This window comes from Oncorhynchus mykiss, chromosome 7 (genome assembly GCF_057628025.1).
Source record: "Oncorhynchus mykiss isolate SJ-2025 chromosome 7, ASM5762802v1, whole genome shotgun sequence".
NCBI lineage: Eukaryota > Metazoa > Chordata > Actinopteri > Salmoniformes > Salmonidae > Oncorhynchus > Oncorhynchus mykiss.
The window spans coordinates 6,801,504-6,873,592 of record NC_143028.1 but is presented as its reverse complement, the minus strand read 5'-3'; the positions used below and the strand labels follow the sequence as shown (position 1 = coordinate 6,873,592).

Genomic DNA, 72,089 nt, shown 5'->3' with positions numbered 1-72,089 from the left:
TCGAAAAAAATATATACAGTGGCCCGGAGAAACCACATTTCAGAAGGCTGAAACAGGCGTTTTTGTAACTTGTGCCAATCAATGGCTATTGAAATGTTATAAATGAGCGAGACATCTCAACAAAAAAAAAACGAATGTGCATGTTCAAAATATGATTCAGATTCAGTCGAATTTCTTGGCCATAGCCACCACTAGATGGCTCCCTATCTCAAGAAGCAGGATCAAATCATAGGGGATCAACAATATTTACTTTATGACAGTGACAAAGCAATGGGGCATTTCCAATTTGCTCATTTGTTCATCTTTATTAAGTGCATTCTGAGAACACTCAGCACATCTTTCTGGTATGCTTTATCGCCTGTTCTGGATGTTATCTTTACAATGGAGTGGAAGGACAATACACAGTTTTAAACACTGCAAGAAGTAGCTAGATGTAACTATGCAAGGCACGCAAAATAGTATCGTTTAGCCTACTAAAGACTTTTAACAAATTTGTAATTGTGAGTAATTAAGTAAAGTAAGCATTTTTACAAATAGGCCTACTGTTTGAATGCTAAATGACGAGACAGAGGCATTGATGCGAGTAACCAGTCTTGTTCAGTACATCACAACACATCCGGGTATCTCAAGCACCCCGGTAAAACACAAGAGTTGCAGTAATGAACATTTACCAACAGATGGCATCACTGTGCCATCTTACACCCATAACATCTTCCCTTTAATAAAATAGGACAGGAGGTGTCAATTCACTAACAAAACAAACCTAGTAACAATTTCCAACATGAACAGTTTAGTATTTTTTTTTTTTTTTTTTTTTTCAGAACAACACATTTTGATATTCTCTTCACTTTTATCTCTGTCAACAATCCCTGATGGGAAACCTACAGATTAAGTCTTTTTGGTGGCTGGGACAGACGCCCGCATCGTGAAAAGACAGGGGGCTTGTCTGCGAGGACTGCGGGTTCCCGCACAGGCGTGTCACCTGAATGTCTAAGGGGAGAATTGATGGGTGAGGGAGCGGCCGACCTGTGATCCCCTGGCTCTTCGCCCAGTGCCTCAGGCCCCATGTGACTTGCTGGGGTTCTGTCTTTTGTCATGCGACCCCTTTGACCATCAGGGTTCTGAGTAGGTGCTGGCTCAGCAATCCGAAGGTCAACCCTGTTACGACGGTACAGTGATCCATTCACTTCGACCAAGTAGGAGCGTGGTGCCACTTTCTGTACACAGGATCCGAGTCTCCAGAGGCCTGCCCGGTCCCCTGGTAGTGGCTTCATTCGCACCGTTTCACCCACCCTGAGCTCAGGTAAGTCTTTTGCTGATTTGTCGTAGATTAACTTGGAGACCTGTCTTCTGTGACGTAGCTTCACCAGCACGTCTGTCACCACACATGGCTCCAGGAGAGTGCTGGCTACTGGCAGAGCTGCTTTTAAGCGCCGTGCCATGAGGCGCTGTGCCGGGCTGCTGTCCATGCCTTCTGTCGGGGTATTGCGCCACTGCAGGATTGCTTTCCAGGCATCTTTGCCCTCTTGCAGAGCCTTTTTGCAGAGGTTCTTTGCGATTTTTACTGCGGACTCTGCCTTCCCATTAGCTTTTGGGTGTCGTGGTGATGAAGTGACGTGCTCGAATTCCCATCCTGCAGCAAATTTTCGGAACTCAACTCCTGAGAATTGGGGTCCATTGTCTGAAATTACCCTATCTGGCTGTCCATAGCGGGCAAACTGAGCCTTGCAGCGTTTGATCGTTGTCTCTGCTGAGAGGTCGGGGAGGAGGTCGATCTCCCAAAAGTCTGAGTAATGATCGACTACCAGCAGAAAGTCTTTGCCACTGTGCTGGAAGAGATCTAGACTTACTATCTGCCAGGGGCGCATCGGTAGCTCGTGGGACATCATCGTCTCTCTCTGTTGCTCAATGGCATATTCATTGCAGATTGTGCATTTACTGACATAGTCTTTAATTTCACTCTGCATTCCTGGCCAATACAGTGTGTCATGTGCTTGTCTGTAACAGGCCTCACCTCCTATGTGACTTGAGTGCACGCGTGCCAACATCTCAGGGCGTAGAGACCGGGGAATAACGACTCTCTGACTCTTGAATATCACTCCGTTTTGAACACTGAGCTCCTCTTTGATTGGCCAATATTCTCTGACGGCTAAAGCAGTTTCTTCCCTGCAGTCGGGCCAGCCCATCAGAATCACAGACCTCAATGCCTGGAGTTGCCCGTCCCTGTCTGTGTGCTGTCTGATTTGTATAAAGCGCTGGTCCGTAACATTAAGGTAGTCAGCCTGGTTGATGTGTTCAACATCCACTTGCTCTGTTTGCAAGCTGCACACTGCGTGTTGTTCATGCATGGAGCGTGTGTGAGTGCCTGATGCAGTAGCCCTGCTGAGCGTGTCACTCACATACATCTCTGGCCCTGGCTTATACACCACCTTGAGGTTGTAGTTTTGTAGGGCCAGTAGCATGCTCTGCAGTCGTTTTGGGGCATTCAGGAGAGGCTTGCTGAATATAGCAATAAGGGGCTTGTGATCGGTCTCTGCGGTAATATTGTCGCGCCCGTACAGGTAGTGGTGGAAGCGTTGGCATGCAAACACAATGCTGAGGCACTCCTTCTCTATCTGGGCATAGTTCTGCTCTGTTGGGGTGAGTGCCCTAGAGGCGAATGCCACAGGCTGGCCCTCCTGCATGAGGCAACAGCCAAGTCCATACTGGCTTGAGTCACTCTGAATCGTGACAGGTTTTGACACATTGTAGTATCGCAGTACAGGTGTCTGGGTGACCAGTTGTTTTATTTCCCTCACCGCTGCGTCATGTTTTGGGAGCCAATGCCAGATGGTGTCCTTGTCCATGAGCCTCCTCAGTGGCTCACACACTTCAGAGAGCCGCGGTAGGAATTTGGCCAGGTAGGTGACGAATCCGACGAAGCGCTGCACTCCCTTCACGTCAGATGGGTGGGGCATTTCCAAGACAGCCTTCACTTTTTCAGGATCCGCCTTCAATCCGGTGGAGGACAAGATGTGCCCATGAAAGCGGACCTCTGGCACTTTAAACTGAAGCTTTTTTATGCTTAGCCTTAGCTTGACCTGTCTGCATCTGACCATCAGGGCCAGCAGCTTGGCGTCATGGTCACATTCTGCCTCCTCATCACTGTCCCCACAGCCCACTACGAGAATGTCATCTGCTATGGGTTCCACGCCACTAAGTCCCATCAACAGCTCATGCTGTTTCCGCTGATACACCTCTGGAGCCACGGAGACACCATACGGAAGCTTCAACCACCTCTTCCTGCCCCAGGGTGTCCAAAAGGTGGTCATGTAGCTGCTGGGCTCGTCGAGCTTGCACTGCAGAAAGGCATCTCTGGCATCCACGAGCGTGAAGACTCTGGCCTTTGGGAGCTTGTAAAGAACATCCTCCAACGTGGGCATAATGTAATGTGAACGTCGCAGAGCCCGGTTGAGGTGTTTAGGATCAATGCATATCCGTAGCTTGTCTGGTTTCTTGACGATAACCATATTACTTATCCAGTCCGTAGGCTCGGTGACGGATATGATGTGGCCATCTGCTTCGTATTTGTCAAGCTGAGCCTTCGTAGCTGCTTTCATGGCCACTGGTACATTGCGGGGTGCACACTGGACAGGCTGGATTTCTGCGTCCAACTCAAAGTGGACTTCCCCAGGAACTGACTCGACCGGTGCGTTGAAGACATCATGGTACTTGCTTAGGAGTGTCTCCTTGCTCAGGGGCCCAGCCTGGACTTTGTCTATAATGTTAAGATCAGCTGGGATGGTGAAGTTAATAAGTCCAAGGCGCTCGCATGTAGAACCTGACAGTAATGGCTGTTGACTAGCCTCAACTATTTCAAACTCAAGGGTGTATTTCTGGCCACGTAAAACACACTCTGTCACAAACAGGCCTAAAGAGGTCATGAACTGGCCTGAATACAGTTTCAGCTTGGTGCTACTCTGTGTGAGTTTGTCTCTGGGCGCAAGCCTCCTTTTGTCTTTAAGGCTCATAACGTTGCATGTGGCCCCTGAATCTAGCTGGCATTGCTGTGGTTTCTTATTAAGTAGCAGAGTGACAAACCACTTTTGTCCTTTTGCCCTCACTGCCCCTATGCACTCGCTAGCATATACATCCTCTGTGCTGTCGTTCCCTTCATCTGTGTTTGTTTCCATGGAGTGCACTTTACCCTCCTTTCTCTTGCTTTTCATGCAGACCCTTGCGAAGTGATTAGCTGTACCACAGGATTTGCATATTTTTCCATAGGCTGGGCAGTGTTCTTTTCCTCGTCCATGAGAAATGCCACAATATCGGCATGTATTGGGGTTGTCTACTGCAGAGTTGGCTGTAGTATTAGCATTAGCTGTGGCAAAGGGGAATTTCTTTACTGGCTGCCTGAATGTAGCATTTACATTGTCCGTATGTTGCCTTTCTAGCTCCATGGACCTCATCCGTGTATCAGTAAGCTCTGCTGCACGGCATGTCTCCACTGCCAAGGCCAGCGTCAGGTCACGTTCTCTCAGTAAACGTCTGCGGGTGCCCTCATCCGTTATGCCAAGCACAATCGTATCTCTGATCAGTTCATCTCTTAAAGCACCATAGTCACATGTAGCTGCCTTTTCCCTTAACCTAGTGACAAAGCTGTCAATGGACTCCCCGTCCTCCTGTTTGCAACGACCGAAAACATAACGCTCGTAGATGACGTTCTTTGCTGGCGTAAAGTAATGTTCAAGAGCATCAAGAATAGCTATAGCGTTACCTTGCTGTGCTGCTGTTAGGTTCAGGTTGTGTTTGTATACGTGTCGGCATTCAGTTCCCATTATAGTCCTCAAAGTGGCAGCCACTACCTCATCTTCCTTTTCCAGAAGTCCCGTTGCTAGCGCGTAGTCCTCCCATTCACCTCTAAACGTATCCCAGTTCGTGCTCCAATCCCCGCTGAGCTTCATAACGGCGGGAGGGGGAATGTTCGCTGCCATGTCTAACCGGTGCTAACAACACTGAAGCTAACTAGCAAACTCACTCTAGCTTAAGGCCAATTCCGGGCGAAATTTTACACAAATAAGCATTTGTTTGTAAACCAGAGCAGGTGACTCTAATTTGCGGAAAGCATGGTTAGTTATCCGACTCTGACACCATGTTTGAATGCTAAATGACGAGACAGAGGCATTGATGCGAGTAACCAGTCTTGTTCAGTACATCACAACACATCCGGGTATCTCAAGCACCCCGGTAAAACACAAGAGTTGCAGTAATGAACATTTACCAACAGATGGCATCACTATGCCATCTTACACCCATAACACCTACTACCACTGCCTTTGCGGGGATCCTTTAAGTTTCCACCTTTTATACCAAATGTCCAAAACTAAGTGGTTTCTCTAATTTAAGCCTGTACCGTTCGTCCTGTTGCTAGGTAACGCACACGCACACACAAGACAATATTTTTCCATTCGGGACTGGGGATGTTTCCATGTAAGGATTTATGTACGGTAATTTGGTAAACATTTCCATCCACTGAGATGCTCTGGCAGGAAAGGTTCTCTGCAGTCCAAGCATACACTGAAAGCATGTTGGGACTGTTTCAAATTCTCAGATTTTTGGGTTTGCATTAAAATCAAGCAACATGATTAATGTAATGGAAAACATGGACCAACTAAACATTGTGGATTAGTTGGTTGCATTTTTATGGGTGGAAATGCCTTCTAAAAAAATCTCTAATTGTGTGACCTTGATTTTCCATTTCAGTTTAGACCATTCAGTCTACCATCTTCTGTTTGGGATTCTCAATGTATGATCATATGGTTACAGAAGTAAACACATACACAATGCTTAGGTTATGTTTAGATGTTTAGATGTCTTTGTGTGTATGAAGTGTTGGATTACGTTTATATTGGCCCATAGATCTGAGAATAAAAAGTTTTCCACAATCCTCAACATTTCTCTATTTATCCAATCAGTGACTCAGTCAAATGAATGTCAATTAAGTCTAATCAACACACTAAATAAACCATGCTCCTTCACTGTCCAAACGCTGCTCTCAAAATGGAAGAACAATACCTGACCATCCCCCAGTAAGCACAGGTAACCTAGCCTGGAACCTAGCCTGGAACCTAGCCTGGAACTCCTGGAACCTAGCCTGGAACTCCTGGAACCTAGCCTGGAACTCCTGGAACCTGGCCTAGAACCTAGCCTGGAACTCCCGGAACCTGGCCTAGAACCTAGTGTAACGGCTTCTAGGAGTAGTGGGTGGAGGAGTCAGGCGCAGAGAGCAGGTAGTTCAGAAGGTGGATCTTTATTCCAAAGACAGTGAAAACGGACATGCCAAACACAAGGGTGCATAAAATACCCAGTCCAAACAAACAGGACTAAACTGTCCGGAAAAATAGAATCCACAAATAATCCAACACCATGGACAGAAAACAAGCCCGCACAAAATCTGGCGGGCCTAGTGCCCTTAAATAGCCCACAAACAAAACTAAACTCAAAACAGGTGTAACCAATCAGAACAAACTAACAGAAACAAAAAAGGGAATCGATGGCAGCTAGTAGGCCGGCGACGACGACCGCCGAGCGCTGCCCGAACAGGAAGAGGCACCATCTTCGGCGGGATTCGTGACACCTAGCCTGAAACCTAGCCTGGAACTCCTGGAACCTGGCCTGGAACCGAGCCTAGTCCCACATCTGTTTGGGCTATTTTTTGGTGTGATACTGACCAAAAAGGTTGGCAAAACAGCACAAAAATATCTGGGACCAGGCTACGGAAAACCTCCTCCTCCTTTGTGGCATTTTGCACAGTAGGCTACATGTAAATACAACATGGTTGTAAAACGATTCCTCTACTGGCTCATAATTGGCAGAGAACAGAGGGATGATTCAGGATCGGGACATGTCAAGTCAAGGCTTTTCTTCTTCCAGAACAAGGTCAAAGGACCATATCACTGTCCCTTTTGTCTTCACTGCATTCCAAGGGCTTGTTTTAACTGTTGCAAGTGAACCAGTACTGTTTACTTGTAGCCCTGAACAAATCAGGCCTGTTAGAAGGCTTCGGCAGGTTGGATTAAAGCTTTCTTGGATCTGTTGTAGCAGCTTACTGTACTGTACTGTACTGGACTGGACTGGACTGGACTGGACTGTATGTCAGAGAGAGAGAGAGAGAGAGTGAAACCTCACTAGTAAAATATAACATGTGAGTCAGCAAACTTCTCAGGTCACAATTCATCACAATACAAACACAGGGTGTGCCCAGGCATCAGGCCAGACTACTGTTCTTATACATTATAGTCAGGATACTGTTCTAATACATTATAGCCAGGATAATGTTCTAATAAATTATATTCAGTATAGCCAGGATACTGTTCTAATACATTATAGCCAGGATAATGTTCTAATAAATTAGATTCAGTATAGCCAGGATACTGTTCTAATACATTATAGCCAGGATACTGTTCTAATACATTATAGTCATTATAGCCAGGATACTGTTCTAATACATTATAGTCATTATAGCCAGGATACTGTTCTAATACATTATAATCAGTATAGCCAGGATACTGTTCTAATACATTATAGTCATTATAGCCAGGATACTGTTCTAATACATTATAGCCAGGATAATGTTCTAATAAATTATATTCAGTATAGCCAGGATACTGTTCTAATACATTATAGCCAGGATACTGTTCTAATACATTATAATCCGTATAGCCAGGATACTGTTCTAATACATTATAGCCAGGATAATGTTCTAATAAATTATATTCAGTATAGCCAGGATACTGTTCTAATACATTATAGCCAGGATACTGTTCTAATACATTATAATCAGTATAGCCAGGATACTGTTCTAATACATTATAGCCAGGATACTGTTCTAATACATTATAGTCATTATAGCCAGGATACTGTTCTAATACATTATAGTCATTATAGCCAGGATACTGTTCTAATACATTATAGTCAGTATAGCCAGGATACTGTTCTAATACATTATAGTCAGTATAGCCAGGATACTGTTCTAATACATTATAGTCATTATAGCCAGGATACTGTTCTAATACATTATAGTCATTATAGCCAGGATACTGTTCTAATACATTATAGTCAGTATAGCCAGGATACTGTTCTAATACATTATAGTCAGTATTGTCATGTACTGTCATGTTGTGTCTTGTCTCTGTCCTTTCCCTTCACCCTGTCTCCCTCTGCTGGTCGTTGTTAGGTTACCTTTTCTCCCCCGCTTTCCCCCAGCTGTTCCTTGTCTCCTCTAACTACCCATTCACCCCGTTTCCCACCTGTTCCCTTTTTCCCTCTGATTAGGTCCCTATATCTCTCTCTGTTTCTGTTCCTGTCCTTGTCGGATTCTTGTTTGTTGTGTTTCATGCCTGAGCCAGACTATCGTCATGTTTGCTGTAACCTTGTCCTGTCCTGTCGGAATCTGCCGGTCTATCTGAGCCTACCTATGTTTGGTTATTAAAGAAGCTCTGTTTAAGTTAGTTCGCTTTTGGGTCCTCATTCACTCCCCATAACAGAAGAATCCGACCAAGAATGGACCCAGCGACTTCGGATCCTCTCCACTCAGCCGTCGGGATCCAGGGAGCGATGCTAGGCAGACACGAGCAGGAAGTGTCTGCTGCTCGACATGCCGTTGAGACCCTGGCCACCCAAGTCTCCAACCTCACAGAACAGGTTCACCATCTCCGCCTCGATCCACCGGCCACTTCCAGGGCTTTCGAATCTCCGGAGCCCAGAATCAATAACCCGCCGTGTTACTCTGGGGAGCCCACTGAATGCCGCTCGTTCCTCACCCAGTGTGATATTGTGTTTTCTCTCCAGCCCAACACTTACTCCAGGAGCACTGCTCGTGTCGCCTACGTCATATCTCTCCTTATTGGACGGGCTCGTGAGTGGGGCACGGCAATCTGGGAGGCAAGGGCTGAGTGTACTAACCAGTATCAAGACTTTAAGGAGGAGATGATACGGGTTTTTGATCGATCTGTTTTTGGGGAGGAGGCTTCCAGGGCCCTGTCTTCCCTATGTCAAGGCAATCGATCCATAACAGACTACTCTATTGAGTTTCGCACTCTTGCTGTCTCCAGTGGCTGGAACGAGCCGGCCTTGCTCGCTCGTCTTCTGGAGGGTTTCCGCGCAGAGGTAAAGGATGAGATTCTCTCCCGGGAGGTTCCTTCCAGCGTGGATTCCTTGATTGAACTCGCTATTCGCATTGAGCGACGGGTTGATCTTCGTCACCGAGCTCGTGGAAAGGAGCTCGCGCTCTCCGTCGCCTCCCTCTCCGCATCACTACCATCTTCCTCTGCCGGCTCGGGTGCTGAGCCCATGCAGCTGGGAGGTATCCGCATCTCGACTAAGGAGAGGGAACGGAGAATCACCAACCGCCTCTGTCTCTATTGCGGTTCCGCTGGTCATTTTGTCACTTCATGTCCAGTAAAAGGCCAGAGCTCGTCAGTAAGCGGAGGGCTACTGGTGAGCGCTACTACTCCTGTCTCTCCTTCAAGATCCTGCACTACCTTGTCGGTCCATCTACGCTGGACCGGTTCGTCAGCTTCCTGCAGTGCCTTAATAGACTCTGGGGCGGAGGGCTGTTTTATGGACGAGACCTGGGCTCGGGAACATGACATTCCTCTCAGACAGTTAAAGGAGCCCACGGCCTTGTTCGCCCTGGATGGTAGTCCTCTCCCCAGGATTCAGCGTGAGACGCTACCTTTAACCCTCACTGTTTCTGGTAATCATAGTGAAACCATTTCTTTTTTAATTTTTCGTTCACCTTTTACACCTGTTGTTTTGGGCCATCCCTGGCTAGTTTGTCATAATCCTTCCATTAATTGGTCTAGTAATTCTATCCTCTCCTGGAACGTCTCTTGTCATGTGAAATGTTTAATGTCTGCTATCCCTCCTGTTTCCTCTGTCTCTTCTTCACAGGAGGAGCCTGGTGATTTGACAGGGGTGCCGGAGGAATATCACGATCTGCGCACGGTGTTCAGTCGGTCCAGGGCCACCTCTCTTCCTCCACACCGGTCGTATGATTGTAGTATTGATCTCCTTCCGGGAACCACCCCCCCCCCGGGGTAGACTATACTCTCTGTCGGCTCCCGAACGTAAGGCTCTCGAAGATTATTTGTCTGTAGCTCTTGACGCCGGTACCATAGTCCCCTCCTCCTCTCCCGCCGGAGCGGGGTTTTTTTTTGTCAAGAAGAAGGACGGGTCTCTGCGCCCCTGCATAGATTATCGAGGGCTGAATGACATAACAGTGAAGAATCGTTATCCGCTTCCTCTTATGTCTTCAGCCTTCGAGATCCTGCAGGGAGCCAGGTTTTTCACTAAGTTGGACCTTCGTAACGCTTACCATCTCGTGCGCATCAGGGAGGGGGACGAGTGGAAGACGGCGTTTAACACTCCGTTAGGGCACTTTGAATACCGGGTTCTTCCTTTCGGCCTCGCTAACGCTCCAGCTGTCTTTCAGGCATTAGTCAATGATGTCCTGAGAGACATGCTGAACATCTTTGTTTTCGTTTACCTTGACGATATCCTGATTTTTTTCACCGTCACTCCAGATTCATGTTCAGCACGTTCGACGTGTCAGGATACTGTTCTAATACATTATAGTCATTATAGCCAGGATACTGTTCTAATACATTATAGTCAGTATAGCCAGGATACTGTTCTAATACATTATAGTCATTATAGCCAGGATACTGTTCTAATACATTATAGTCAGTATAGCCAGGATACTGTTCTAATACATTATAGTCATTATAGCCAGGCTACTGTTCTAATACATTATAGTCAGTATAGCCAGGATACTGTTCTAATACATTATAGTCAGTATAGCCAGGATACTGTTCTAATACATTATAGTCAGTATAGCCAGGATACTGTTCTAATACATTATAGTCAGTATAGCCAGGATACTGTTCTAATACATTATAGTCAGTATAGCCAGGATACTGTTCTAATACATTATAATCAGTATAGCCAGGATACTGTTCTAATACATTATAATCAGTATAGCCAGGATACTGTTCTAATACATTATAGTCAGTATAGCCAGGATACTGTTCTAATACATTATAGTCAGTATAGCCAGGATACTGTTCTAATACATTATAATCAGTATAGCCAGGATACTGTTCTAATACATTATAGTCAGTATAGCCAGGATACTGTTCTAATACATTATAGTCAGTATAGCCAGGATACTGTTCTAATACATTATAGTCAGTATAGCCAGGATACTGTTCTAATACATTATAGTCAGTATAGCCAGGATACTGTTCTAATACATTATAATCAGTATAGCCAGGATACTGTTCTAATACATTATAATCAGTATAGCCAGGATACTGTTCTAATACATTATAGTCATTATAGCCAGGATACTGTTCTAATACATTATAGTCAGTATAGCCAGGATACTGTTCTAATACATTATAGTCAGTATAGCCAGGATACTGTTCTAATACATTATAATCAGTATAGCCAGGATACTGTTCTAATACATTATAATCAGTATAGCCAGGATACTGTTCTAATACATTATAATCAGTATAGCCAGGATACTGTTCTAATACATTATAGTCATTATAGCCAGGATACTGTTCTAATACATTATAATCAGTATAGCCAGGATACTGTTCTAATACATTATAATCAGTATAGCCAGGATACTGTTCTAATACATTATAGTCAGTATAGCCAGGATACTGTTCTAATACATTATAGTCATTATAGCCAGGATACTGTTCTAATACATTATAGTCAGTATAGCCAGGATACTGTTCTAATACATTATAGTCAGTATAGCCAGGATACTGTTCTAATACATTATAATCAGTATAGCCAGGATACTGTTCTAATACATTATAATCAGTATAGCCAGGATACTGTTCTAATACATTATAATCAGTATAGCCAGGATACTGTTCTAATACATTATAGTCAGTATAGCCAGGATACTGTTCTAATACATTATAGTCAGTATAGCCAGGATACTGTTCTAATACATTATAGTCAGTATAGCCAGGATACTGTTCTAATACATTATAGTCAGTATAGCCAGGATACTGTTCTAATACATTATAGTCAGTATAGCCAGGATACTGTTCTAATACATTATAGTCAGTATAGCCAGGATACTGTTCTAATACATTATAATCAGTATAGCCAGGATACTGTTCTAATACATTATAGTCAGTATAGCCAGGATACTGTTCTAATACATTATAGTCAGTATAGCCAGGATACTGTTCTAATACATTATAGTCAGTATAGCCAGGATACTGTTCTAATACATTATAGTCAGTATAGCCAGGATACTGTTCTAATACATTATAATCAGTATAGCCAGGATACTGTTCTAATACATTATAATCAGTATAGCCAGGATACTGTTCTAATACATTATAGTCATTATAGCCAGGATACTGTTCTAATACATTATAGTCAGTATAGCCAGGATACTGTTCTAATACATTATAGTCAGTATAGCCAGGATACTGTTCTAATACATTATAATCAGTATAGCCAGGATACTGTTCTAATACATTATAATCAGTATAGCCAGGATACTGTTCTAATACATTATAGTCAGTATAGCCAGGATACTGTTCTAATACATTATAATCAGTATAGCTAGGATACTGTTCTAATACATTATAGTCATTATAGCCAGGATACTGTTCTAATACATTATAGTCAGTATAGCCAGGATACTGTTCTAATACATTATAATCAGTATAGCCAGGATACTGTTCTAATACATTATAGTCATTATAGCCAGGATACTGTTCTAATACATTATAATCAGTATAGCCAGGATACTGTTCTAATACATTATAGTCAGTATAGCCAGGATACTGTTCTAATACATTATAGTCAGTATAGCCAGGATACTGTTCTAATACATTATAGTCAGTATAGCCAGGATACTGTTCTAATACATTATAGTCAGTATAGCCAGGATACTGTTCTAATACATTATAGTCAGTATAGCCAGGATACTGTTCTAATACATTATAGTCAGTATAGCCAGGATACTGTTCTAATACATTATAGTCAGTATAGCCAGGATACTGTTCTAATACATTATAGTCAGTATAGCCAGGATACTGTTCTAATACATTATAGTCAGTATAGCCAGGATACTGTTCTAATACATTATAATCAGTATAGCCAGGATACTGTTCTAATACATTATAGTCAGTATAGCCAGGATACTGTTCTAATACATTATAATCAGTATAGCCAGGATACTGTTCTAATATATACAAATATAAACAGGTCATCCAACTGTGCTAGGCCCATATCGGAAATATGCCATTTTCTAATCAAAGGGATTTCTGCTCAGTGTCGTAATGTTTCACTTCATATCAATCAAATGTTATTCGTCACATGCTTCGTTAACAACAGGTGTGGACTAACAGTGAAATGCCTACGTACACATATTGAAATGAACTATAGCTCTTTACATATGCATAGAAACAGATAATGTATTCATTCACTGCATGAAGAGATCTCACCCAGCGCTCACTATCAATGTGGACCTGTACTTTATCTAGTGTGTATATTGACTTAATAATTCTGGGGGGAATTTTAGGTAGCTGAACTTGATGGGAATGGCATTGCAATAACCGCTGGCCAGATACTGTGGCATGTTACCCCATTACCTGGTGGCCGTCCCCAGACACTGGGCAAACTCTAGCCCCAGGCCTTGTTTATAAACCAGGCCTTCTCTGCTTCTCCTCCCCAATGTTGCTTTTTATAAAATGACATATGAGGTTCTACGCAAACACCCCCAGCATCATCCAGATGCCCCCCAAGATACTGGCCCCTTCAGAAGGGCCCTTTCTCCTCGCGTCCGCCCTCAAGGCCGAGCCGGGATGCCGACCGTAAATAGGTGAAATACCATGAAATCAGAGGGCACCCACAAAACAAAATAATCCACATTTATATCTGTGACTCCCTGCCTGGCTGGAGAGTATGGTTACAGTATATATGCAATGTTTATTTCTGTGCCCTTAAATAAACAGCAATTAGTCTCCCGGGCAACCACAGCACTCACTGGACGGGTTAATGGGAGCTTGTTTGGTATGTAAGCACGACACCTCAGCGCCTGGCCCCAGCTGATCAATAGGCAACATACACAGCGCCCACCAGGTAGGGAATGGCATGCAGACTCTGGGCAGGGCTTTCATTAAGTGTCAATGGACATGGAAGGAATGCTTTTTGTTTATGTTTGTTTATTTATTTATTTTCTGGAAGAGGGTGCATGCTGATAAAAATAAACATGCTACAGTATGGAATATTGCCTCTCTCAGTCTCAGGCCCAGCCAAGGGAATGCTGCCTCGTTTTCCTCCATTGAGCTGCATGATACTACCACATAGAACATTCTCTTCTTGCCTTTCCCTATTGTACAGTGTATTTTTTGCACATTTCCAACAATAGTACTATTACAAATAGGCTGCATAGCCTATAATGCGGATAGTATCTAGAACTTACAATTCTTCGTTTCCATTGATCAGAATCATTTTAAATAGAACGTTTATAGGGCATCACTTCAGTGTATCCTATGTGTGTTTGGGTTTGTCTGACAGTTATTTCTGCTTGTTGTAATAAATCACCAAATCTATCTATATACAGGCCTCATCAACAGTTGGCCAGAGACACCTGGCTGAGTACCCTAATGTAAGTTGATTACAAATTGGACTGGTCTTATGTATAGTTGTGCATGAAAACTTGAGAGGCTATATAATATTTTCGTCATAGCACAAAATTGCCTGTTGGGGTTTGCCTGTTGGGGCTGCTCTTCCATACGCACCACTGGTCTGACGAGCTGTCAATTAATCTGCGGTTGGTAGGACCCTGCAGAACTCAACCCATCCGCTGGCTTCACCTGTTCGCATGCACAGTTATTTTACCTGGAGTTGCGTTCCATCGCCTCACTAAATGACAAGACGTTCCACACCGAGGATGATATCGTATTCAGGCTGCAGCTTGCTGCTGCTGTCGGTGGCTTTCGTGGGAACTTCTTTCGCGGAGATGGTCTTCCGTTGCCCGAGTTGCACCGCCGAACGTCAGGCTGCGTGCCCGAAGCTTACCGAGACCTGTGCAGAGATAGTGCGCGAACCGGGCTGCGGTTGCTGCCCGGTGTGCGCCCGGCACGAGGGCGAGTTATGCGGCGTGTACACCCCGAGATGCTCCAGCGGACTCCGGTGTTACCCGAAGCCGGACTCCGATCTGCCTCTCGAGCAGCTGGTCCAGGGGCTGGGGCTGTGCGGACACAAAGTGGTCACCGAGCCCACGGGGAGCCAGGAGCACCCGGAGCAACTTAGCGGTCAGTTTCAACAAGCTTGATACATTTACAGTGTTATAATGGAACAGAGAGGAAGTTTGGGAAGTATAATCATTAGTATGCGTTAATCTGTAATTGCTCTGTCATTGGGATGGTTTACAGCCCTTAGCGTGGACCGTATTGTGATTTATTTAATTCGCAGCAGTCTAAACTAATGATTTTGGCGTCCATTTACTCATAGAAACATTGAAACTGTAATTAACCCGCTCTAAAACGCCTATTTATTTGAATGATTTGTTATTACACAGGTATAACACTTTTATAACACAATTTTATCAAGGTAATTTTGCCTTTAATATGTACCGAATTGAACTGCAAATGCTCTAAGCCGATATTTGGCTTTGGGCTATATGTCCTAATCACAAATGAAAGAAACGTATGCAGGTAGTATCATCCATCAGTCTCCAACAACAACCAGAACTACACTGGACTAGTTTGACTTATTGACCTCCATGTGTTGACTTATTGGGCCCTTGCTGGAATCCAATAGACTCCCTTACCTATCAATATTATTCCTGTATAACATACACTGTATAAGCAAGCCTATACTGTAAGACTTACTGTATGCTTGATTATACCCTGAAATAACATTCCCAGCTTGTGTTTTACACAGAAATCCCAAAACATTCCTATTGAATTGGATAACATGAGAGAGGAGAGAGAAGTAAAATAATGCCACATTGATTGGAAATTTGGACTTTGTACTTTGACCCCAACCACTGTCAACTAGTCATGGAGTGTTTGTTGAAGCTCGTTCAGTATGGTGTGATTTCTAATAAACCTAATGTCAATGTCCCCATCTGCCAAATGTAACATTAGATTAGATTATGAAGGAGAACCTGTGATTCCTGAAAAGTTTAAATGGATTAGGGCCAGGTCACCACAGACAGTAGCACTAGAAATGCACGTGGAGTAACCTACACTTGCACATGTAGCCAGAGATAAGTTGGGTCTTAGGAGGTAGTGGTGTTCTAATACTATTTCTATGGTGGAACTCTTCCTGAAATAGCTACTTGCTGTCTGCTTTGCTACAGCCAGATGCCACAGTCCTAGCCTACAGTACAGTGAATTGCCATGACGCCATCCTATTTTTCTCTGCTCAAACTGTTTCTCTTCTACTCTGACTGTTTCTATGTATTCACAGCCTGGCATGTAAGGGATGGGTTACACCTTGGTTACACTGTACTATTATGTACACATGGATTACACAGTACTATTATGTACACCTGGGTTACGCAGTACTATTATGTACACATGGATTACACAGTACTATTATGTTTACCTGGGTTATACAGTACTATTATGTACACCTGGGTTACACAGTACTATTATATTCACCTGAGTTACACAGTACTATTCTGTACACCTGGGTTACACAGTACTATAATGTACATGTAGTGGCCTCCTTTCCTCTTTACCATAGCCACTGCCCAAGCCTGAAGCAGGGTTGTTTGGTACGCATACAGTCCACACTCAAGGTTTCCAAACGGCCAAACATTCAATGACATCCAGGGAAATGGTGCAACAAAAAGTTTTATTCTTCTTATATCTAACAAAGAAATGATTCTCCAATCAACTTAAAGCATAGAATACTTGATATGGAAAATACATAACATGACCTGTCTGTATGTTCAAAAAACTATACCGCTCCTGCATCTAGCAAGGACTCCCTCCCCCGAAGGCCCAACTTCCTGCCTTTATCCTAACACACTTACCACAATACAATGAATGGGCAAGAGGGGGGGCCAAAAACTGAATTACACTAACAAATGAATATATCTCAATCAGGTAAATATAAATCATAAAGGTACGTACCTAATATTTCATCATGTACATTAATATTTAATATATTTACACAAATATACATGGAGCTCCGTATGTTCAGTCTTTTATACAATTATGTCCAAATCGGCTCTAACAGTACACATGAGTTACACAGTACTATTATGTACACCTGGGTTACACAGTACTATTATGTACACATAGGTTACACAGTACTATAATGTACACATGGATTACACAGTACTGTTATGTTTACCTTGGTTACACTGTACTAGTATGTACACCTGGGTTACACAGTAATATAATATACACCTGGGTTACACAGTACTATAATGTACACCTGGGTTACACAGTACTATAATGTACACATGGATTACACAGTTATGTTATGTTTACCTTGGTTACACAGTACTATAATGTACACCTGGGTTACACAGTACTATAATGTACACCTGAGTTACACTGTACTATAATGTACACCTGGGTTACACAGTACTATAATGTACACCTGGGTTACACAGTACTATAATGTACACCTGGGTTACGCAGTACTATAATGTACACCTGGGTTACACAGTACTTTTATGTACACCTGGGTTACACAGTACTATTATGTAACCCTGGGTTACACAGTACTATTATGTACACCTGGGTAACACAGTACTATTATGTACACCTGGGTTATACAGTTTTATAATGTACTTCAGACAGAATTCACAGTATGTTACCTGTAAAAAAAATGAGGCAATGTTTATATGACTCCCTTTCAAACAGTCCCTTATTAACCACTTTCTTGCAGGTTTAAGCATCCCAGTATACAGAGTGATATAAACTTCTGGACACAATCTGGTGTGTCCACGAGATTATGCAAAAAGCAACCCCGGTTACACACGTTTCCTACACATTTTCAATGTCTAAATAGGCCGACGTGCGAAACCACAATCTATGACAAGTCAGGCCATAGTAGCCTAGCTACATCACATTTCCTGCTTGTTGAAACAGAGTAAACCTTGGGATAATTAATAGCAGTAACACTTCACTTTAATTAAGGGCTTGTTTAATAAAGGGCTTGTGTAATAAAGGGCTTGTTTAATTAAGGGCTTGTTTAATAAAGGGCTTGTTTAATTAAGGGCTTGTTTAATTAAGGGCTTGTTTAATTAAGGGCTTGTTTAATAAAGGGCTTGTTTAATAAAGGGCTTGTTTAATAAAGGGCTGGTTTAGTAAAGGGCTTGTTTAATAAAGGGCTTGTTTAATAAAGGACTTGTGTAATAAAGGGCTTGCTTAATAAAGGGCTTGTTTAATAAAGGGCGTGTGTACTAAAGGGCTTGTTTAATTAAGGGCTTGTGTACTAAAGGGCTTGTTTAATTAAGGGCTTGTGTACTAAAGGGCTTGCTTAATAAAGGGCTTGTTTAATAAAGGGCTTGTGTACTAAAGGGCTTGTTAAATTAAGGGCTTGTGCACAAAAGGGCTTGCTTAATAAAGGGCTTGTTTAATAAAGGGCTTGTGTACTAAAGGGCTTGTTTAATTAAGGGCTTGTGTACTAAAGGGCTTGCTTAATAAAGGGCTTGTTTAATAAAGGGCTTGTGTACTAAAGGGCTTGTTTAATTAAGGGCTTGTGTACTAAAGGGCTTGCTTAATAAAGGGCTTGTTTAATAAAGGGCTTGCTTAATAAAGGGCTTGCTTAATAAAGGGCTTGTGTACTAAAGGGCTTGTTTAATTAAGGTCTTGTGTAATAAAGGGCTTGCTTAATAAAGGGCTTGCTTACTAAAGGGCTTGTTTAATTAAGGGCTTGTGTACTAAAGGGCTTGCTTAATAAAGGGCTTGTTTAATTAAGGGCTTGTGTACTAAAGGGCTTGCTTAATAAAGGGCTTGTTTAATAAAGGGCTTGTGTACTAAAGGGCTTGTGTAATAAAGGGCTTGTGTAATTAAGGGCTTGCTTAATAAAGGGCTTGCTTAATAAAGGGCTTGTGTACTAAAGGACTTGTTTAATAAAGGGCTTGCTTAATAAAGGGCTTGTGTACTAAAGGGCTTGTTTAATAAAGGGCTTGTTTAATTAAGGGCTTGTGTACTAAAGGGCTTGTTTAATAAAGGGCTTGTGTACTAAAGGGCTTGTGTACTAAAGGGCTTGTGTAATAAAGGGCTTGCTTAATAAAGGGCTTGCTTAATAAAGGGCTTGTGTACTAAAGGACTTGTTTAATAAAGGGCTTGCTTAATAAAGGGCTTGTGTACTAAAGGGCTTGTTTAATAAAGGGCTTGTTTAATTAAGGGCTTGTGTACTAAAGGGCTTGTTTAATAAAGGGCTTGTTTAATTAAGGGCTTGTGTACTAAAGGGCTTGTTTAATGAAGGGCTTGTGTACTAAAGGGCTTGTTTAATTAAGGGCTTGTTTAATAAATGGCTTGTTTAATTAAGGGCTTGTGTACTAAAGGGCTTGTTTAATAAAGGGCTTGTTTAATTAAGGGCTTGTGTACTAAAGGGCTTGTTTAATTAAGGGCTTGTGTACTAAAGGGCTTGTTTAATAAAGGGCTTGTGTACTAAAGGGCTTGTTTAATTAAGGGCTTGTTTAATAAAGGGCTTGTTTAATTAAGGGCTTGTGTACTAAAGGGCTTGTTTAATAAAGGGCTTGTTTAATTAAGGGCTTGTGTACTAAAGGGCTTGTTTAATAAAGGGCTTGTGTACTAAAGGGCTTGTTTAATAAAGGGCTTGTGTACTAAAGGGCTTGTTTAATTAAGGGCTTGTTTAATAAAGGGCTTGTGTACTAAAGGGCTTGTTTAATAAAGGGCTTGTTTAATAAGGAGTTTGTGAGGAGTTTATAGGATCAGTTTATAATTCAAAGTAAAAAAGCATTGGTTAACAGTCACATCCGCTCATGTATCAAAAGAATCATCTCTTAATTTACCTGTCTTTCTCATCTGGCAGAACACACGTAATACACACATACGCAATGAGTTGTCGCATAAAGCTTACTTCTTACTGTTATTATGTGAACACATGTTATAACCAAGGAAAACGTGTTCTGCATTCTCCAAGATTGGATCACTGGGAATCGCAGAGCACCCTATATGCATTCCTTCATGCTACTCATCTCATGCTATACAGGCCTTAATGCATGACTGGCATGTAGCCTTTCATCCATGGAAGACGTGATATGAAAACCCTCCTCAGTGTCTGTGGTGCACCCCGTGTCTCCTCCTTACCTGAACCCTGTGGTGGATGGGCATCTTTATTAGCCCACCAGCCTACGCCTAGACAGTAGCCCCTCATTGTCAATATCAAGTGGTACAGCTACAGTCGGTTTACTGTGACGCGTCAGAGAAGGATGTAAATAGAGACGTTGGGGCGAGATTGATTCCACAACCGGCAGACGGGGAGTATATCATATTATTACGTAAAGACACGTCGTAGTCAATAATACATCACGCGAATACAAAGACATACTATTAAAAATATATATTTAAGAGAAGGGTAGCGTCCCAAAGGGTTCCCTATAATGGGCCCTGGTCAAAAGTAGTACACTCCTTTGCAAAAGAGACCCTGCTAAAATAAAGGTTAACTTAATAGGGTGCTATTTGAGACACACCAAGGTTCATCACTCATCCTCCCATCAGGATCACATCGTTGGGCTGCCACTTATCCAACAGAGGGAGGGTTACCCCACCCACAACCCCACACACAACCCCACCCACAAAAGACCAACAAAAAAACCTCAAAGCTTTACAAGGAAAACAGATCCTGACCATCTGGCTGCAACTGGGCGGTGGAATAACACGGCTCCCTAACGAGGGGTATTCATCTGTACCTGCATGGGTCCACTGCCGGGGTGCCCAGCCCCCTAGATGGTGCCCGCAGGCCCGAAATAGCCCCTGATAATCCCTCCTGCTTCTCTAAAACACAGGCTTCACTGCCATCCACCCCTGGGGCTGCAACTTCACCCGAAGCCATGCTAAGAATCTCAGCGTGCCTCAGACTCGTTCCAGAATAAACCTGCTCCCTTTCTCTTTCTCTCTCACTCTGTTTTTCTCTCCCTCTCCCTTTCATTCTTTCTCTCTCTCTCTCTCTCTCTCTCTCTCTCTCTCTCTCTCTCTCTCTCTCTCTCTCCCCCTTCCTTTCTCTCTCTCTCTCTCTCTCTCTCTCTCTCTCTCTCTCTCTCTCTCTCCCTTTCTTTCTTTCTTTCTCTCGCTGGCTCCCTCCCTCCCTCCTTCCACTCCCTCCCTCCCTCCCTCCCTCTCTCTCTTCAGTGCTTGGAGAAAACACAAGCTATGTCTGAAATGTTACTGAGCTGAGTGGGGTTGGAAGGGGACCTGTGAAAGGGCTTTGCAGGGGATAGGGCTGGCTTCGACAGATGGTTTGATGTTTCTTCACCGAAGATAATGGAGTTGAAGGAGATTTAAGTGCTGGGTATGTGTGTACAGAAGGAGGCCAATGCATTTGGCTGCTGCAATCACCCAAGATCTGTTCATGGCTAGCCCGATGGCTGCAGGCAGAGCTCTTGTCTTAGGAATTGATCCTGGTGGTTTGTGTATCAAGGCCAGTTGACTTGTTACATTGGTGCCATGACTTGGATCACATGTCTGGTGTAGGGTTGCAAAATTCATTTTCATCTTTCAATAAATTCCCTGGTTTTCCAGAAATCCTGGTTGGAGGATTCTGGATATCCTGATTATTCCCCCCTGACTCCGGGGGAGCCTCCAACCGGGATTTCGGGCAAACCAGAGAATTTATTGAAAGTCACGGAAATGCAACCCTAATCTGGTGTCCTATCATCTCTGTTAATAAAGGAGATATGGATATGTTCACTCTTCAAAGTTAATCTGGACTTTTCAGACCTCAAAAATGGTCTAATGTCAAGGTCACATCTACAAGCCTCAATCCCAAAGGAATGGGAAAGATGGGCACCATCTCTCTCCCCTCTCTCTCTATTCTCTGTATGTGTGTGCTGTAATTGTCCGTGCTGCCCTGCAGGTTTGATGGGCTCTGGCTTGCCTCCGTCTCCTTGTCTCTCTGTCCTCCTGAGCCAGGTGTGTGTGTCCCAAATGGCAAAATACTCCCTTTTCCCTATATAGTGCACTACTGTAAACCAGAGTCACATAGGGATACAGTGTTGTTTGGGACGCATCCAGAGTCCCAGGTTTAGCCTGCAGTCAGTCAGTTCAGGGGTGGATAGATGCCTGGCTGGGTGCAGCCAGTGTCTACGTGTCAGGACCTGCCCAGCCCCAGCTAGCTTCACGCTGTGGAGGAGCCTCTCGGGCCAGATAGCCTGGCTGTGAGGTAAACACACTTGCTCTGTGCTGACTGTGTGATTCTAGGAGGAGAGTCCTAGCAGGCCTTGTAAAGGATAATGGGAAGCAGTTATGGAGCTGGCTCTTTTTAACTACAGCTCCCCAAAGTGCTTTACTGTACAGTCGTGGCCAAAAGTTTTGAGAATGACACAAATATTAATTTTCACAAAGTTTGCTGCGTCATTGTCTTTAGATATTTTTGTCAGATGTTACTATGGAACACTGAAGTATAATTACAAGCATTTCATATGTGTCAAAGGCTTTTATTGACAATTACATTAAGTTGATGCAAAGAGTCAATATTTGCATTGTTGACCCTTCTTTTTCAAGACCTCTGCATGCTGTCAATTAACGTCTGGGCCACATCCTGACTGATGGCAGCCCATTCTTGCATAATCAATGCTTGGAGTTTGTGGGTTTTTGAATTTGTGGGTTTTTGTTTGTCCACCCGCCTCTTGAGGATTGACCACAAGTTCTCAATGGGATTAAGGTCTGGGGAGTTTCCTGGCCATGGACCCAAAATATCAAAGTTTTGTTCCTCAAGCAACTTAGTTATCACACTTGCTCTGTGCTGACTGTGTGATTCTAGGAGGAGAGTCCTAGCAGGCCTTGTAAAGGATAATGGGAAGCAGTTATGGAGCTGGCTCTTTTTAACTACAGCTCCCCAAAGTGCTTTACTGTACAGTCGTGGCCAAAGGTTTTGAGAATGACACAAACATTATGGCAAGGTGCTCCATCATGCTGGAAAAGGCATTGTTCGTCACTAAACTGTTCCTGGATGGTTGGAAGAAGTTGCTCTCGGAGGAATGTGTTGGTACCATTCTTTAATCATGGCTGTGTTCTTAGGCAATATTTTGAGTGAGCCCACTCCCTTGGCTGAGAAGCAACCCCACACATGAATGGTCTCAGGATGCTTTACTGTTGTCATGACACAGGACTGATGGTAGCGCTCACCTTGTCTTCTCCTGACAAGCTTTTTTCCGGATGCCCTAAACAATCAGAAAGGGGATTCATCAGAGAAAATGACTTTACCCCAATCCTCAGCAGTCCAATCCCTGTACCTTTTGTAGAATATCAGTCTGTCCCTGATGTTTTTCCTGGAGAGAAGTGGCTTCTTTGCTGCCCTTCCTGACACCAGGCCATCCTCCAAAAGTATTCGCCTCACTGTGCGTGCAGATGCACTCACACCTGCCTGCTGCCATTCCTGAGCAAGCTCTGTACTGGTGGTGCCCCGATTCCGCAGCTGAATCAACTTTAGGAGACGGTCCTGGCGCTTACTGGACTTTCTTTTCTTGAAGTTCTTGATGATCCGATAAATGGTTGATTAAAGTGCAATCTTACTGGCAGCAATATCCTTGCCTGTGAAGCCCTTTTTGTGCAAAGCAATGATGACGGCACGTGTTTCCTTGAAGGTAACCATGGTTGACAGAGGAAGAACAATGATTCCAAGCACCACCCACCTTTTGAAGCTTACAGTCTGTTATTCGAACTCCATCAGCATGACAAAGTGATCTCCAGCCTTGTCCTTGTCAACACTCACACCTGTGTTAACGAGAGAATTACTGACATGATGTCAGCTGTTCCTTTTGTGGCAGGGCTGAAATGCAGTGGAAATGTTTTTTGGGGATTCAGTTCATTGGCATGGCAAAGAGGGACTTTGGAAATAATTGTAATTAATCTGATAACATTCTGGAGTATATGCAAATTGCCATCATACAATCTGATGCAGCAGACTTTGTGAAAATGTATATTTGTGTCATTCTAAAAACCTTTGGCCACGACTGTACAGTCAATTGTGAAGGTGATACGTAAACATAAACACGGGGAAATACAGTATCATTATCACTATGCTGGCCCTAGAGTGAGGTAATATTCATTTATTACACAATAAGTCACATTGAGATTAAAGGGGATAATTAAAGGGATCATTTGAACCATGAATGTGTGTTGGTTTGACCTATCCAGTCTCCCCTTCTCCATCCATGGGCCATCTGCTCAGTTGACTAGAGTCTAGACTGTCAGACATGAACCTTCTCTCCTTTGTGCTGTTCTTGGAATTTGACAAACATCAGCTATTAAAAAAGCAAGGAAGCCATTCATCCCTTTTGTCTGCTGTATTAATTCAAGCAGTGGACCGAAGAACAAAGTAAAAACAATGGAGCTGCAGCTCTGTTGACGTTGCAAAACCCAGGCCCACCTCTGTGGATCGGTGGAACAGAGTGTACTGCAGGAACGGGGCCCCCTTAGAGTGGGGTCCTGACCCTGTCCGTGTGTGTCTCTGTGTGTCTCTGTGTCTCTGTGTGTCTCTGTGTGTCTCTCTGTGTGTGTGTGTGTGTGTGTGTGTGTGTGTGTGTGTGTGTGTGTGTGTGTGTGTGTGTGTGTGTGTGTGTGTGTGTGTGTTTGGTATTTAATAGACTCAGACCTTCTCAGGTTTCCTCCGTGAAGCTGGAATCAGTATATTACAGTTGGAGACAGTTGGGATTATCTAATATATGAAAACAACTTAATTTGTGTGTGTCTGTGTGTGTGTGTGTTTAGGAATGTATAAGTGTGTGTGTGTGTGTGTGTGTGTGTGTGTGTGTGTGTGTGTGTGTGTGTGTGTGTGTGTGTGTGTGTGTTTTTGTGCATGTCTCACACCTGATTCCAGTTGACTTCTGCCCTCTGTTCTGCAAAGGACACTGAGAGCACAAAGAGTTTCATGAGGAGAGCTGAAGTTAGATGTTTAGATCTGATAGTTTCATGAGGAGAGCTGAAGTTAGATCCGATAGTTTCTTGAGGACAGATGAAGTTAGATCCGATTGTTTCATGAGGAGAGCTGAAGTTAGATCTGATAGTTTTATGAGGAGAGCTGAAGTTAGATCTGATAGTTTCATGAGGAGAGCTGAAGTTAGATCTGATAGTTTCATGAGGAGAGATGAAGTTAGATCTGATAGTTTCATGAGGAGAGATGAAGTTAGATGTTTAGATCTGATAGTTTCATGAGGAGAGATGAAGTTAGATGTTTAGATCTGATCCTCTCAGGAGCTGAAGTTAGATCTGTCACTGTTGTGTCGTCAGCAAACTTAATGATTGTGTTAAATTCGTGCTTGACCACACAGTCGTGGGTGAACAGGGAGTACAGGCGGGGACTAAGCACGCACCCCTGAGGGGCCCCAGTGTTGAGGATCAGCGTGGCAGTGTTGTTGCCTACCCTTACCACCTGGGGGCGGCCCGCCAGAAAGTCCAGGATCCAGTTGCAGAGGGAGGGGATTAGTCCCAGGGTCCTTGTCTTAGTGATGAGCTTTGTGGGCACTATGGTGTTGAGCGCTGACATAGGTGTTCCTTTTGTCCAGGTGGGAAAGGAAGTGTGGAGTGCGATTAAGATTGCATCATCTGTGGATCTGTTGAAGTGGTATGCAAATTGGAGTGATCTAGGGTTTCTGGCATGATGGTGTTGATGTGAGCCATGACCAGCCTTTCAAAGCACTTCATGGCTACCGACGTGAGTGCTACAGGGCAGTAATCTTTTAGGCAGGTTACCTTCGCTATCTTAGGCACAGGGACTATGGTGGTCTGTTTGAAACATCTAGGTATTACATATTATATACCTACTGGATTGTAAACGTCAGAGGGACCCCCTTGCTCCTTCCTTGTGTAGAATACACTTCACTTAAGGGCCGGCCAACCCTGTTATATCTTATTTATAACTTATAACTTATAACCCCCTCTGTCGTTAATAGTGGTATGTCACTGGACAGCCTGACAGTACAGAGAGTTTGTAAACAATACATTACTCTGAAAGTTTATTCATCTAAGATTTCCTCAAAACAAGGACCAGCCAACTGTTTCCTCCCCCCTGCCGTTTCTGTTATTCTTCCATTTTGACGGTCCCAGAGCACTGGGAGAGCTGCTAGTGGGCCCTCAGCCACCGCTCTGTCTGTTGTCAGGAATAGCATGGACAGCTAGTGGACTCGCAGGGCCAGGCCCCCTGCATTGTTTGGTTGATGTTTAACCACACGTTATCTGGTCAAACAGCTGAGGACTTCTACCTCCCTTCCCCAGATAGTGTGGTGTGTTAGTTCTGTGTGGTTGCTGTTCAAGCTTTCGTTCTAATCAGTCAGACATGAAAAAGAGCTAGTGCCCTTTCATGACATGCCTTGACATTGGAGGTGAGGAGGACACTAGTCATATCAGGTGAAGGTGCCCCAGAATTAACAGAAAAGTGTACACAGAAAGAATCAGATGTTCACTATTGGTTCTCATTCTTGGAAGTTAAAATGGAAAAAATAAACAAATAATAATATTTCACAATATTTTTGAAAAAGATCCTAAATATTGCACCTTTAAAGATGTATCTATTTCCGCTGAAAAATTCACCATGCATGCCATTGCCAAATGTACTAAAGCCAACCTGCTGGCCCTATCATTTCTCATTTCATGAAGGAAGGTGCAGTATACTTAATCATTCACATGGTTGAGCTTTTCTGTGATGTAATGACAATATAACAACAATGTTATGACAGTGTTGTAATGAACGATCAATTGATTTAATGGAACTGGTTTCCATAGAGCTGTTTTGACTGTGTTTGTATGTATGTTTGTGTGTGTGTGTGTGTGTGTGTGCGTGTGCGTGTGCGTGTGTGTGTGTGTATGCGTGTGTGTGTGCGTATGTGCATGTGTGTGAGTCTGTGCATGCATCTGTGTCTGCGTGCGTGTCTGTCCCTCAGGGGAGGTGGTGGACCTCCTGGACACGAGCCTGACAGAGATCCCCCCGGTGAGGAAGGCCACTAAGGACAACCCATGGCTGGGGCCCAAGGAGAACGCTATGCGCCAGCACCGACAAGAGATGAAGACCAAGATGAAGAGTAACAAGCCGGAGGACCCCAAAACTCCCCGTGGCAAGCAGGTTAGTAAACACCTAGTAGTAAACAGTTAGGCTACATCACAAATAGCACCCTATTCCCTATATAAGGCACTACTTTTAACCAGGGCCCATATTAAGGGAATAGGGTGCCATTTGAGACGCTGCCTTGGTAAACCATTAGTTAGACCATTAGTGGGTCGCATCTGTTAGTAAACAGTTAGTGAACCTGGGATCATGATTAGCAGTGTCCATGTCCCTTTAGGAAGGAGTCAGTCTTAACGGAACCTAGTGCACTGCTGCCATCTTCAGGAGCAGACCTGATGGTGTCCAGCAGCTAACAATGTCTTACTGCCAATTTGGACAGTTAAGGTCAGCTTTTTCAATCGGAAAATGTAGATAAGCATTTCTATTGGACAAGAGAGCCCTGCGTTTGACAACGTTTGCCCCCATTTGAAGCGTACTGAACGTGACCATGGGGAAGGTGTAAATGTTTCACACATGACAGTACAAGACCCTACTGTTGAAAACTGTATTGTTTCCTTGAAGTCGGGCCTGGCGTCCTGTTGTAGACCGACCTAGGAAAATACTTTGGTAGTACTTTATAATAACCCCTCGGAATAAAGCATTTATAATGGATTATTAAATAGTTTATTCATCATTACGCCCACATATGTAAATGTTAGTAAGACAGGAATTCACATATTTATATTTATATTTATGAATAACTATGTCATAATAATTAACACAATCGTTCATAAGATGTTTAATATCGGTCCTTATAAACCATCTACTAATCATTAGTTAAGTGTTCTTGCGTGACCTCATTTAAAGTGAGCGCTGTTTATACTTTATAAATGCTTCGTAAATGTTCTGAGTGACCGGTGTAATTTCTCACAAAAAGATGGACATTCCAGCAGTACCTGAATAAACGGTTTACTAAACTAATATAAATGCTTTATTTCAAGATGTTATTATAAACTACTACCAGTACTAATTTTCCCACACTGAGTGATTTTCCTTGAGGATAATGATTTTGGCATTTCACGGATGCCAAGTTTAAAATAGAACCATTTGCCCCGGATATTAGAGAGTCTTGGCAACACATCAAAACCCATCAGGAGAGACTGTAAGTGCAAAGAAATGAACATTCCAATCGTTTTACTATTGATGAAGCCATAACACCTACAGAAAGAGGGCGATCAGGTGCTTTGGCAATAATCCGTGAATAGAATCAGTCATGCAAATAAAATTTACTCTCAGTTATACCTGTGAGGGAAACATTAATTTTCATGTGAATTAATAATTGTATTCTATATTTTGGTAGTGCTGTTCATTTCATTTCCTGTGGATTATTATTCCTCCGAGAATCCAGCTCTTAACCTTTGTAGATGATTTTGGAGAATGTTTTATTTCTTTTCTCAAACAGTAGTCTGAAGGTATTTCTGGGTCATTAATCATGTAGTCTCCCTAAGCCGACGGTTTGCCTCCCACTATGTATCCAATGTTCCAGCACACATGTCTGCTGACAGTACCAGCATCGGTTGGGACAAGAGGTGGAAATGGGACTCGAGCAGGAAATCAGTCCAGAGCCTTTCCGTTCATGTCCTGACAAAAACATTAGCCTACCACCGGACACAAAAATCTGTATTTTAGCTAGATATTTTCAATTAGTGTATATGGCAAGTAAGTTGTTTGCTTGTGCCATGACAGCTAACGTTAGCGTTACAAGTTTACAACGTTGTTTTTCACGAGCAGAAATCCCGTCTGCATTTTAAGCCCGTCCAAACCAAACTCGTAATATATTCTGAAGAGCACCCTGCCTGGGAATTGAGGTAGATATGTACATATAGTTAGAATGAAGCTAACAGATAGTCAACAGTAGCAGCAGCGTATGTGATAAGTCAAAAATGTTAGTGCAAAAAAGGTCAATGCCGGGTAGCTATTTGGTTAACTATTCAAATAATTATTTTGCAGTCTCATGGCTTGGGGGTAGAAGTTTAGAGTCCTGTTGGTTCCAGACTTGGTGCATCGGTTTTCTTGCCGTGCGTAGCAGAGAGAACAGTCTATGACTTGGGTGGCTGGAGTCTGACAATTTTTAGAGCCTTCCTCTGACACCGCCTGGTATAGAGGTCCTGGATGGCAGGGAGCTCGGCCCCAGTGTAATAGTCAGAGACTATTAATCATGTGAATGGTGTTGCCTGTTGCTTCAAGGTTTGAGATTTCCCAGGCTATTAATCATGGGAATGGTGTTGCCTGTTGCTCCAAGGTCTGAGATTTCCCAGGCTATTAATCATGTGAATGGTGTTGCCTGTTGCTCCAAGGTCTGAGATTTCCCAGGCTATTAATCATGTGACTGGTGTTGCCTGTTGTGTACTGTAGATTCAGTGTCAGCAGGAGCTGGACCAGGTGCTGGAGAGGATATCTAAGATGCCCTTCAGAGATAACCGAGGCCCACTGGAAGACCTGTATGTCCTGCACATCCCCAACTGTGACAAGAGGGGGCAGTATAACCTCAAACAGGTGACTACACCCTGCACATCCCCAACTGTGACAAGAGGGGGCAGTATAACCTCGAACAGGTGACTACACTCTGCACATCCCCAACTGTGACAAGAGGGGGCAGTATAACCTCAAACAGGTGACTACACCCTGCACATGCCCAACTGTGACAAGAGGGGGCAGTATAACCTCAAACAGGTGACTACACCCTGCACATCCCCAACTGTGACAAGAGGAGGCAGTATAACCTCAAACAGGTGACTACACCCTGCACATCCCCAACTGTGACAATATGGGGCAGTATAACCTCAAACAGGTGACTACACCCTGCACATCCCCAACTGTGACAAGAGGGGGCAGTATAACCTCAAACAGGTGACTACACCCTGCACATGCCCAACTGTGACAAGAGGGGGCAGTATAACCTCAAACAGGTGACTACACCCTGCACATCCCCAACTGTGACAAGAGGGGGCAGTGTAACCTGAAACTGGTGGCTACACCCTGCACATCCCCAACTGTGACAGAGGGGGCAGTGTAACCTGAAACAGGTGACTACACCCTACACATCTCCAACTGTGACAAGAGGGGGCAGTGTAACCTGAAACTGGTGGCTACACCCTGCACATCCCCAACTGTGACAGAGGAGGCAGTATAACCTCAAACATGTGACTACACCCTGCACATCCCCAACTGTGACAATATGGGGCAGTATAACCTCAAACAGGTGACTACACCCTGCACATCCCCAACTGTGACAAGAGGGGGCAGTGTAACCTCAAACAGGTGACTACACCCTGCACATCCCCAACTGTGACAGAGGGGGCAGTGTAACCTGAAACTGGTGGCTACACCCTGCACATCCCCAACTGTGACAAGAGGGGGCAGTGTAACCTCAAACAGAACAGGTGACTACTCACTCTTACTCCATGGCCCAGGAGCATCCACACACACACAGACACACACACAAACACATGTTCATTCTGTGTTTCAGTGTAAGATGTCTCTGCACGGCCAGAGGGGGGAGTGCTGGTGCGTCAACCCACACACCGGTCGGCCCATCCCATCAGCACCGACCGTGAGGGGAGACCCAAACTGCAGCCAGTACCTTAGAGGGCCAGAGATGGACACCCTCGCCTCAGCCCAGAAATAGTACGGCCCTGGTTCTCCCTGATCGGCCTGAGTCTTAAAACACAACAGAGGAAGCAGTACTCTAAACACTTAAGTAAGCTATCACAATGTTTGTGCGTCTGTTTCTGTTTCTGTGTATAGTTTTGTTTGGTATTAAATAAATTCTCAGCGATATCGTACAATGTATCCACCATAATGTGTCTTGGCTTGAGAACAAATTCCACTGCAAGGGCATAGGATGTGACAGGCAACAAAGATGAAACCCATTCTTCTTTGCAATTTCAAAGGAAGTCAGTGTTTAACTGGTATTTTCATTGATCTCTCTCTCTTTCCCTCCTCTCGTAGCTTTTCTGTGGTGAACAAAGTCTAATGAGAAGAATGTTTACTATGGGCTGAATTCTAACTAGAAATCTGTGTGTCCATCTCAGACTTTTGTGTAAAAATCAAGCATTGATGTCAATGGGCGATTTGCACGTAAATTCCAATTATATGCACATTTGGCAATTAGTATTCACCCCTATGGACCTCTTGTATTCAATGTATCTGTTGTAGGGTATCTAGAGAAATGTTGTCATGAAAAAAGGATTTGACTTATTTGAAAGGTGAATATGTGAATCAAAAAACAAAACGGCGAATTGACTCTTTAAGGGATTAGTGTCTTACTTACTTAGTGTCTGTATGGCTGTGTTTACACTGGTAGCCCAATTCTGATATTTTGCCACCGATTCGTCTTTTGACCAGTCAGATCAGATCTTCTGCGTGTGTAAACGCAGCCCAAGTGTCTTACTTTCTGGTGCTGGGAAGTGAACATGTCAAATGTTTGGTGGTTGTGTACTCAACTCCACCTACCGTTTGTTTGTATTACAGTGTTCTACGCCTTCAGGTTGGTAGGCTACCTAAACTATGAAACCTACCTTCTATAGCCTTTAGAATACACATACGTCTTCTATACACTGTAGGAAAACCACATAGACAAAGTCTTGTTGTTACAAACACAAATACACGTTTTAGATTTCCTCGTTAATAGGAACACACATAGAAATGTAGAATTGTTTTGTGATAAAGAACATCTTGCTATAAGATGAAGTACATGATTAAATGGATGGTAAATTCCTGTACGTTGATTGTGTATTCATTCGGGCGTATGCCCTGGTATCTTGTGTCTCATTTTCTTACTGGAGGTCTAGGTGTAGATAAGCCATCGTTTTTCACGGTACAACCCATTTCATGGTACAACCCAGTTCTAAGCTAAACCCACATGATTGCCTATGTTCAGGTGTTTCATGGCAGTTGGCAGACACTGCTTTGTATGTATGGAAATTCTTCTACGTTTCTTTATGTGGTATGGTAGCTATGGTAACTGGATCTTCTGGTAGACAATCGTTTGAAGCCAGCAGCAGGTGAGTAGGGAACTTGCATTAAGGCTTACAAATAGCGTTGCAAAATTCCGGTAACTTTCCCCAAAATTGGCAGGTTTGCCATAAATCCTCATTGGAGGATTCTGGATTTCCTGCTTATTCCTTCCTGAATCTGGGAATCTTCCAACTGGGATTTCTGGAAAATCTGGCAATTTTGGGGAAAGATACCGGAATTTTGCAACCCTACTTCCACAGCATAGAGCAAACAAAAGACATAACAAACCTTCCCATACATCAATACATAACTTTATTTAAATAAATGCTTTGTCGTTACAAAAATGACAAGGTTAAAATATATCAATTACACAGTGAATAAATAGATTTGTTAGTAACACTTCACTTAAAGCCAACAGGTATTGCATTATTGCATTGTAAGAATTGTCATAAGCATGTATGACCCTGTTATAATGTCTTACCATCGTCTCTGATGGACCCTGACTAAACAGCTATTTTCAGCCTGTTAGTAAATTGCAGCAATTTTTGGCTTTGAGTAAACTGTTACCTATTAGTTTCCTACATGCTTTTTTATCACGAATATGGAATGAGATTTCATGGTCTTTCATACAAGCAAGCTTAAGACTGAGTTGAGAAACCTTTCCAAGTCTCCTATGCATTCTAGTGGCAGGCATAGGCTGTACACATAGCCCCTGTCAAAGCTATCGGCATGTTACCATACCCTGAAAAAAGGGATGCCTATTTCAAGGAATGTCAACAAAATATCTGGCAAATGTTTTGAGCTTCAGTAAAATCAGTTGACGTCTGATTTAACATGTTCACAAACGGGACGTAGGATCAAGAAGTATCATCACGGCCTTCCGTGACCGATCTCCACATCCACATACTGCTAAAATGTCCTCGTTCCACGACAAGGCCTGATCATCTGGATGTAAATCTGGATTCAAAGTCATGAGAGAGAGAGAGAGAGAGAGAGAGAGAGAGAAGGCACTGAGATTTCCATAGAAGCCCAAAGAGCCACACCTTCCCAGGGGTCATACAGTAGAGTCCTAGACAGAAGACTGTGTTGTGGTCAGACAGGAAGCTACGAGAAGTCAATAGAAACGCTGTGCAGCATTTGCATGCGATTTGAGCCTGTGTTGGACTTTTCAAAGCACCTGTACTTTCTTGGCTGTCGTTTATAAACGACAAAACAAGCAAATGACTGTCATGATGTGTTTTTGAGGTGATCTTTTTTATATACTTCACGGAAGGTAAGGCACAATACAGACTACTAAAGGAGAAAGTCTAGGAGGCACACACACACACACACAGTCATTTCATACAGTCACCCCTATGAAACTATATCGAGACACAACCCATCAGAAGTAGCAGTTGATGGGTTTATTAAGATAGCTACTGTAACTACTCTGTAACAACCTACTGTATACGAGCAGTTACTAGTTCTTAAGACCCTCAACTCAGAACAATCTGGGAGACAAAGTGGAAGAAAGGCAGGACTGGAAAAAAGCTAATCTCATCGCACTCAGAAAGACATATAAGGACATAGACCCAAACTCAGACAATAAAGTACTTTCAGTCACTGAGGTTCTCTTGTAGGAGAAGTGCTCTGAAGGGACAAACATTTGGACCAAAAGAACAGAGTTACGTTTAAATACGACCCCAGATTACTGTGCTCCCCAGTAAAGAGTTCCTGTCAACATCACGATAACAACATACAGTAGGTGAAAAAGATGAGCTTTACTCTTTAGCCTTAACATTTTGTTTAAACAGAATCTGATATAATTTAAATCAGAGAACATTGTTATATGTGCTTCAAAGGGAGGTTATAGGTAATCTCAGTATAGGTAGATGTATAGTTTAAAACCATGTGTATGTACTGTATCTGTGCTCTGCTTTCCTGATTTGATTGGCTTTTGCATATTTTGCATGTACATGTGATTTGCAGGAGTAGGGGTAAAGGGAGGCGGGCCTTGGCTCATGTCAGGTGACCAAATTGGCCATCTCTCATTCGTTTTTGTTGCTGTTGCTCTCCGGGTTTTTGCACTGGATGTCCACTCCACTGTAGTCTGTGCCAGGGAGCTGCACGCCAAAACGGTCCACACACCAACAGATCCCCCGCTTCCGCCCACGTGATGGTTTACACTGCAGGAGGAGAGGAAATAGCAGGGAATAAGATGCAATACAATTAAATGAAATAGAATAGGATAGAATAGAATAGGATAGAATGTGATAGGAATACAATGAAATAGAATAGGATAGAATAAAATAGGATAGAATAGGATAGGATAGGAATACAATGAAATGAAATAGAATGGGTTATAATAGAAAGGATAGAATAGAACAGGATAGAATCGGATACAATAGAACAGGAAAGAATCGGATACAATAGAATAGGATAGGATATAATAGTATAAGATATAATGGAATAAGATAGAATAGGATCAAATGAATAGAATATGATAGAATAGAATAGGATACAATAGTATAGGATAGAATAGGATCAAATGAATAGAATAGAATAGGATACAATAGTATAGGATAGAATAGTCCATGGGTACCTGCTTGTGCTTGAAGAATCCCTTCTTGTCACAGTTGGGAAGGTATAGGGACAGAGCTAGGACTCTAGATGTGTTTTTCATCCTCTGAATGATCCCGTCCAGCTTTCTCCTGCAGGGTCCCTACACACATACAGGGTCATAGTTTAGGGCAAGAATGGCATGTGTGTGTGTCTGTGTGTGTGTGTGCGTGTGTCTGTGTGTGTGTGTGTGTGTGTGTGTCTGCGTGTTTGTCTGTGTATACACTGTATAGTTGTTCAACTTACAAACTCAGGCTGCAGTTTGTCCAGGGCGAGGGTTGAGTAGTCAAGGCTGCTGACAGAGTGGAGCTTAGCCTGCTGTCTCTTGCGGTCTTTAGCCTGTCTCATGGCCTGAGCCTTGCGGCTGCTGATGTGGTCTCTGCCCCCGTACAGAGGCACCTTGGCCTGGGGCAGCAGGGACTCTGGAACCTCTGCTAACATAGCTTCCTCTGGAGAATAACCATCTGGGGAGACAGAGAGTCAGAGAGGATGATGGTAGTGGTTGCGGTGGTGGTGAGGAAGAGGAGCAAGAAGAAGAGGAGGTGAAGGGGAGGAGGAAGAGGAGGAGGAGGAAAAAGAGGAGGAAGAGGAGGGGGAGGGGAGGAGGAGCAAGAGGGGGAGCAAGAGGAGGAAGAGGAGGGGGAGGAGGAATATGAAGAGGAGGAGGTAGGAAGAGTGGGATACTGTCAAGGTCTTCCACATCGGTGCAGATGAAGGAAAAGAGTTGAAGAGAGGCAGCGTGTTTAGACAGAGCCTCTCCTAACACTAGAAGGAGACCTTGAGGTTTTCCCAATCAAGAAATCTCCAGCTGACTCATAAAATGTGTGCCTACTTCTCACATGGTCAGTCAGTGGTTAAGGGAGTTATTCGCCACGGTCCATTTACAAGCATTTCTCCATTCTCTTAATCTGATCCTCTTCTCTCTTTCCCTCACTCATTGGTGGAAAAAGTATCCAACTGTCATTCTTGAGTAAAAGTAAAGATACCTTAACAGAAAATGACTTAAGTAAAAGTGACCCAGTAAAATACTACTTGAGTAAAAGTAAAGATACCTTAACAGAAAATGACTTAAGTAAAAGTGACCCAGTAAAATACTACTTGAGTAAAAGTCTAAAATTATTTGGTTTAAATATACTTAGGTATCAAAAGTAAAACTGTAAATCATTTCAAATTCCATATATTAAGCAAACCAGACGGCATCATTTGCATTTTAATTTCTTTATGTATGGATAGCCAGGGGCCAGGGGCCAGGGGCATACTCCAACACTCAGACATCATTTACAAAATATACTTAAGTATCAAAAATACAAGTATAAATCATTTCAAATTCCTTGTATTAAGCAAAACAGATGGCAACATTTTTTAAAGTTTTTTTATTTACGGAAAGCCAGGGTCTTGTTTTTAAAATGTAAAATTTACGGATAGCCAGACACACACTCCAACACTAAGACGTAATTTACAAACAAAGCATGTGTGTTTAGTGAATCCGCCAGATCAGAGGCAGTAGAGATGACCAGGGATGTTCGGTTGATAAGTGCATGAATTGGACAATTTTCCTGTCCTGCTAAGCATTCTAAATGTAACGACTTCCTTTGGGTGTCAAGGAAAAGGTACGGAGTGAAAAGGACATTATTTTCTGAAGGAATCTAGTGAAGTAAAGGTAAAAGTAGTCAAAAATAGCAATAGTAAAGTAAAGTACAAATGCCCCAAAAATACTTAAGCATTTTACACCACTGCTCCCACCCTCTATCTCACTCTCTCCTGCCTCTCTTCCAACACTCGCTCTTTTTAAACTGGACAACTACAAATATTGTGTACATATTTACTCATTTATGGCGTTGAATTGACTCCATATAGTATTTGAAGTGATGAATGCCATGAATCAGTTAATACTGTATGTATACAAGATTTGTTCTGTAGTTGTACACTGGAATTGTTGCATGCGAGGTGGAGATTTCCTTTTGCAGAGTCCCTGGCTTGTAGCTGGAGCTAAGAGGGAGCTAAATGTAAACTGTGACATAGCTGGATTAGGGCCAAGAGAGTGCTGTGGTCTATCATGACAATGCAACATACCTCTCAAGTCAATGCTTGGCAAATGCAATGGAAGACATTACTTTTAAACTGGGTCATCCAATGAACATACAGCATTCTACACCTCTCACTCTCTCTCTCTCTCTCTCTCTCATTCTCCTCCCCTATCTTAATTTCTCTCTCTACCCCTTGTCTGTGAATGACAAATGCGAACAGCTCCTATAAAACTGGCAAGAATCCCTGGATCTTGCCAAATCCAAATGTCCACATCTCTACATGCATATTTCTGCAACCCACTTCATCTGCCATAAAGATATTAACACTGACTAAAGATAGACCATATGCAGCAGGGACAGATCTATAAGCATAAGGAATGTTTCATTACAACAAAGTTATAAGAGTTATATAATACATAAGAGTTATAACAGTTGCATATTATAGAAGAGTTATGAGATATATATTATATAAGAGATAAATATTATATAAGAGTTATAAAATATATAAGAGTTATATGTTATGAGAGTTATAAAAGTAATATATTACATAAGTTATAAGAGTTATATATTATATACGAGTTATAAGAGTTATATATTATAGATGAGTTATAAGAGTTATAGATTATATAAGAGTTATATAATACATAAGAGTTATAAGAGCTAAACATTATATAAGAGTTATATAATATATACGAGTTACAAGACTTATATAATATATAGGGGTTATATATATTATAAGAGTTATATATTATAACGAGGTATAAGAGTTATATATTATATAAGTTATAAGAGTTATTTAATATATAAGCGTTATAAGAGTTATATATTTCATATGAGTTTTAAGAGTTATATATTATATAAGAGTTATAAGAGTTATATATTATATATGTTATAAGAGTTATATAATATAAAATAGGTGTAATAGTTATGTAATATATGAGTGTTATAAGAGTTATATCATATATAATAGTTATATATTATATAAGTTATAAGAGTAATATAATATATGAGAGTTGTATGAATTGCATATTATATAAGAGTTATAAAAGTAAAATATTATCTAACTTTTTTTTGGGGGGGGGGGGGGGGATTTGAATGTAATATCTTCTGTTTTTCTTGTCTATTACTGTTCTTTACTTTGTCATGTACTTGTATGTTTCATTTGGACTCAAGGAAGAGTAGCTGCTGCATGTGCAGTAGCTAATGGGGATCTTAATAAACAAAACTATACCTCGCTAAGCAGGCGATTGAGTGGTATGTCACAGGGGTTGAGAATATCTCTTGTGACATCATCGCTCCCATCATCCTTCCTAAATTATTCTCAGAAAAGAGAATTCCCTCTTCAGTCCACCGGTTCCGCTGACACTATTTCTCTCCAGAGGCTGGCGCATAGGCAGCATAGCCTAGTTTAAAACCCAATCAAGTCCTCATTTCCTAATCTGGCCCTCTCTAATCTTAACAGTGCTGCTGACTGAGGGATTCAGTGGGTTATGATGTATTTCCTGATCTGGGCGAATTTGATTCTCTCGAAATCCCACAGATTAAGTTGTAACTAAAAGACTCCATATCCCCTTCCTCTCTCTTTCTACCTCCCACTCTCTCTCTGTCTTCATCTCTCTCTTCATCTCTCTCTGTCTGTCTTGCTCTGTCTTTATCTCTTTCGCTCTCTCCTCCCCCTTGCCCTCTGTCCTCTCTAAATTCTCACACCCTGCAGGAAATGAGAAGAGGTGGTAAATCTTATCTAGCAGCAGGCTGGCAGTCGGCGAGGCACGCTTGGCTAACATTCTGCTGAATCACTGTACAGCTTAAAGATGATGGAGGGAGAGATGGAGAGGCAGAGGAGAAGGAGAGAAGGAGATGGGATTTAAAGGAGAAAGAGTGAGATAGAGAAAGGATATTGGTGAAGGAGGGGAGAGAGAAATTACTTAGGTGAGAAAGAGTTGGAGGAAGAAATCTAGCCAGAGAAAGATGTAGAGGTTACTTATTGCAGGTGAAGCTGAGGAAGGGGGGGGGGGGGGGCATGGCAATGGAGAGAGGGAGGGTTGAGGGGGAGGAGGGTCTCTCTTCAACAAATTTCAGGGGAGAAAATGAAAACTAAAGCTTGGGGGAAACCCTGTGAAAGAACGTGACACTTGAGAAACCCGCTGACTAAGTGCTAATGCGTCAGACACAGTGACTGTCCCTCAAATAGCCCTCTAAAGAGCTCAGGAGGCTCTAAAATGTTTGCCATGTTTGTAATTCTTCACCTTGTTTCATGTACCAGGCACTAGGTCACTCATGCCAAGATGATGCCCTTGAAAACCCCTGATTTTCAGCTCTCAGCTGTGTGTTATCAATCAACCAATCTTGGCAATACATGTGGTATATTTGGAATACACTACAGGGTGTGGTGTTTTTATGTGTGTGTGTGTGTGTGTGTGTGTGTGTGTGTGTGTGTGTGTGTGTGTGTGTGTGTGTGTGTGTGTGTGTGTGTGTGTCTAACAAATGGGATAATCTGCCGATGTAGTTCCAATAAAGATATATATATATATTGAACATTTTAAAGAAATACAAACGGTAAAAAATGATAAATCAGTAAATGAAGACTCATATTTACCCGTGCCTGGATGCAGCGGCTTGTACATCTTCTCGTTTGCGCACACTCCTCTCCCGTGGAGGAGCGCGTGCAGCGGTTTCTCCTCCCCGCTCTTCGGCAGGCATCGGAGCCCGTGCGTGCAAGTCCCCGTGTACACCCCGCACGACTGTCCCTCGGGGAGCGCGCAAGTCAGGCAGCAACCACAGCCAGGCTCCTTCACCAGCTGGCATCCCACCGGCACTGGCGGACACATCGACATAACCTTCTGGTCACACGGTTCGCACGGTACGAACGAGCCCAAACAACCCGACTCGCTTAGGAGAAGCGTTGCCAGGAGTGAAAAACTAATCAGCATATTGTTTCAAATGAAAACGATTACAAACATACAACAACTATAATCAACTACAATGTGTACTGCATGGAACGCTTGCAATGCTTTCGATCATTGGGGTTTTGGGGCAAAAGTCCTTGAAAGAATCACCATCCACAGGTGGCCACTGCCTGCGTGCGTAAAAGTCCCTCAATCACTGTATCAAATGCTAAGGTTCCACTCTTCACCCACTCTGTCTTTATTGTGTCAAATGTCCATTTATATTCGAGTTTAGATTGTCCACCGCGAAATAACCCGAGTCTTCTCCTTTTGGGCTTTCAATTGTCGTTTTACGCATGCACATCAATTGTCTCCAAATTAAGAAGAAGAAAGCAGGGATTGTCTGGTAGAAGAACCAATCTCTGTAGGCTGTCCTCCCCGCACGTTTTCTACACATACAGTATAATATGTGGCTTTGAGCTTGCCTTTTTAAAAACTGCCAGAGGCGAATCCTGTAACGATGGGTATATGTCAAACGACGTTGATGGGGGAGGGCGCACTTGTCAACTCCGTGCGGTGCTGTTGATTGTACAGGGCGGGTCCTGGCAAGTCCCTGACTTCTACCGCTGGGTACAAGGCGATGTTGAGGGCAAATAAATAAAACCAACTGACTGGGACCACAATGTTTTGGGGAGGATCTGCAAGTGCTGGATGTCCCCTGCATCAATCATGGACATTGACAGGGAATAAATAGGCCTATCTATTTGTAGGCTACAATTTCTCATTGAAATACACTATTCTGGTGTATTTTCTGGTGTTTTTTTGTAATCAGGTGGGGAGGTGTTTTTAAAAATGAATAAAGTAACACTAGTGATCCAGCCTTGAGTTGTATGGACTGATTTTAGGACCAGTGGACAAGACTGTGTCTACATTACAAATGTTATCTGCCTCAAAGCAACATCTGCAACTCTTTGAGGAGATAAAAAGTTGACCAACTGAGGTTAAATATTTGGCAGATGATGTTAGCCCCACCTCTGCAACATGTTTCCTGGAAGCTCTCCCAGCTACACTGGGGTCACTGCGAGCTGTGGTTGTCTGTAATATGACAGCATGTGGTCAAGATAAGCTCATGGTCAGTAAAGTTCGCCAAGGTCGATGTGACCTTCAGTATAGTTCGCTAAGGTCGATGTGGTCTTCAGTATAGTTCGCCAAGGTCGATGTGACCTTGAGTACACTGTGTAGTTGTTGATTTGCCAATGTCAGATAATAACAAGTAGACAAGAGTGTACTTCGGCCAGAAGATGCTATGGCATCTTACTGTGTATTATTTGTAACATTGCCTGCGTGTGCGTGTGCGCGTGCGGGTGCATGTGCGTGTGTGCGTGCGTGATGTTGCCAAATTTAATCTCCGGTCCTTTCAGCTCCAAGCAATATTAACCCATTCTCTGCTTGCCTTCTTTCTTTCTCTCTTTCTCTCTTTGACCCCTAACCGCCCCCTCTTCTCCCCCTCTCTCCTCCCTGCTCTCTCGTTCCGTCTGGATGAGAAGAAAGAGATGAAATAAGGGGATTGAGCTGAAATCTGCCAGACGTCTGTCTCTAGTCTGTCTCTAGACTGTCTCTAGACGTCTGTCTCTAGTCTGTCTCAAGACTGTCTCTAGACTGTCTCTAGACATCTGTCTCCAGTCTGTCTCCAGTCTGTCTCTAGTCTGTCTCTAGTCTGTCTCTAGACATCTGTCTCTGGTCTGTCTCTATATGACTGTTTCTAGTCTGTCTCTAGATGTCTGTCTCTAGTCTGTCTCGAGACGTCTGTCTCTAGTCTGTCTCTAGTCAGTCTCTAGACTGTCTCCAGTCTGTCTCTAGTCTGTCTCTAGTCTGTCTCTAGTCTGTCTCTAGACTGTCTCTAGGCATATGTCTCTAGTCTGTCTCTAGTCTGTCTCTAGATGTCTGTCTCTAGACTGTCTCTAGACGTCTGTCTCTAGTCTGTCTCAAGACTGTCTCTAGACTGTCTCTAGACATCTGTCTCTAGTCTGTCTCAAGACTGTCTCTAGACGTCTGTCTCTAGTCTGTCTCAAGACTGTCTCTAGACTGTCTCTAGTCTGTCTCTAGACGTCTGTCTCTAGTCTGTCTCTAGTCTGTCTCTAGACGTCTGCCTCTAGTCTGTCTCTAGTCTGTCTCTAGTCTGTCTCTAGACGTCTGTCTCTAGTCTGTCTCTAGGAGTCTATCTCTAGTCTGTCTCTAGTCTGTCTCTAGACATCTGTCTCTGGTCTGTCTCTAGACGATTGTTTCTAGTCTGTCTCTAGACATCTGTCTCGAGACGTCTGTCTCTAGTCGGTCTCAATACTGTCTCTAGACTGTCTCTAGACGTCTGTCTCTAGACACTCTCCAGCCTGTCTCTAGTCTGTCTCTAGTCTGTCTCTAGACTGTCTCTAGGCGTATGTCTCTAGTCGGTCTCTAGTCTGTCTCTAGACGTCTGTCTCTAGACTGTCTCTAGACGTCTGTCTCTTATCTTCCTCTAGACTGTCTCCAGTCTGTCTCTAGTCTGTCTCTAATCTGTCTCTAGACTGTCTCTAGACGTCTGTCTCTAGTCTGTCTCTAGACGTCTGTCTCTAGTCTGTCTCCAGTCTGTCTCTAGTCTGTCTCTAGTCTGTCTCTCGGTGTCTGTCTTTAGTCTGTCTGTAGTCTGTCTCTAGACGTCTATCTCTAGTCTATCTCTAGACAGTCTCTAGACTGTCTCTAGACGTCTGTCTCTTATCTTCCTCTAGACTGTCTCCAGTCTGTCTCTAGTCTGTCTCTAGACTGTCTCCAGTCTGTCTCCAGTCTGTCTCTAGACTGTCTCTAGATGTCTGTCTCTAGTCTGTCTCTGGTCTGTCTCTAGATGTCTGTCTCTAGTCTGTCTCTAGACTGTCTACAGTCTGTCTCTAAACATCTGTCTCTAGACTTCTGTCTCTCGTCTGTCTCTAATCTGTCTCTAGTCTGTCTCTAGTCTGTCGCTAGTCTGTTTTTAGTCTGTCTCTAATCTTCTATAGTCTGTCTCTAGACATCTGTCTCTAGACTGTCTCCAGTCTGTCTCTAAACGTCTGTCTCTAGACGTCTGTCTCTTGTCTGTCTCTAATCTGTCTCTAGTCTGTCTCTAGTCTGTCGCTAGTCTGTCTCTAGTCTGTCTCTAATCTGTCTCTAGTCTGTCTCTAGACCTCTGTCTCTAGACGTCTGTCTCTAGTCTGTCTCTAGACGCCTGTCTCTAGTCTGTCTCTAGATGTCTGTCTCCAGCCAAAGGGTTCATGTGCTGCACCAGGCTACTATGCAAAACATATCAGAGGTCAAAAGGCTGTGTTCTCTTCAGACAGCTGAAATAAGCCTATATGTTCACCATATTTACATTGATGATTTACCCAGCTGATTTCAATAGGGTGGACACCGAGACAGCTTCTAACCCAAAGCTATAAGACTGCCTAATAGCTACAAGACTGCTAAATAGCTATAAGACTGCTAAATAGCTATAAGACTGCTAAATAGCCATAATATTGCTAAATCGTTATTTAAATGGTTACCTGGACTATCTGCATTGACCCTATTGTCACAGACTATGCACAGTCACAAGACTATACACACTATATACAAAACCCACACACATTCACATGCACTACACTCATTCACATGCACGCACACACAGACATAACACACACACACGCATACCGACACAACACACACAAACACATACACACGCGCACTCACACATACACTTTCACACTCATCATATGCTGCTGCTTTTTTGTTCTTTATTCTTACTCGTATTATTATCTATCCTGATGTCTAGTCACTTTACCCTGCCTTCATGTACATATCTACCTCAAATACCTTATTATTATCTATCCTGATGTCTAGTCACTTTACCCTGCCTTCATGTACATATCTACCTCAAATACCTTATTATTATCTATCCTGATGTCTAGTCACTTTACCCTGCCTTCATGTACATATCTACCTCAAATACCTTATTATTATCTATCCTGATGTCTAGTCACTTTACCCTGCCTTCATTTACATATCTACCTCAAATACCTTATTATTATCTATCCTGGTGTCTAGTCACTTTACCCTGCCTTCATGTACATATCTACCTCAAATACCTTATTATTATCTATCCTGATGTCTAGTCACTTTACCCTGCCTTCATGTACATATCTACCTCAAATACCTTATTATTATCTATCCTGATGCCTAGTCCCTTTACCCTGCCTTCATGTACATATCTACCTCAAATACCTTATTATTATCTATCCTGATGCCTAGTTACTTTACCCTGCCTTCATGTACATATCTACCTCAAATACCTTATTATTATCTATCCTGATGTCTAGTCACTTTACCCTGCCTTCATGTACATATCTACCTCAAACACCTTATTATTATCTATCCTGATGCCTAGTCAGTTTACCCTGCCTTCATGTACATTTCTACCTCAAATACCTTGTATCTCTCTGTACATTGATCTGATACTGGTACTTGCTGTATATAGCTAGCTACACATTGATCTGGCACTGGTACTTCCTGTATATAGCTCCATATTGATCTGGCACTGGTACTTCCTGTATATAGCTCCACATTGATCTGGCACTGGTACTTCCTGTATATAGCTCCACATTGATCTGGTACTGGTACTCCCTGTATATAGCTCCACATTGATCTGGTACTGGTACTCCCTGTATATAGCTCCACATTGATCTGGTACTGGTACTTCCTGTATATAGCTTCATTCTTGTGTATTTTATTTATCTTGTGTTACTATTGTTTTTGAAACTCTAGATCGTTGGGAAGCTTTTCATGTTAAAGTCTACACCTGTTGGATTCGGCGAATTTGACAAAATCTTTTTGGGGGATTTGATTTGAATATGCTCCTGGCCCGGAGTGCATGGATGTCACTGAGATACAACGTCAACCAACCCACTATTCATTTCATCCGGATTTGAAAATAGGAGTGAGATTTAAATGCTGGTGGAGCACATTAAATTGATCAAATCTGTCGTTGTGTTCATTGGTTTAGGGAGGACGACGGGCAAGTTCCTATGTGGACACGCCTGGTGTCGTGTCAGTTGAAACACGAGGCGACTAATATAGCGCAGGTTGATATGAGAGTGGAGAGCTACTCTCCCACAAGCCTGGCTGGTGCTTAATTAAACCCCCTGAATTCAGACAAACAAAAGGTGTGATTGGTCCGCACTCAAAAAGATGTCTCATAAAGCTTACTTCATTTTTTTCACTGCATCAGGGATAACGTACACAGACGTTTTGGCTTTGCAGCCTTCTTCAGTGTGTAGGAGAGATAGTATTACACGTATAGATTGAGCCCACAAAACACCACTTGGTATTCCATTTCAGATTCTGTCAAACTGGTGTAGATGTTCTAATGTTTGTTGAACCAAGCAAGACCCATTGATGGTCTCTTCTGCACCGGTGGTCCTGGCTGGTCAAAATGTTGATGTTCCTCATACAAGCATGACACAGTATGGTAGATGAAGCATTTGGACTGTGGGGACGGCACCTGTTCGAAAGTAACAAGGCAACTACACCCTGCCTGACTTGTGTCAACTCGCAAGTCAGTCAGTCAGACTTCCTGTCCAGGGCCACCATTCTTTCTACTGTATAAATACTTTAGATGGAGTACAGTAAAGTAGTACACATGTTTTTGCCTACTTGATGGACACAATACTCAATTTGTCATGCTGTAGCAGACACTGCTGCATCCCAAGTGACACTCCATTCACTATGTAGTGCACTATTTTTAATAATGACACAAAGTCGCCCTAAGGCCCCTGGTCGAAAGTAGTGCACTACATAGGGAATATGGTTCCATTTGGGATGCAGGCGATGACTGTAAATGTTCCTCGAGAGTGTTGGAATGTTGTCTTGGACTGAGGATAAGGGCTATGGAGGTGTTGTTCTGATAGACATGGACTGAGGATAGGGGGCTATGGAGGTGCTGTTCTGACAGACATGGACTGAGGATAGGGGGCTATGGAGGTGCTGTTCTGACAGACATGGACTGAGGATAGGGGGCTATGGAGGTGCTGTTCTGACAGACATGGACAGAGGCTAGGGGCTATAGAGGTGTTGTTCTGATAGACATGGACTGAGGATAGGGGGCTATGGAGGTGCTGTTCTGACAGACATGGACAGAGGCTAGGGGCTATAGAGGTGCTGTTCTGACAGACATGGACAGAGGCTAGGGGCTATAGAGGTGCTGTTCTGACAGACATGGACAGAGGCTAGGGGCTATAGAGGTGCTGTTCTGACAGACATGGACAGAGGCTAGGGGCTATAGAGGTGCTGTTCTGACAGACATGGACTGAGGATAAGGGCTATGGAGGTGTTGTTCTGATAGACATGGACTGAGGATAGGGGGCTATGGAGGTGCTGTTCTGACAGACATGGACAGAGGCTAGGGGCTATAGAGGTGCTGTTCTGACAGACATGGACTGAGGATAGGGGCTATGGAGGTGCTGTTCTGACAGACATGGACTGAGGATAGGGGGCTATGGAGGTGCTGTTCTGACAGACATGGACAGAGGCTAGGGGCTATAGAGGTGCTGTTCTGACAGACATGGACAGAGGCTAGGGGCTATAGAGGTGCTGTTCTGACAGACATGGACAGAGGCTAGGGGCTATAGAGGTGCTGTTCTGACAGACATGGACAGAGGCTAGGGGCTATAGAGGTGCTGTTCTGACAGACATGGACTGAGGATAAGGGCTATGGAGGTGTTGTTCTGATAGACATGGACTGAGGATAGGGGGCTATGGAGGTGCTGTTCTGACAGACATGGACAGAGGCTAGGGGCTATAGAGGTGCTGTTCTGACAGACATGGACTGAGGATAGGGGCTATGGAGGTGCTGTTCTGACAGACATGGACTGAGGATAGGGGGCTAAGGAGGTGCTGTTCTGACAAACTTGGACTGAGGATAAGGGCTATGGAGGTGTTGTTCTGATAGACATGGACTGAGGATAGGGGCTATGGAGGTGCTGTTCTGACAGACATGGACAGAGGCTAGGGGCTATAGAGGTGCTGTTCTGACAGACATGGACTGAGGATAGGGGCTATGGAGGTGTTGTTCTGACAGACATGGACTGAGGATAAGGGCTATGGAGGTGTTGTTCTGATAGACATGGACTGAGGCTAAAGGCTATGGAGGTGTTGTTCTGACAGACATGGACTGAGGATAGGGGCTATGGAGGTGTTGTTCTGATAGACATGGACTGAGGATAGGGGCTATGGAGGTGCTGTTCTGATAGACATGGACAGAGGCTAGAGGCTATGGAGGTGTTGTTCTGATAGACATGGACTGAGGATAGGGGCTATGGAGGTGCTGTTCTGACAGACATGGACAGAGGCTAGGGGCTATAGAGGTGCTGTTCTGACAGACATGGACTGAGGATAGGGGCTATGGAGGTGTTGTTCTGATAGACATGGACTGAGGATAGGGGCTATGGAGGTGCTGTTCTGACAGACATGGACAGAGGCTAGGGGCTATAGAGGTGCTGTTCTGACAGACATGGACTGAGGATAGGGGCTATGGAGGTGTTGTTCTGACAGACATGGACTGAGGATAGGGGGCTAAGGAGGTGCTGTTCTGACAAACTTGGACTGAGGATAAGGGCTATGGAGGTGTTGTTCTGATAGACATGGACTGAGGATAGGGGCTATGGAGGTGCTGTTCTGACAGACATGGACAGAGGCTAGGGGCAATAGAGGTGCTGTTCTGACAGATATGGACTGAGGATAGGGGCTATGGAGGTGTTGTTCTGACAGACATGGACTGAGGATAAGGGCTATGGAGGTGTTGTTCTGATAGACATGGACTGAGGCTAGAGGCTATGTAGGTGTTGTTCTGACAGACTTGGACTGAGGATAAGGGCTATGGAGGTGTTGTTCTGATAGACATGGACTGAGGATAAGGGCTATGGAGGTGTTGTTCTGATAGACATGGACTGAGGCTATAGGCTATGGAGGTGTTGTTCTGACAGACATGGACTGAGGATAAGGGCTATAGAGGTGCTGTTCTGACAGACATGGACTGAGGATAAGGGCTATGGAGGTGCTGTTCTGACAGACATGGACTGAGGATAGGGGCTATAGAGGTGCTGTTCTGACAGACATGGACTGAGGATAAGGGCTATGGAGGTGTTGTTCTGATAGACATGGACTGAGGCTATAGGCTATGGAGGTGTTGTTCTGACAGACATGGACTGAGGATAAGGGCTATGGAGGTGCTGTTCTGACAGATATGGACTGAGGATAAGGGCTATGGAGGTGCTGTTCTGACAGATATGGACTGAGGATAGGGGCTATGGAGGTGCTGTTCTGATAGACATGGACTGGGGCTATAGGCTAAGGAGGTGTTGTTCTGACAGACATGGACTGAGGATAGGGGCTATGGAGGTGTTGTTCTGATAGACATGGACTGAGGATAGGGGCTATGGAGGTGCTGTTCTGACAGACATGGACAGAGGCTAGGGGCTATAGAGGTGCTGTTCTGACAGACATGGACTGAGGATAAGGGCTATGGAGGTGTTGTTCTGATAGACATGGACTGAGGCTAGAGGCTATGGAGGTGTTGTTCTGACAGACTTGGACTGAGGATAAGGGCTATGGAGGTGTTGTTCTGATAGACATGGACTGAGGATAAGGGCTATGGAGGTGCTGTTCTGACAGACATGGACTGAGGATAGGGGCTATGGAGGTGCTGTTCTGATAGACATGGACTGAGGCTATAGGCTAAGGAGGTGTTGTTCTGATAGACATGGACTGAGGATAGGGGCTATGGAGGTGTTGTTCTGATAGACATGGACTGAGGATAGGGGCTATGGAGGTGCTGTTCTGACAGACATGGACAGAGGCTAGGGGCTATAGAGGTGCTGTTCTGACAGACATGGACTGAGGATAGGGGCTATGGAGGTGTTGTTCTGACAGACATGGACTGAGGATAGGGGGCTAAGGAGGTGCTGTTCTGACAAACTTGGACTGAGGATAAGGGCTATGGAGGTGTTGTTCTGATAGACATGGACTGAGGATAAGGGCTATGGAGGTGCTGTTCTGACAGACATGGACAGAGGCTAGGGGCTATAGAGGTGCTGTTCTGACAGACATGGACTGAGGATAGGGGCTATGGAGGTGTTGTTCTGACAGACATGGACTGAGGATAAGGGCTATGGAGGTGTTGTTCTGATAGACATGGACTGAGGCTATAGACTAAGGAGGTGTTGTTCTGACAGACATGGACTGAGGATAAGGGCTATGGAGGTGCTGTTCTGACAGACATGGACTGAGGATAGGGGCTAAGGATGTGCTGTTCTGACAGACATGGACTGAGGATAGAGGCTAAGGAGGTGTTGTTCTGACAGACATGGACTGAGGATAGGGGCTAAGGAGGTGTTGTTCTGACAGACATGGACTGAGGCTAGAGGCTATGGAGGTGTTGTTCTGACAAACATGGACTGAGGATAAGGGCTATGGAGGTGTGGTTCTGATAGACATGGACTGAGGCTAGAGGCTATGGAGGTGTTGTTCTGACAGACATGGAATGAGGATAAGGGCTATGGAGGTGTGGTTCTGATAGACATGGACTGAGGCTAGAGGCTATGGATGTGTTGTTCTGACAGACATGGACTGAGGATAAGGGCTATGGAGGTGTGGTTCTGATAGACATGGACTGAGGCTAGAGGCTAGGGAGGTGTTGTTCTGACAGACATGGACTGAGGATAGGGGGCTATGGAGGTGTGGTTCTGATAGACATGGACTGAGGCTAGGGAGCTATGGAGGTGCTGTTATGACAGACATGGACTGAGGATGAGGGCTATGGAGGTGTTGTTCTGACAAACATGGACTGAGGCTAGGGGACTATGGAGGTGCTGTTCTGACAGCCATGGACTGAGGCTAGGGGGCTATGGAGGTGCTGTTCTGACAGCCATGGACTGAGGCTAGGGGGCTATGGAGGTGCTGTTCTGACAGCCATGGACTGAGGCTAGGGGGCTATGGAGGTGCTGTTCTGACATACATGGACTGAAGCTAGGGGCTATGGAGGTGCTGTTCTGACAGACATGGACTGAAGCTAGGGGCTATGGAGGTGCTGTTCTGATAGACATGGACTGAGGATAGGGGCTATGGAGGTGTTGTTCTGACAGACATGGACAGAGACTAGAGGCTATGGAGGTTCTGTTCTGACAGACATGGACTGAAGCTAGAGGCTATGTAGGTGCTGTTCTGACAGACATGGACTGAGGCTAGAGGCTATGGAGGTGCTGTTCTGACAGACAGGGGCTGATGATAAGGGCTATGGAGGTGCTGTTCTGACAGAGATGGACTGAGGCTAGGGGGCTATGGAGGTGCTGTTCTGACAGCCATGGACTGAGGCTAGGGGGCTATGAAGGTGCTGTTCTGACAGACATGGACTGAGGATAGGGGCTATGGAGGTGCTGTTCTGACAGACATGAACTGAGGCTAGGGGGCTATGGAGGTGCTGTTCTGACAGCCATGGACTGAGGCTAGGGGGCTATGGAGGTGCTGTTCTGACAGCCATGGACTGAGGATAGGGGGCTATGGAGGTGTTGTTCTGATAGACATGGACTGAAGCTAGAGGCTATGGATGTGCTGTTCTGACAGACATGGACTGAGGCTAGGGGCTATGGTGGTGTTGTTCCGATAGACATGGACTGAAGCTAGAGGCTATGGGGGTGCTGTCCTGACAGACATGGACTGGGGATAGGGGCTATGGGGGTGCTGTTCTGACAGACATGGACTGAGGATAGGGGCTATGGAGGTGCTGTTCTGATAGACATGGACTGAGGATAGGGGCTATGGAGGTGCTGTTCTGATAGACATGGACTGAGGATAAGGGCTATGGAGGTGCTGTTCTGACAGCTCAACTCAGCTCTGCTCAGTGAAGTCATGATGTTTCTGACACTCCCCACCCTGTTGCAAGGGACCATGGCCAACTCATCTATGTGGGTGTTTGTGTTTGTGTGTATGCGTGTGTGTGCATGTATGTGTGTGTACTAGCATGTGTGTTGTGAGGTTTGTGCGCTAAACTGCCACCCAATACTGGTTGTTTCTGTGGCTTCTCTTAGTCCTGGGATCACAGTGACCTGTTCAGGACCTCTCTTAGTCCTGGGATCACAGTGAGCTGTTCAGGACGTCTCTTAGTCCTGGGATCACAGTGAGCTGTTCAGGCAGAAGGTAAGGTAAGACGCAGGTCTAATAAGTCTTCTCCCTGCCTCATCCTCCTCCACCACTCACACTACTAACCATCCCCCTCTCCTGATATGATTCAGTTCTCTCAAATGCCTTGACTTTACTCTGTCTCTGTCTGTGTTGCCGTCTCCCCCCCCCCCCCCCCCCCTCTCTCAATTCAATTAAATTCAAGGGGTTTTATTGGCATGGGAAGCATGTGTTAACATTGCCAAAGCAAGTGAGGTAGATAGTATACAAAAGTGAAATAAACAATCAAAATTAACAGTAAACATTACACATACAGAACTTTCAAAACAATAAAGACATTACAAATGTCATATTATATATATACAGTGTTTTAACAATGTTCAAATGGTTAAAGGACACAAGATAAAATAAATAAGCATAAATATGGGGTCTATTTACAATGGTGTTTGTTCTTCACTTGTTGCCCTTTTCTCGTGGCAACAGGTGACAAATCTTGCTGCTGTGATGGCACACTGTGGAATTTCACCCAGTAGATATGGGAGTTTATCAAAATTGGATTTGTTTTCGAATTCTTTGTGGATCTCTCTCTCTCTCTCTCTCTCTCTCTCTATCTCTCTCTCTCATATGGACCTTTGTTTTGCTGCTCTGTGGTGTTTTCATGTCCTACTGTATCCCCTCAGTGTGTGTCAATGAGTTCATCATGGCCCCTCTTTATCAAGCCCAGAGGGGGGTTTCTGCTGTATTTCTCCTCTCTGACACACTCAGCCCTTAATGTAAACAACACTACTGGGATCTAACCACTGAGAATGTGCTGAGACAATAGTTACTTACTTTTCCTCCTGATTCTCAGAGAATAAAGTCATATTTGGGGGGTGTATCACAACTCACTCAGACTGTGCATGTGAAGAGAATTGCCTGGAACTAATCTGAGAGTGTACTCACTAACTCATTAGGATGACGGTCCACTTTACTCATGATGCAGTGTACTTGTCAAAATATAGTACGGAGACAGTACTAAATTAGCCAATATGGCAGCTACAGTCCAGTAACTCTAACCTCAAATCAGCAGGGGAAGGCAGGGATCTGCACGCAAGGCCCAGGCAGGACAGCCAAGGAGAGCACAGCAGGGGAAGAACTAGACATCAGATCTGAACAGGAAAGAGGAGAAGAGAGGAGAGGAGAGGAGAGGAGAGAGAGAGAGAGAGAGAGAGAGAGAGAGAGAGAGAGAGAGAGAGAGAGAGAGAGAGAGAGAGAGAGAGGGGGGAAGAGAGGGGAGAGGAGAGAGAGGAGAGAGAGGAGAGGAGAAAGAGAGAGGTGAGAGAATTATTTGAACATCTAACAAGAGAAGAGACAAATTGCAAGTGGCATGCTTTGTATCCAAACTTGTCTCTTTCTTGGAACTGCAAAGTGTGGTGTAAATGTTAGACTCTTGGAATACATTGAATTTCTGTTCACTTCCTATTTAAAAAAGACTGCTTTCTCAGAATAGGCAGTACTGCATGTCTAGAGAGTTTTCCAACATGTCACAAGATTTTCCAAGAAAATATGGATCCTACTGGAAAGACAAGCTTATTGGCTGAGCCCATCACTTACTGCTCTGCTGGTTCTTTCTCTCACTTTCTGAACTTTGAACTTGTGGTCAAGTTGTCCTCAACTCCCATCTATTCCCCTTGGTGGCGGTGCATGATGAGATGATTGATAGCTGCATTTGAGATTTGGTTTTAATACATGAAAAGCCAAACATTGTCTCATTTCCTACTATCTGTGTCAGGCTGTCTGAACCCGTTAACCCCCCAAACAACAACTCCAGTTTCATCTGGATGTAGGGAACACTGTTGTTTTTTGGAGTTCTGTAGTTTGATGACAAGTTTCAACATACAGAAACCTGGATTTTATACTTTTACTGCTGTATACCTGAAGAAATGTTATCCTGGAAATTGAACAAAACATTTATGTATTTATTGTAGATAACAGATGTAGAATCTTAATTTGATCACCTTGTTGCAAGAGAACTTTCACTTTCAGCTTCTGAAGATTCAGATTTGTTTTTCCCTTGCGAAAAATAAAAATTCATTATAATCCACATTTCCTGATGCTGCAGGATTATTTTCCTTTTGTAGCAAACTGGCTCAAATTAAGATCCTACATCTGTAGAAAACCCTGGAAACTTTGTGCTGATTAAAATCCCTAAGGTAGTACATGAGAACATGGGTGACTTGGTTTCAACCACCATGAAATGGCTTTGGGGCCAGATATGCCCAGATATGCCCTAATTACTGCTGACTCAAAATGCAGTGTGTGTGTCTGTGTGTGTGTGTGTGTGTGTGTGTGTGTGTGTGTGTGTGTGTGTGTGTGTGTGTGTGTGTGTGTGTGTGTGTGTGTGTGTGTGTGTGTGGCCTTGTTTAACTATACAGAAGTCCCCACAAGAATAGTAAATGAACAAGAGTAGTAATTACATTTTCTTAGTTCCCACACGGTCAAATGCCCTTTCTATGGGGTTTAGGGTTAGTATTAGTGTTAGTGTTATATTTACGTTAAGGGTTAGTTTTAGGGTTAGGGTTAGATTTAGGATTAGGGGTTAGGGAAAATAGGAGTTTGAATGGGACATAATTGTGTGTCCCCACAAGGTTAGTTATATAAGACTGTGTGTGTGCATGTGTGTCTGTGTGTGTAAAATATGCTCAGTTGTTCTTTTTTTCTCCAGTGTTCCTCTTTTACATTCTCTCCCTGTCTCTCAACCCTCCCCACACCATCCTCACTGATTACTGTCTCTCTCAACCCTCCTCCACACCATCCTCACTGGTTACTGTCTCACTCAACCCTCCAAACCATCCTCACTGGTTACTGTCTCTCTCAACCCTCCCCACACCATCCTCACTGGTTACTGTCTCTCTCAACCCTCCTCCACACCATCCTCACTGGTTACTGTCTCTCTCAACCCTCCTCCACACCATCCTCACTGATTACTGTCTCTCTCAACCCTCCTCCACACCATCCTCACTGGTTACTGTCTCTCTCAACCCTCCTCCACACCATCCTCACTGGTTACTGTCTCTCTCAACCCTCCTCCACACCATCCTCACTGATTACTGTCTATCTCAACCCTCCTCCACACCATCCACACTGGTTACTGTCTCTCTCAACCCTCCTCCACACCATCCTCACTGGTTACTGTCTCTCTCAACCCTCCTCCACACCATCCTCACTGATTACTGTCTATCTCAACCCTCCTCCACACCATCCTCACTGGTTACTGGTTGGTGGCACTGGTTCCAACTAGGTATAGCCAGGGTCTTCACATTTTGACAATAATCTGTTTGCATAACTGAAAGTCTAAGACGTTGCAATAAAAATGTAATGAACCTATTCTGGATACGTTTGACCCTGTCTTGATGAAACCACGTGTAACTTCTTGGTTTAAACATAAGCACTGAATCATATACTATCAAATGTGTTAAACAAGCAACCATTGTATACCAGGTTGCACCCTTTAATCACCCTTTAATCAAAAGGATAAATATGTCAGAGGAGAATTCTCATAAAGTAACACTACTTATTTAGTGGTATTTGACTGCAGCGTAATATATCATGTTGAGGGTGAATCACCTTCCTTCAGGACATTTGGCCTCTGTCATCAGAAAGAATGTGCCTGGGAACCAAAAGTATGTGATTAAAGGGGGGATGTGTACAGATGCAACACGGTCTCCTGGTGTCACCTATTGAACTATGGAGAAATAATAGTGTGTTGACTGTTTACTGTTTCACTGATACCAATATCATTCAATGGTACAACAGACTTATCCATAAGATAATGTCTTATCTATGAGATAACTTCTTATCCATGAGATAAAGTCTTATCCATAAGATAATGTCTTATCTATGAGATAAAGTCTTATCCATGATATAAAGTCTTATCCATAAGATAATGTCTTATCTATGAGATAACTTCTTATCCAAGAGATAAAGTCTTATCCATAAGATAATGTCTTATCTATGAGATAAAGTCTTATCCAAGAGATAAAGTCTTATCCATAAGATAATGTCTTATCTATGAGATAACTTCTTATCCATGAGATAATGTCTTATCTATGAGATAATGTCTTATCTATGAGATAACTTCTTATCCATGAGATAAAGTGTTATCATAAGATAATGTCATATCTATGAGATAGCTTATTATCCATGAGATAAAGTCTTATCCATGAGATAAAGTCTTATCCAAGAGATAACGTCTAATCCAAGGACCTGTTGTTTCTCCTTCTAATGCGCGTGCGCCAGACGAGGCTGGTGGGAGGAGCTACAAGAGGACAGGCTCATTGTAATGGCTCCAGTGGGCTCGATGGAACGGAGTCAAACATGTGGTTTCCATGTGTTTTATTTGTTTGACACCGTTCCGTTTATACTATTAGTCTTAACAATGAGCCCGTCCTGCTATAGGTCCTCCCACCAGAAACATCTACACACACACACACACACACACACACACACACACACACACACACACACACACACACACACTCCTCACCGACATTAGAGTGACCTCTGCTGGTGACATTGACCTCTGCATGGTGTTGGTGGGCTGGAAGGTTCCGCTCAGATGAATACCTGACAGTGACAGCCTCTGGAGCTCGGTAGACGTTGAAAAGTGTAAACTGTTAGGGATTCCGGATGTGAAGATTTAACTACCTCCAAACAGTACAAACAATGTCAAATGAGCCAGTCGCCAAAATCTCAGCGTTTTAAGAGCTCCTACTCTGCCAGTGACCTTGAAAGTTCTCTATCTTGGCTGTGAGACAGTACAGAGTCAGAAAACAGAGAAACAAAACAGGAGAAAAGTGAGAGACGAGAGGAGAAGATTCCACTGATGTGGCAGATCTGTATCTGACTGATTCTGCAAGTTTAGACACAGGAAGGAGATTGGATAGATACGCTAGTGTCACATTGGACATTCTGCAACTACACACACACACACACACACACACACACACACACACACACACAAACGCACATGCACACGCACAGCTACACCTACACCTACACTACACACACACACACCTATACACCTACACACAAACACACACACACACACACACACACACACACACACACACGCACATGTACATGTACACACACACACCTAAACACACACACACGCACACACACATTGTACAGGTAGACAGACAGACATGATGATGACCTGAAGACAGGAGGCTCTTATCAGCTGTTGCTGAGTCAGTGTTGTGTTGTGAATAGGACACCATAACAAAGATCACCATCTGCCAGAGGAACCTGTCATGTTGTGTTTTTAGACTGCCTGTAATTAGTATTACCTGCTTCCCTCAGTTTGACTCGCAGTCCCTTCAATCACAGTGGCACTGTGTGAGGATGTTTTAAACATGTCTATGGATGGATTCATCATCTCTCCACACTACAGTGTATACCTACAGTACTGTAACCATCCTGGTATGACCTTCCAGTTGGCAGGAGGAAGCCCATCTGTCATGAAGGACATAAAATGTTTCCTCACTTGGCATATCACTCCTCTCTCACATAGTTTGTTCTGCACAGTAGAGATATTGATGTAGGCTACTGCTACAACTCCTTCTTGAAGTCTATATGAATTGCATTGTAACTGGACATTCCTTTGTTGAGTGGTGAACCAGTTACTTGGTTTATGGACAAAATGACCTCACAGTGTGCAGCCTGCCAGCCTCTACCTTGTCTGTCTCAATAATGGGGATGTGTGTTCTGCTGTTATTTCACTCTCTGCAGTCATCAATGATGTCATTAACTCCAACTTCTGTTATGTTGCTGTTGCGATAACACATTTTTGTGTTTCCATGGTGATATCCGGGCAATTTTCTCCCAACAAGCTGGCAAACACCTTAACTTGGTTCTGAACAAATATGTGCTCCATGAATGCAGCTTTAATTGAGTGGAATACTGCATGTGCTACTTCTTAATGCTTCCCATGAACCCCTGACCCAACATGAATGTCAGTTCCTATTACCTGGTATTTCTATTTAACTTCAGCCCTCCAACTGTCTTTTCTCCCAGGAGGACTTTCCCAAGTGTTCTGTGCCAGGCTGTGCCAATGTGACTATGGGTTAGAACCTGGTCATACACACACACACACACACACACACACACACACACACACACACACACACACACACACACACACACACTGGACAGTCATAATACTGGGGATAATCACTTCTTTCGTGTTACTACAAAGGGAGGGCTGTCACAGAGTAGAGAACGTAGAGCATTGAAGTGGTGACTTTAAACTGTATGTACTCATTTAGGAAGGAAAGGGCAGTTGGTCTGGTCAGTGGTCACATGCCATATCACTAGCTAGGCCTGGAGCCTCCCGAGTGGTGCAGAGGTCTTAGGGACTGCATTGCAGTGCTAGAGGTGTCACTACAGACCTGGGTTTAATCCCAGGATGTGTCGCATCCGGTCGTGACCGAGAGAACCATGAGGTGGCGCACAATTGGCCCAGTGTCGTTAGGGGAGGGTTTGGCCAGCCGGAATGTCCTTGTCCCATTGTTCTCTAGTGACTCCTTGTGGTGGGAAGAGTGCATGCACGCAGACTTCGGTCACCAGTTGTACGATGTTTCCGCCAACACATTGGTGCGGCTGGCTTCTGGGTTAACTGAGCAGTGTGGTAAGATGAGGTGCGGCTTGGCTTCCAGGTTAACTGAGCAGTGTGTTAAGATGAGGTGTGGCTGGCTTCTGGGTTAACTGAGCAGTGTGTTAAGATGATGTGCGGCTGGCTTCCAGGTTAACTGAGCAGTGTGGTAAGATAAGGTGCGGCTGGCTTCCGGGTTAACTGAGCAGTGTGTTAAGATGAGGTGCGGCTGGCTTCCGGGTTAACTGAGACGTGTGTTAAGATGAGGTGCGGCTTGGCTTCCGGGTTAACTGAGCAGTGTGTTAAGATGAGGTGCGGCTTGGCTTCCGGGTTAACTGAGCAGTGTGTTAAGATGAGGTGCAGCTGGCTTCCGGGTTAACTGAGCAGTGTGTTAAGATGAGGTGCGGCTTGGCTTCCGGGTTAACTGAGCAGTGTGTTAAGAGGAGGTGCGGCTGGCTTCCGGGTTAACTGAGACGTGTGTTAAGATGAGGTGCGGCTGGCTTCCGGGTTAACTGAGAAGTGTGTTAAGATGAGGTGCGGCTTGGCTTCCGGGTTAACTGAGAAGTGTGTTAAGATGAGGTGCGGCTGGCTTCCAGGTTAACTGAGCAGTGTGGTAAGATGAGGTGCGGCTGGCTTCCGGGTTAACTGAGCAGTGTGTTAAGATGAGGTGCGGCTTGGCTTCCGGGTTAACTGAGCAGTGTGTTAAGATGAGGTGCGGCTGGCTTCTGGGTTAACTGAGCAGTGTGTTAAGATGAGGTGCGGCTGGCTTCCGGGTTAACTGAGCAGTGTGTTAAGATGAGGTGCGGCTTGGCTTCCGGGTTAACTGAGCAGTGTGTTAAGATGAGGTGCGGCTTGGCTTCCGGGTTAACTGAGCAGTGAGTTAAGATGAGATGCGGCTTGGCTTCCGGGTTAACTGAGCAGTGTGTTAAGATGAGGTGTGGCTGGCTTCCAGGTTAACTGAGCAGTGTGTTAAGATGAGGTGCGGCTTGGCAGGGTCGTGTTTCGGTGGACGCATGGCTCTTGCCTCCCGAGTCCCTATGGGAGTTGCAGCAATGGGACAAGATTGGAACTACCAATTGGGGAGAAAAAGGGGTAAAACATTTTTTTTAAATGTGCTCTCGATTGGGCAAATGCTAACCAGACTAAAGTAGCCAAATGTTCCAAAATGTCTATCAGTACTGTATCTTACAATACAATTTCAGAGTGTTCAGGTGAGGAGCCTGTGATCTAGAGTTAGGGCTCCCGGTTCAATTCCTGCACCCCCCTTACCGTTTCCCCCTCTGTTTCCAACTGTCTAAATAAAGTGTCTAATGTACAAATTAAACATTTAAAAAGAGTGAAGAAGCCTGCATTCTCATCCTTTCTCCGTTAAAGCCTGGGCATCCTCTGGAGACAAGTACAACAGTGGCTGCTATTAATTACCAAGAAATATTAGCCTTTTGTGGGAGATACTCGATAGCAGTAGTATCCAAAGCAAATAGCGAACTGGCAGTAATGGTGCCCTGACTGTATACCAGATCTAGGCCTGTGAGAGAGACCCGGAGAGAGAGGCAGAGAGATTGAGTGTGTGTGTGTGAGAGAGAGAGAGAGAGAGAGAGAGAGAGAGGCAGAGAGAGAGAGAGGGAGGCAGAGAGAGAGAGAGGGAGGCAGAGAGAGAGAAGGCAGAGAGAAAGAGAAAGAGAGAGAGAATGCAGAGAGAGAGAGGAAGAGAGAGAGGCAGAGAGAGAGAGAGAATGAGAGAGAGAGAGAGAGAGAGAGAGAGAGAGAGAGAGAGAGAGAGACACATTGGACACATTGGAAAGAATTAACAAAAAAACAGAGCAAACTAGAATGCTATTTGGCCCTACACAGAGAGTACACAGCGGCAGAATACCTGACCACTGTGACTGACTCAAAATTAAGGAAAGCTTTGACTATGTACAGACTCAGTGAGCATAGCCTTGCTATTGAGAAAGGCCGCCGTAGGCAGACATGGCTCTCAAGAGAAGACAGGCTATGTGCTCACTGCCCACAAAATGAGGTGGAAACTGAGCTGCACTTCCTAACCTCCTGCCCAATGTATGACCATATTAGAGAAACATATTTCCCTCAGATTACACAGATCCACAAAGAATTCGAAAACAAATCCTAATTTGAAAAACTCCCATATCTACTGGGTGAATTTCCACAGTGTGCCATCACAGCAGCAAGATTTGTGACCTGTTGCCACGAGAAAAGGGCAACCAGTGAAGAACACACACCATTGTAAATACAACCCATATTTATGCTTATTTATTTTATCTTGTGTCCTTTAACCGTTTGTACATTGTTAAAACACTGTATATATATATAATATGACATTTGTAATGTCTTTACTGTTTTGAAACCTCTGTATGTGTAATGTTTACTGTTCATTTTTGTTGTTTTTCACTTTATATATTCACTTTGTTGTCTACCTCACTTGCTTTGGCAATGTTAACACATGTTTCCCATGCCAATAAAGCCCTTGAATTGAATTGAATTGAATTGAGAGAGAGCGAGAGCCAGAGAGAGAGAGAGAAGGCAGAGAGAGGAAGAGAGAGAGGCAGAGAGAGAGAGAATGAGAGAGAGAGAGAGAGAGAGAGAGAGAAAGAGAGAGAGAGAGAGACGGAGTCATACACTTATTATTAGTTTGATATCTCCTCATTTCGTCATGCCAATGGTATGGTAATTTCTAATGGGTTATTTAAGCAGATTGGTGCGGGGAGCCTGTCAACTCTAACACACCTAACATTGTATAATGTATGCAATAACACACAGAGAAAGTGGAAGGAGCTCACTCACTGTCATCATCAGTATATAGGACTGAACCAAGATAAGATGTTTGTATTTTGACAACCAGGAAAAGTTTTGTCCATACCCTTGCAGAGTGTGCAGAGGTAGCCTAGTGGTTAGAGTGTTGGACTAGTAACTGGACGGTTGTATGATTGAATCCCTGAGCAGACAAGGTAAAAATCTGTTGTTCTGCCCCTGAACACGGCAGTTAACCCACTGTCCCTCGGACTTCATTGAAAATAAGAATTTGTTCTTAACTGACTTGCCTAGTTAAATAAAGGTAAAAAATAAAGAGGAAGGAATGAGTAGAGGTTCTTCAGATAATTTGGGTGTGGTGCAAGATACCGATCTGTGTATGAAGTTTGTATTTGTCTAACAAGTTTGGTGAATTTACACGTTTGGAAAGGATGACCATTAGCAGCAGGTGTCCATATCCAACCAGTCATTTGCTCCCATCACACACATATCAATTTTTTGTAGAAAAATATTTGGTTTAATGAAGGGTACCTCCAACAAAGTCCGTATGTGACGTCCATCCATGTCTGAGGACGTCGGGAGATGACGTGGAACTCGGCAACTAGGGGCAACAGTGAACGCTGTTACCTTCAAGTAGGTTTCAGTTTTGCTTTTGCTATCCCAAACCTTAACCCTTACCTTAACCATTCAGAGTTAATGCCTAAGCTTAAGATTTTGGTGTGAATGCCTAAGCTTAACCTTAAACACTGAAATTTGATGTTTGCAAAAACTTCAAAATGTGACATTTGAGGCGGACTCATGACCGTCTAATTCTGACGTGAGACTGTGAGAGCTAGTTGACCTCCAATGGCCCAAACCATCAATTTACAGCTTAAAACCCATGAGGAAGGCAGCCCTAAATGACCACACATTACTGTACATAAGCATTATCCTTTGTGGTTTCCTATAAATAACCATTATACCTGGAACATTCACTGCAAACCAAAGAAAAAGACATCCTGTGTGTGTGTGTGTGTGTGTGTGTGTGTGTGTGTGTGTGTGTGTGTGTAGAGAATGTGAACGATCAGTGATGTAAAGAAACACGACCCTGCCAAGCCATACCTCTTCTTGACACACTGCTCAGTTAACCCGGAAGCCAAGCCATACCTCTTCTTGACACACTGCTCAGTTAACCCGGAAGCCAAGCCATACCTCTTCTTGACACACTGCTCAGTTAACCCGGAAGCCAAGCCATACCTCTTCTTGACACACTGCTCAGTTAACCCGGAAGCCAAGCCATACCTCTTCTTGACACACTGCTCAGTTAACCCGGAAGCCAAGCCATACCTCTTCTTGACACACTGCTCAGTTAACCCGGAAGCCAAGCCATACCTCTTCTTGACACACTGCTCAGTTAACCCGGAAGCCAAGCCATACCTCTTCTTGACACATTGCTCAGTTAACCCGGAAGCCAAGCCATACCTCTTCTTGACACACTGCTCAGTTAACCCGGAAGCCAAGCCATACCTCTTCTTGACACACTGCTCAGTTAACCCGGAAGCCAAGCCATACCTCTTCTTGACACACTGCTCAGTTAACCCGGAAGCCAAGCCATACCTCTTCTTGACACACTTTTCAGTTAACCCGGAAGCCAAGCCATACCTCTTCTTGACACACTGCTCAGTTAACCCGGAAGCCAAGCCATACCTCTTCTTGACACACTGCTCAGTTAACCCGGAAGCCAAGCCATACCTCTTCTTGACACACTGCTCAGTTAACCCGGAAGCCAAGCCATACCTCTTCTTGACACACTGCTCAGTTAACCCGGAAGCCAAGCCATACCTCTTCTTGACACACTGCTCAGTTAACCCGGAAGCCAAGACATACCTCTTCTTGACACACTGCTCAGTTAACCCAGAAGCCAGCAGCACCAATTTGTTGGCGGAAACATCGTACAACTGGTGACCGAAGTCTGCGTGCATGCACTCTTCCCACCACAAGGAGTCACTAGAGAACAATGGGACAAGGACATTCCGACTGGCCAAACCCTCCCCTAACAACACTGGGCCAATTGTGCGCCACCTCATGGTTCTCCCGGTCACGACCGGATGCGACACATCCTGGGATTGCGTACCACTGCTGGCTTGCTTCTGAAGCTAAGCAGGGTTGGTCCTGGTCAGTCCTTGGATGGGAGACCAGATGCTGCTGGAAGTGGTGTTGGAGGGCCAGTAGGAGGCACTCTTTCCACTGGTCTAAAAAATATCCCAATGCCCCAGGCCAGTGATTGGGGACACTGCCCTGTGTAGGGTGCCGTCTCTCGGATGGGACGTTAAACGGGTGTCCTGACTCTCTGAGGTCATTAAAGATCCCATGGCACTTATCGTAAGAGTAGGGGTGTTAACCCCGGTGTCCTGGCTAAATTCCCAATCTGACCCTCAAACCATCACGGTCACCTAATAATCCCCAGTTTACAATTGGCTCATTCATCCCCCTCCTCTCCCCTGTAACTATTCCCCAGGTCGTTGCTGCAAATGAGAACGTGTTCTCAGTCAACTTACCTGGTAAAATAACGGATAAATAAAAATACATTTAAAAAAATTTAACCCAGGTCTGTAGTGACACCTCTAGCACTGCAATGCAGTCCCTAAGACCTCTGCACCACTCGGGAGGCTCCAGGCCTAGCTAGTGATATGGCATGTGACCACTGACCAGACCAACTGCCCTTTCCTTCCTAAATGAGTACATACAGTTTAAAGTCACCACTTCAATGCTCTACGTTCTCTACTCTGTGACAGCCCTCCCTTTGTAGTAACACGAAAGAAGTGATTATCCCCAGTATTATGACTGTCCAGTGTGTGTGTGTGTGTGTGTGTGTGTGTGTGTGTGTGTGTGTAGAAAATGTGAAAGATCAGTGATGTAAAGTTGCTAAGTAAAAATACTTTGAAGTATTACTTAGAGTAAGTCGTTTTTGGGGGTATCTGTACTTTACTACTTACAGTACACGTCCATCAACAGGGCACTCTAGTCCATCCTAGTGTGGAAGACAAAACACCCATACACACACAAGTTTTTCACCTTTGGGTAATTGTCTGCTCTGTTGCACCTCACACATTGCACAGGAATTTATCATCTTCTCTCCCTGGTGGAGAGGCAAACCCTGTCTTCCTTTCTTGAAATTTGCTGTGGCCAAAACATCTGGCCTCTCAGAAACGGCAACAAACACTTCTCATCCCACTGAGCCCAACTCTCCTCCTCTCCCTCCTCAGACCTCGTGTCTAAATGTTGGTTTTAGCCGCCCTACCGTTCAAAGTCTCCTAAATCAACATGGAAAACCTCACGCTCTGAAAACAAACTCAGAACTCTCGCTTTCTGTAAATCCTCTTCCATCTTCGCTGTTTGTTTTTACCAGTGCTTCATTTAGTTGGTTTCTGTACCAGAGGAAGTGCATTTACAGTATAGCTACTGCCTCATGGGATGAGTTACCAATTGTCTGAGACTTGGAAAGTCAACGGTCGTCCATAGACAGGAATCAGCTGTGTGGTTAACACGTAAGTACAGTACTGACGTTGGAAGGCAGGTGTTGAAAACCAGGGTTTGATACCATTTCAAGTTAGGGCCCGAGTATCAAATTGCACCTTATTTCATTCAGAGTGCATTAATTTGATGTAGTACACTTCTTAGGGAATTTGGTGAAATTTGGGACGCAGCCTAGGATAAATGTCCTGACGTTTCACCTCGAAATCAAACAACTTTGTTGGGATCTCCACGGCTTGGCCCCTGGGGGCCGGACTAAAACCAGGCCAAGAGCCACTCCCTAAACAGTGCCAGGCATTAGAGCCCATTGATGTCCTGTAAGACCAATGTAATTATGTGAGGAGCAACGGCACGGCCCGCCAGGGAACACAAACAAAGGGCAACGCTGCAGCTGCACACTTCCAACAGCACTCTGAAGGACTGGACTCCAATATAACCTGTGTTAAAGGCCTGGTGCACATTTCCAACAACACTCTGAAGGACTGGACTCCAATATAACCTGTGTTAAAGGCCTGGTGCACATTTCCAACAACACTCTGAAGGACTGGACTCCAATATAACCTGTGTTAAAGGCCTGGTGCACATTTCCAACAACACTCTGAAGGACTGGACTCCAATATAACCTGTGTTAAAGACCTGGTGCACATTTTCAACAACACTCTGAAGGACTGGCCTCCAATATAACCTGTGTTAAAGGCCTGGTGCACATTTCCAACAACACTCTGAAGGACTGGCCTCCAATATAACCTGTGTTAAAGGCCTGGTGCACATTTTCAACAACCCTCTGAAGGACTGGACTCCAATATAACCTGTGTTAAAGGCCTGGTGCACATTTCCAACAACACTCTGAAGGACTGGCCTCCAATATAACCTGTGTTAAAGGCCTGGTGCACATTTCCAACAACACTCTGAAGGACTGGCCTCCAATATAACCTGTGTTAAAGGCCTGGTGCACGTTTCCAACAACACTCTGAAAGACTGGACTCCAATATAACCTGTGTTAAAGGCCTGGTGCACATTTCCAACAGCACTCTGAAGGACTGGCCTCCAATATAACCTGTGTTAAAGGCCTGGTGCACGTTTCCAACAACACTCTGAAAGACTGGACTCCAATATAACCTGTGTTAAAGGCCTGGTGCACATTTCCAACAGCACTCTGAAGGACTGGACTCCAATATAACCTGTCTTAAAGGCCCCTCTCTCAATTCAATTTCAATTTTAAGGGCTTTATTGGCATGGGAAACATATGTTAACATCGCCAAGCAAGTGAAGTAGATAATAAACCAAAGTTAAATAAACAATAAAAATGTACAGTAAACATTTCACTCACAGAAGTTCCAAAATAATGAATTTCAAATGTCATATTATGTCTATATACAGTGTTGTAACGGTGTACAAATGGTTAAAGTACAAAGGGAAATAAATAAACATAAATATGGGTTGTATTTACAATGGTGTCTGTTATTCACTGGTTGCCCTTTTCTCATGGCAACAGGTCACAAATCTTGCTGCTGTGATGGCACATTGTGGTATTTCACCCAGTAGATATGGGAGTTTATCAAAATTTGGTTTGTTTTTGAATTCTTTGTGGGTCTGGGTAATCTGTAATGTTTCTAATATGGTCATACATTGGGCAGGAGGTTAGGAAGTGCAGATCAGCTTCCACCTACTTTTGTGGGCAGTGTGCACATAGCCTGTCTTCTCTTGAGAGCCAGATCTGCCTACGGCGACCTTTCTCAATAGCAAGGCTATGCTCACTGAGTCTGTACATCTCTCTCTCGCTGTGAGGTTTCTGTGTAGACCTCTCTAGGGGGTCTCTCTCAGATGTAGGTTTGTTGAGGCCTTTTTCAGAGCTATTTTGAATGAAAAAGATAGGTACCAACACAATGCAAAAGGCTGCAAAGCTGAAACGTCTGTGTACGCTGTCCCCCATTTTTACTCTAATCATGTCCTTTGTCTAACCGTAAGGTAGCGTATTTATGTTGTTGGACCCTAAGAGTTGCCATGCATCCCTCCTCTTCACGGTGTGTTTTCAAGTACGTACGTAATCAGAGACAATTTCAACATGATCTGATCGGTAGATGACAGACATTGACAGCTAATGTATGTAACTATGCATGTGAATCAAAAACAAACGTACATTTGTGTTCAGAAAAAGCAATAACAGTGCAGTATGACTTGAAGATGTTGTTGAGTGTGACACACAGTTTTGCTCAATGGGACTTTCAGGAACACCCAGGGCGGCCATCTTTCTTCTCATTTAGGCTTTGCTGAGAAGAACATCCGTGTTGATGTCTTTGGCTAGGGAGACCGACTTGCATCACACATTAGGAAAGGATTCTATGAATTCAGGTCAAACGGTTGCTCTCTGGTCTATCCATTGCAGTTGTCAGTTGAGAAACGGTAGGATTGCAGGATTGCAACATTGTAAGAGTCTGTCAAAATAGTTTTCACAGCTTGAGGGCTGAATAGGATTTACACACCTGAAGGGAGTAGAAGGGATTGCTGGACTTTTGCAAATCAAACAATAAAAACGATGGTTCATTGATACTTCTCTTTCTGGATTTTCCCTCCCTCCTCCCCTCCCCCCGGACAGCCCAGCAGCAGTTCCCCTCTGTTAAGCCATGGGCCAGGGTCCCAGGCCGCAACACTGCTCTTAGGTAATTCCAGTTGTCCATCTGGACAGACCGGACAAAGGTTTGGGAGGGATTCCACGGTCCGACATCTCCTTCCCCCCTCCCACCCTATTGCTCCCCATCACATCCCCCTTTTCCTTGAAACATTTTTTGGTCATCCATCAGCATGTTGTCACTGACCGTTGCTCCTGTGTTTCTTGAAGCAGGGTTGGTTCTGATACACTGTGTTCTTACTGCATCTGGCCTGTCAGAGAGACTCACACTGCTGGCCTTGCAGGAACACTAATCAAAATACACATTACACACCACGGCAGAATCTTAGGCGACTGGGGAGAGGGCTCGGCTCCCTCGAGGACCCCAGGGACAAGATGAGGTCACCTAGGAGGTGGTAGGTTGTATGTATCCCAAATGGCTCCCTATTCCCTAGTGCACTTCCCCTAGTGCACTACTTTTGACCAGGACCCACAGGGGAATACAGTGTCATTTGGAAAGCAGCGTGTGTCAGTCAGTTGTACGAGCCCAAAGAGTGTAGCAACACTGCTAGGATCACCCTTGACCTTAGTATTAGAACACAGTTCAACTCAACACAGATACCGCAATCAAGACATTCCTTGTAGCCGCTAATAACTCCTCTGATAATAAATATTTGGAGCCCGGAGTTGGAACGATGTGTGTATCTGAGGTATTGCTGCTGTTCATCACTTCTCATTCCCAACACAGGGGCAAATATATCTGTCTGTAGTAACCGTATTAGAACAGTTGGGACAAGACGTATGGCTCTTGTTAAGAAGGGAAGACAAAACGATACAGAGTTGGAGATGGAGCACCCGGTCTATTGGGTGGTTGAATTATTTCAGGCGTTCTTATGTAAGCGATGTATCAATCTGAAGAGCACTCCCACTGGGCACATACTGGTTGAATCAACATTGTTTCCACGTCATTTCAATAAAATGACATTGAACAAATGGGCTCCTTCTAACTAGTACTGACATCTTTATGCCTTACCCTTCCTCTTTAGAAGTCTGGAGAGAGAGAGAGAGAGAGAGAGAGAGAGAGAGAGAGAGAGAGAGAGAGAGAGAGAGAGAGAGAGAGAGAGAGAGAGAGAGAGAGAGAGAGAGAGAGAGAGAGAGAGAGAGAGAGAGAGAGAGAGAGAGAGATCTCTCCATCCGTTGACTTAATCCTGGAAAAGCGATGGATCTGTTGGAGAGGAGAGGGGAAAACAGCAGAGGACAGGAAACAATATCATACTTGTAACATCCCCAGAGTATGTACTGCTGTCAGAGCAAATTTTTTCTGGGTGCTTCATTGTGGATATGGATGAGGTGCAGATGTTTCTCTTGGATGTACATCTGAATGTGTCTTTGTTCATGTCTTCTAGTATATATAGTTGCGAGGGGAATGAAAACCCTATAATGCTTTATGTGCATAGACATTAAATCACGAAGTCATGGAACGCAGCACCCAGCACAGCAGATTATATCCTCCTCAGCAAGCCAATGAATACTGAATTAATGTTTTCTCTGTTATGGTTGCTATGATGGTTGCTATGAGCACAAATCAAGTATTTTTCTCTCTCTAGATTGAATCTACAGCCCTGCACCTACGCTACCCATTACCAGGAGCCTGCTATACCCTGATTATTTTATAGCATGGATTAAAAGGGTATAAAAGAAGAGATTTATTGTGGTCATGGGGAGATTCCATATGCATTAACTACTGTAGATAACTATTTGCAGTAGATACCACTGACTCCACAACTACTATTTTATAGATCTAACTAACTTGCAAGGAGGGGAAAAGCTAAAATTCTGACTAAATCAGAGGAAGGAGGAGCTGTGTCCCAGGCCAGGTTCTGCTGGAGTCAGAGGAAGGAGGAGCTGTGTCCCAGGCCTGGTTCTGCTGGAGTCAGAGGAAGGAGGAGCTGTGTACCAGGCCTGGTTCTGCTGGAGTCAGAGGAAGGAGGAGCTGTGTCCCAGGCCAGGTTCTGCTGGAGTCAGAGGAAGGAGGAGCTGGGTCCCAGGCCTGGTTCTGCTGGAGTCAGAGGAAGGAGGAGCTGTGTCCCAGGCCTGGTTCTGCTGGAGTCAGAGGAAGGAGGAGCTGTGTACCAGGCCTGGTTCTGCTGGAGTCAGAGGAAGGAGGAGCTGTGTCCCAGGCCAGGTTCTGCTGGAGTCAGAGGAAGGAGGAGCTGGGTCCCAGGCCTGGTTCTGCTGGAGTCAGAGGAAGGAGGAGCTGTGTCCCAGGCCAGGTTCTGCTGGAGTCCGAGGAAGGAGGAGCTGTGTCCAAGGCCAGGTTCTGCTGGAGTCAGAGGAAGGAGGAGCTGTGTCCCAGGCCAGGTTCTGCTGGAGTCAGAGGAATGAGGAGCTGTGTTCCAGGCCTGGTTCTGCTGGAGTCAGAGGAATGAGGAGCTGGGTCCCAGGCCAGGTTCTGCTGGAGTCAGAGGAATGAGGAGCTGTGTTCCAGGCCTGGTTCTGCTGGAGTCAGAGGAATGAGGAGCTGTGTTCCAGGCCTGGTTCTGCTGGAGTCAGAGGAAGGAGGAGCTGTGTCCCAGGGCAGGTTCTGCTGGAGTCAGAGGAATGAGGAGCTGTGTTCCAGGCCAGGTTCTGCTGGAGTCAGAGGGGTAAACTGAGCTCCACGTCAGGGTGGGCTCCATCCCCTCTGGGAAGCTCTTTGAGCCAGGGTCCAAGTATTCCCTCCTCTGGAAAATAACGAGGGAGAAAGGAAAGAAAAGACAGAGAGAGGGAGAGCAGGAAAACGTCTTTCGTGTGTGTGGCAGCCGGTCTCAGTAGCCAGGCTTTTCAAAGACCCACATGTGAAGCCTCACCAAAGTCCAATTGCACATCCATCCTTTTTGAAATAACACTTCCGAAACAGTTCTGTGCCCTGTCCAAGTCAAACAGGTCCACAACGATATACTTCCCTAAAACCTGAGACAGAGATGTCGTCCAGATACTCTTCAGGTCTGCTGATTTTCACTGCAGAGAGATGTTTGGTGAAATAACGGAGGGAACAGATACTTTGTGACTTGTATTGTATCAGGTCATTTTACACAATGGGTCATGTTTGAGTCATTGGGGACTTTTGACAGGTCTTGAAAGTTACACAAAGGGAATTCCATTGTAAAGTTCAGTTTGAAACGATCCTTGTTTTCCTGAATATTCCAAGGTTCCATTAGGATCTGTATCCAGCCCCTGTGGTTAAAAAAAGAAAGACATATAAACACAACTCAAACGAAACAGTGACAGGGCATAGATACCGTAGCCAGGACACATAAGAATAGGTTAGTTTCACATGCTAGGCTGTCATCTTGACGTCTGAATGACATTGGAGCACTGTGCAGACTAACTGTCACACTGAACACGGCAAGTCTGTCATACGTGCTCCAACAGGCCCAAAGTACCACATTGGCGAACAGCAGTAATTACTGAGAGCGTTTGGTTTTGGTTTCTGGTTACATTTGAAAACAAAAGACAATAAATAACTGTCACAACGATGGGTTCATTGATTAACATGACAGACTTTAAAGTGAACGCCATAATTATCCAGGATATGCTTTTATAGGAGGAGCAAATGGAAAGGGTTCTACCAGCCTGTTAACTATGTTAGGAGAGTTAGTTACACAAGCGAGCCTTATACCAGGAAAACGCCTATAGAATTTAACCTCTGCTACTTCGTGCTGATTGCACTTCCTGCTTGGAAGTGCAACACATAGGTTGCGCCCTGCTGATCTGGGGTGTCAGCTGATTAATGTCTCAGCTCCGTGGACAGTGACATCATCCATTCAACCATGGTTGTCCATTCTTGCAGTGTGGCCTGATACACACACCCCCTCCTCTGTGAAGTGATCATAATGCCAGTGTTGTAAAGTACTTAAGTAAAAACACTTTGAAGTACTACTTATTAAGTCGTTTTTTGGGTCATCTGTACTTTACTATATATATTTTGGACAACTTTTACTTTTACACCAATACATTCCTAAAGAAAATAATGTACTTTTTACTCCATACATTTTCCCTGACACCCAAAAGTACTTGTTACATTTTGAATGCTTAGCAGGACAGGAAAATTACACTTCTCAAGAGAACATCCTTGGTCATCCCTACTGCCACTGATCTGGCGGACTTACCAAACACAAATGCTGAGTTTGTAAATTATGTCTGAGTGTGCCCCTGGCTCTCCGTAAATTTAAAAAACAATAATATCGTGCCGTTTGGTTTGCTTAATATAAGGAATTTGAAATGATACATAGTTTTCCTTTTGATACTAAATAAGTATATTTTAGCAATTCCATTTACTTTGATACTTAAGTATATTTACAACCAAATACTTTTAGACTTTTAATCAAGTAGTATTTTACTGGGTGACTTTCACTTTTACTTAAGTCATTTTCAATTAAGGCATCTTTATTTTAACTTAAGTATGACAATTGGGTACTTTTTCCACCACTGCATAATGCAACACAGCTGGGACGGTTGTTTTCAACAGGTGAGCTGCCAACGAACTGAGAATAGTCAATGTCTTTGGAAGATTGGAGAAGAGGAACACAGTAAAAGAGGACTTTTAAACACAGAGTAGAGGAGAGAGAAGATTAAAAACAGAACCAGGGTTTGTTGTCGCACAGCAACATTTAATTATCTAATACTTTGATCTCCTGAATAGCAAATCTAAGAACTGTTTTGACAAGAATCCCGGTTGCCAATGACAGTTGCTGTGACTGTTTGAGTTCTTTATGATTGAATGTTGTCCTAGTTTCACGGGAGCCTGATTCTTGGATGACTCACTCTCCATCCCTGGATGGAAAGGGTGGTGAAAATGATTGGTTAATCCCAGAAAAGGAAAACACCCAGGTATGGGTTATGTGCACTCTATTGGGCCAAACTCAACAGACAGGTTCCATGGAAGACATTTCCCATTTCCTCCATTACTGTCAACACCTTGGATGCATCTATGGCTACTTGCTGTTGTAAGCAAGCAAGCAGGCAAGTAATTAAGTAATTAGGTAAGTAAGTAACAATGAAGAAATGAAAGTGGACTTGACAGTGCTTTAACTACTTAGCAGATATGAAACAAACAGACAATCATTATATCAGTCAAAAATATACAATTCCCAGTTGATGCTACAAAACCAACTTCATAAGAGGTTTTAAAAGTAGGTTCTATTTGACTCAACATTCCACAATGTACAGTAAGACATTGTTGGTAGAATAGATGGATGCAGTTCAATGCATGATTAATATAATTCACCAATACATTTCTTGGTAGTCTAAAAAATATTGCTATCAGGTTGTAAATCACAGCTGGTCTGGTACATTGTTTGTTGACAAATGTAACTAAGGCTGGGAATGTCAATACAATCAAACTAGCAAGGCAAATGATCACAAGTCAGTCATAATGTGGCTAACATGCTAGTGTATCTATTTATATAGCAAGCTAAAAACACAGACCCTGACTTTAGCTAGCTTCTAGGAAGACCTCATTGAAGAAGTTGGTGAGTAACTGACTTTTTTCCCCTCATATCATTTTTCGGTGGCTACACAACTAGAGAGCCAGGTGTCAATTGGTTAGCTAGCAAGAA

The 72,089-nt window shown here is 44.0% G+C and overlaps 3 protein-coding genes across 14 annotated transcripts in view; 1 reads left to right on the top strand and 2 right to left on the bottom strand.

Moving 5' to 3' along the window:
* LOC110528831 (serine/threonine-protein kinase 11-interacting protein) overlaps positions 1-542 on the bottom strand; it is a 43,208-nt gene extending 42,666 nt beyond the window's left edge. For 6 of the 9 annotated variants that reach the window (XR_016497025.1, XR_016497027.1, XR_016497026.1 and 3 more), the window contains exon 1: positions 1-542. This exon is cut by the window's left edge and continues 154 nt beyond it. The gene's annotated coding sequence lies outside the window, so the exon portion shown is untranslated. The other 3 variants (XR_016497028.1, XM_036982564.2, XM_090240068.1) reach the window with 2 other exon arrangements.
* Positions 543-14,772: 14,230 nt separating this feature from the next.
* On the top strand, positions 14,773-32,008 carry LOC110528844 (insulin-like growth factor-binding protein 2-A). Of its 4 annotated transcripts, none has more exons than XR_002474308.3 (5): positions 14,786-15,344; positions 27,128-27,306; positions 29,644-29,784; positions 30,758-30,988; positions 31,240-32,008. XR_002474308.3 is itself a non-coding variant. In XM_021611002.3 (4 exons), the coding sequence occupies exons 1-4, from the start codon at positions 14,957-14,959 to the stop codon at positions 30,914-30,916; spliced, it is 867 nt and encodes a 288-aa protein (XP_021466677.3). In that variant the 5' UTR covers positions 14,773-14,956; the 3' UTR covers positions 30,917-32,008. The 4 variants fall into 4 exon arrangements, 1 of the variants encoding a protein (XP_021466677.3); XR_016497024.1 differs by having other exon boundaries at positions 14,833-15,344; positions 29,644-30,671; XM_021611002.3 differs by having other exon boundaries at positions 14,773-15,344; positions 30,758-32,008.
* A 528-nt stretch (positions 32,009-32,536) lies between these two features.
* On the bottom strand, positions 32,537-40,708 carry LOC110528845 (insulin-like growth factor-binding protein 5). Its single transcript, XM_021611004.3, has 4 exons — positions 39,469-40,708; positions 35,092-35,309; positions 34,829-34,948; positions 32,537-34,412 (listed from the first exon to the last, which is right to left on the bottom strand). Exons 1-4 carry the CDS (start codon positions 39,800-39,802, stop codon positions 34,275-34,277), a joined length of 810 nt encoding a protein of 269 aa, XP_021466679.1. The 5' UTR covers positions 39,803-40,708; the 3' UTR covers positions 32,537-34,274.
* Between the last annotated feature and the right edge of the window lie 31,381 nt (positions 40,709-72,089).

What these genes read in the sequence shown, in the direction of transcription:
- LOC110528844 (XM_021611002.3), top strand. Translation starts at nt 14,957, where the DNA reads ATGACAAGACGTTCCACACCGAGGATGATATCGTATTCAGGCTGCAGC. An exon ending in GCACCCGGAGCAACTTAGCG is followed by an intron (nt 15,345 to 27,127) that starts GTCAGTTTCAAC and finishes TCTGTCCCTCAG; the next exon opens with GGGAGGTGGTGGACCTCCTG. An exon ending in AAACTCCCCGTGGCAAGCAG is followed by an intron (nt 27,307 to 29,643) that starts GTTAGTAAACAC and finishes TGTGTACTGTAG; the next exon opens with ATTCAGTGTCAGCAGGAGCT.
- LOC110528845 (XM_021611004.3), bottom strand. Translation starts at nt 39,802, where the DNA reads ATGCTGATTAGTTTTTCACTCCTGGCAACGCTTCTCCTAAGCGAGTCG. An exon ending in ACAAACTGCAGCCTGAGTTT is followed by an intron (nt 34,949 to 35,091) that starts GTAAGTTGAACA and finishes GTATGTGTGTAG; the next exon opens with GGACCCTGCAGGAGAAAGCT. An exon ending in GATTCTTCAAGCACAAGCAG is followed by an intron (nt 34,413 to 34,828) that starts GTACCCATGGAC and finishes CTCCTCCTGCAG; the next exon opens with TGTAAACCATCACGTGGGCG.